The sequence below is a fragment of the Daldinia caldariorum genome (genome assembly GCF_022478825.1).
Source record: "Daldinia caldariorum strain CBS 122874 unplaced genomic scaffold F4812scaffold_7, whole genome shotgun sequence".
Classification (NCBI taxonomy): domain Eukaryota; kingdom Fungi; phylum Ascomycota; class Sordariomycetes; order Xylariales; family Hypoxylaceae; genus Daldinia; species Daldinia caldariorum.
Genome location: NW_025953043.1, coordinates 198,152 through 259,099, shown reverse-complemented (window position 1 = coordinate 259,099; position 60,948 = coordinate 198,152). Strand labels below are relative to the sequence as shown.

At 46.2% G+C, this 60,948-nt stretch overlaps 18 protein-coding genes across 18 annotated transcripts in view; 9 read left to right on the top strand and 9 right to left on the bottom strand.

Annotated features, from left to right (window-relative positions):
* Positions 1-264: 264 nt before the first annotated feature.
* F4812DRAFT_458651 (uncharacterized protein) lies at positions 265-933 on the top strand (the record flags this gene model as incomplete). Its single annotated transcript, XM_047937388.1, has 1 exon — positions 265-933. One exon carries the CDS (start codon positions 265-267, stop codon positions 931-933), a length of 669 nt encoding a protein of 222 aa, XP_047790534.1.
* Positions 934-7,475: 6,542 nt separating this feature from the next.
* F4812DRAFT_458650 (GTPase) lies at positions 7,476-10,043 on the top strand (the record flags this gene model as incomplete). Its single annotated transcript, XM_047937387.1, has 5 exons — positions 7,476-7,677; positions 7,741-7,874; positions 7,928-8,176; positions 8,234-9,827; positions 9,883-10,043. The coding sequence occupies 5 exons, from the start codon at positions 7,476-7,478 to the stop codon at positions 10,041-10,043; spliced, it is 2,340 nt and encodes a 779-aa protein (XP_047790533.1).
* Positions 10,044-10,922: 879 nt separating this feature from the next.
* On the bottom strand, positions 10,923-12,679 carry F4812DRAFT_358909 (carbohydrate-binding module family 35 protein). The gene is made up of 2 exons (XM_047931817.1): positions 12,494-12,679; positions 10,923-12,298 (listed from the first exon to the last, which is right to left on the bottom strand). Exons 1-2 carry the CDS (start codon positions 12,581-12,583, stop codon positions 11,036-11,038), a joined length of 1,353 nt encoding a protein of 450 aa, XP_047790532.1. The 5' UTR covers positions 12,584-12,679; the 3' UTR covers positions 10,923-11,035.
* A 2,008-nt stretch (positions 12,680-14,687) lies between these two features.
* F4812DRAFT_458648 (uncharacterized protein) lies at positions 14,688-15,935 on the top strand (the record flags this gene model as incomplete). The annotated part of the gene is made up of 4 exons (XM_047937386.1): positions 14,688-14,856; positions 14,904-14,962; positions 15,029-15,402; positions 15,467-15,935. The coding sequence occupies 4 exons, from the start codon at positions 14,688-14,690 to the stop codon at positions 15,933-15,935; spliced, it is 1,071 nt and encodes a 356-aa protein (XP_047790531.1).
* A 1,616-nt stretch (positions 15,936-17,551) lies between these two features.
* F4812DRAFT_425956 (alpha/beta-hydrolase) lies at positions 17,552-19,384 on the top strand. The gene has a single exon (XM_047933970.1). It carries the CDS (start codon positions 18,024-18,026, stop codon positions 19,017-19,019), a length of 996 nt encoding a protein of 331 aa, XP_047790530.1. The 5' UTR covers positions 17,552-18,023; the 3' UTR covers positions 19,020-19,384.
* Positions 19,385-21,133: 1,749 nt separating this feature from the next.
* F4812DRAFT_358774 (PTR2-domain-containing protein) lies at positions 21,134-23,935 on the bottom strand. Its single transcript, XM_047931815.1, has 3 exons — positions 23,051-23,935; positions 22,839-22,991; positions 21,134-22,778 (listed from the first exon to the last, which is right to left on the bottom strand). The coding sequence occupies exons 1-3, from the start codon at positions 23,328-23,330 to the stop codon at positions 21,271-21,273; spliced, it is 1,941 nt and encodes a 646-aa protein (XP_047790529.1). The 5' UTR covers positions 23,331-23,935; the 3' UTR covers positions 21,134-21,270.
* Positions 23,936-24,913: 978 nt separating this feature from the next.
* F4812DRAFT_358795 (uncharacterized protein) lies at positions 24,914-26,442 on the bottom strand. Its single transcript, XM_047931816.1, has one exon. It carries the CDS (start codon positions 26,121-26,123, stop codon positions 25,326-25,328), a length of 798 nt encoding a protein of 265 aa, XP_047790528.1. The 5' UTR covers positions 26,124-26,442; the 3' UTR covers positions 24,914-25,325.
* Positions 26,406-28,867, bottom strand: F4812DRAFT_358737 (FMN-dependent dehydrogenase-domain-containing protein). Its single transcript, XM_047931813.1, has 3 exons — positions 28,254-28,867; positions 26,895-28,164; positions 26,406-26,819 (listed from the first exon to the last, which is right to left on the bottom strand). The coding sequence occupies exons 1-3, from the start codon at positions 28,395-28,397 to the stop codon at positions 26,689-26,691; spliced, it is 1,545 nt and encodes a 514-aa protein (XP_047790527.1). The 5' UTR covers positions 28,398-28,867; the 3' UTR covers positions 26,406-26,688.
* F4812DRAFT_358742 (histone deposition protein Asf1) lies at positions 28,868-30,944 on the bottom strand. Its single transcript, XM_047931814.1, has 5 exons — positions 30,858-30,944; positions 30,269-30,400; positions 30,162-30,201; positions 29,800-30,108; positions 28,868-29,726 (listed from the first exon to the last, which is right to left on the bottom strand). The coding sequence occupies exons 2-5, from the start codon at positions 30,375-30,377 to the stop codon at positions 29,339-29,341; spliced, it is 846 nt and encodes a 281-aa protein (XP_047790526.1). The 5' UTR covers positions 30,378-30,400; positions 30,858-30,944; the 3' UTR covers positions 28,868-29,338.
* A 1,326-nt stretch (positions 30,945-32,270) lies between these two features.
* Positions 32,271-35,587, top strand: F4812DRAFT_450885 (uncharacterized protein; the record flags this gene model as incomplete). The annotated part of the gene is made up of 4 exons (XM_047936143.1): positions 32,271-32,900; positions 32,955-33,383; positions 33,433-34,471; positions 34,524-35,587. The coding sequence occupies 4 exons, from the start codon at positions 32,271-32,273 to the stop codon at positions 35,585-35,587; spliced, it is 3,162 nt and encodes a 1,053-aa protein (XP_047790525.1).
* Positions 35,588-40,261: 4,674 nt separating this feature from the next.
* F4812DRAFT_470833 (Piwi-domain-containing protein) lies at positions 40,262-43,960 on the top strand (the record flags this gene model as incomplete). The annotated part of the gene is made up of 8 exons (XM_047939026.1): positions 40,262-40,486; positions 40,560-40,685; positions 40,735-40,862; positions 40,916-41,130; positions 41,186-41,334; positions 41,393-41,522; positions 41,574-41,998; positions 42,063-43,960. The coding sequence occupies 8 exons, from the start codon at positions 40,262-40,264 to the stop codon at positions 43,647-43,649; spliced, it is 2,985 nt and encodes a 994-aa protein (XP_047790524.1). The 3' UTR covers positions 43,650-43,960.
* A 583-nt stretch (positions 43,961-44,543) lies between these two features.
* Positions 44,544-45,863, bottom strand: F4812DRAFT_425930 (uncharacterized protein). Its single transcript, XM_047933969.1, has 3 exons — positions 45,571-45,863; positions 44,823-45,383; positions 44,544-44,764 (listed from the first exon to the last, which is right to left on the bottom strand). Exons 1-3 carry the CDS (start codon positions 45,734-45,736, stop codon positions 44,634-44,636), a joined length of 858 nt encoding a protein of 285 aa, XP_047790523.1. The 5' UTR covers positions 45,737-45,863; the 3' UTR covers positions 44,544-44,633.
* Positions 45,864-45,912: 49 nt separating this feature from the next.
* On the bottom strand, positions 45,913-47,747 carry F4812DRAFT_425929 (FAD/NAD(P)-binding domain-containing protein). The gene is made up of 3 exons (XM_047933968.1): positions 47,579-47,747; positions 46,645-47,509; positions 45,913-46,568 (listed from the first exon to the last, which is right to left on the bottom strand). Exons 1-3 carry the CDS (start codon positions 47,607-47,609, stop codon positions 46,250-46,252), a joined length of 1,215 nt encoding a protein of 404 aa, XP_047790522.1. The 5' UTR covers positions 47,610-47,747; the 3' UTR covers positions 45,913-46,249.
* A 79-nt stretch (positions 47,748-47,826) lies between these two features.
* F4812DRAFT_358665 (acetyl-CoA synthetase-like protein) lies at positions 47,827-53,360 on the top strand. Its single transcript, XM_047931812.1, has 2 exons — positions 47,827-50,719; positions 50,769-53,360. The coding sequence occupies exons 1-2, from the start codon at positions 48,050-48,052 to the stop codon at positions 53,211-53,213; spliced, it is 5,115 nt and encodes a 1,704-aa protein (XP_047790521.1). The 5' UTR covers positions 47,827-48,049; the 3' UTR covers positions 53,214-53,360.
* A 67-nt stretch (positions 53,361-53,427) lies between these two features.
* On the bottom strand, positions 53,428-55,513 carry F4812DRAFT_425925 (cytochrome P450). The gene is made up of 4 exons (XM_047933967.1): positions 55,041-55,513; positions 54,757-54,973; positions 54,625-54,699; positions 53,428-54,549 (listed from the first exon to the last, which is right to left on the bottom strand). Exons 1-4 carry the CDS (start codon positions 55,242-55,244, stop codon positions 53,507-53,509), a joined length of 1,539 nt encoding a protein of 512 aa, XP_047790520.1. The 5' UTR covers positions 55,245-55,513; the 3' UTR covers positions 53,428-53,506.
* A 120-nt stretch (positions 55,514-55,633) lies between these two features.
* On the top strand, positions 55,634-56,451 carry F4812DRAFT_425924 (uncharacterized protein). The gene has a single exon (XM_047933966.1). The coding sequence runs from the start codon at positions 55,909-55,911 to the stop codon at positions 56,260-56,262; it is 354 nt and encodes a 117-aa protein (XP_047790519.1). The 5' UTR covers positions 55,634-55,908; the 3' UTR covers positions 56,263-56,451.
* Positions 56,452-56,526: 75 nt separating this feature from the next.
* On the bottom strand, positions 56,527-58,477 carry F4812DRAFT_425917 (uncharacterized protein). The gene is made up of 4 exons (XM_047933965.1): positions 57,883-58,477; positions 57,747-57,817; positions 57,299-57,678; positions 56,527-57,233 (listed from the first exon to the last, which is right to left on the bottom strand). Exons 1-4 carry the CDS (start codon positions 58,154-58,156, stop codon positions 56,744-56,746), a joined length of 1,215 nt encoding a protein of 404 aa, XP_047790518.1. The 5' UTR covers positions 58,157-58,477; the 3' UTR covers positions 56,527-56,743.
* A 1,657-nt stretch (positions 58,478-60,134) lies between these two features.
* F4812DRAFT_425913 (kynurenine 3-monooxygenase) overlaps positions 60,135-60,948 on the top strand; it is a 2,390-nt gene continuing 1,576 nt past the window's right edge. Inside the window, exon 1 of the mRNA XM_047933964.1 lies at positions 60,135-60,906. Within this exon, the coding sequence (XP_047790517.1) occupies positions 60,853-60,906 (54 nt within the window). The 5' untranslated portion in view covers positions 60,135-60,852. The remainder of the gene's footprint in view (positions 60,907-60,948) is intronic.

Here is a 60,948-nt window from a genome sequence, read left to right as displayed (position 1 = left end):
CATTCTTTCGGTGCGTGTAGCTGTTGTGGCAGGAATATATATACGGCTTCAGAAACCTCATCATTTGTCGAATTGTAAACCACTAAGTCAAACCAACCATATTTAAACATGCACAACAAGTTCTCGACAATATTCAATTCCGTAAAGTCCACAAATTCGAACCTGGTGTTCAGATTTTATAAAGACTACCTACCCCACATCAACCGACAGCAAGATCATATCCTTAGCAAATTATAGCACCGAACCTTAATATTATAAGTAACCATGTCCGACCAAGAAAGACCAGGATCTTCTAAGGAGCACACTGACCTTGGAAGCAATAGCAAGGGCTCTGAAGAGCGTGCTGAACAAGATGTAACTGCTGGAAGCCATGCAACCGTGCTTCCAGCGAGTTCGGATGATGCCTCCAGCGAATACACATCCGAATCGGGCTCCGATGATAACGCTGTATCATCGAATGCATCTTCATCGGAGCCGGTCGTACAAGGTGGTCGCCGCAAATTCTCGTTCGAAGTCGGCCCCGATGGCCTCTCCATGCCATCAAGCGCCGCTCCGCCGGTCTTGTCCAGGAACGACCCCTACGAAGGATTACCACGCCCTCCGTTTGGGTTTGCTGGACGAGACGCTCTGGCTAGCGACGGGTTAAGCATCCACTCGCTTGACATATCACGCCCGCAGACTCCTCTCCGCAGGAGGGGTGCTGTCCGCCGGACCAGGACCGCGTCGTCCCGTATGGGCGGGGCGACGGAACCCGATGATGACAGGGCTCCGAGGGAATATACTTCATTCCCTTTCCCGGAGCCGTTTCTGCCGGAGTCACCTGCCGTGGAGGAACTCCGTAGCGCGTGGCTAGGGTTACAAAACCGAGACAGGATGAACAGCTCACCTCTCTCTCGGCCGGGTACCTCCAATGATTCTATAAACTCAAAGTAGTACCTATTGAACTAGGATATAGAACCAGGAGATAATAGGGGAGAGAGGTGTTGAACATAAAGCCAAAACGAAAAAAGGGGAGAAAAAGAAAAAAGAAGGGAAAAAATTTGATACCAAGGCATCAAAGCATTATGGAACAGGCGAGTTTTACCCCTTCCATTGCTAGATATGTGACATGTGGAGTTGGGGGTTTGGAGTTTATGTTATAAGGTGAGTTTTAGGCCCCCTAGACGTATACCTATGTGGACCGCAAACGAAACCCCAAAAGTCACAACATGACGAAGCGAATGGTGGTCATGTTCCGGGTTTCGTTGGGTAGGCTTAATTGCAAACTTCATCGATACCTCAATCTGCAGCTGTGTGGCAGGAAATGATCAAGCTCAGCGGCGTTATTCTACGGGGATATCGATATCGTGGGATTTGGCGCCACGGGAAATTCTCTAGGAGAGGTTCTTGGTCCTTGGTAGGTGCGGGCAAGTTTATGTTTTATTTTGTTTAGGTACCTGTTTCTGTTTGGTAGACAGGCATCAGGTCTGTGCTCTCTTGAAGCGTCGGTAAATAAAGAATAGGATAATCAATAAATAGTACTGGGAGATTATCCTCGTATTTGGAAGAAAATAATCGCTTTCTGGTGAGCTATGTTGAAGTATATATAAAGTAATATTTATGGCATTGATTTTATCATTATAATTGCGACTTGGCGGCTGGAGAGTTCTTTGAATCTTGAGTGCATCTGAATGGCCGAGTAGTGTTGTGAATATCGTAATATCAGAATAGTCGACCAAGTTTATGACTCCTTGTGGATCCCTGGCAACGCCAAACCCTAGACCCACTTATATAGAATATTACTTGTACGATAGCTTTCGTAATTGTTCATAATCAATCAGACAATAACAACAACAGATTAGGAATTCTAGATATCAATTGACATTGATATCTGGCGCTCTAAATCACCGTTGTTATATTTGAGAAGTACATCCTCAGGCACCGCCAGCAATAGTTGCTTTAGTGATATGTACGTACTGTTAGCACTAGGTTAAGTAGCGGGACATATGTTTGCTTTCTCGTATAACATTAGTGCTTTTAGTTTGATCGGTGTAGTCAACGAATAGCATTAGGTTCGAAGTTCTGACTACCCCGTAGTCATTGTTGCTGATGACGCACGGCTTATGATATAGTTACGATAATGTAGGGACAACTTTTGGGTTTCGGTTCCGTTGGGCTGGGAATCTAACAATGAGTTAGAAAAATCGTCTATTATGGAAACTATTAAAGTACCTAAGGTATTTATGATCGCCGACTAATAACAACGACGACGCGGTTGGACCTATAGGGTTAGGATGCCGTGACAGATGGCAGCTGAGACTATATGATTACCGAAGAAATGGGTAGCTGATAGAGATCGACAAGGGTATCGGGTCGTAAAAGGTGAGAACTGAGAGATCAGACAAAGAAAGTCGTAGACATTGCCCCACACGACCATATGTGATGTACACGGGATACAAGATTATCGAGTGATAGCAGATGAAACCGATATCATATCAAGAGCTGCCTGTCCCCGGAATGGCGGTGCAGAGCGTGTATGCGCGATGAACGGGTGTCACTACGTCACAATTGTCAAACATCGATGTGTTATCAGATCTGGTTGGCAACAGACTTGTCATATGCAAGGCTAAGGTTCCTTTCTCGTGATACGAAGCACATGTACGCAGGTATGCGCTGCATTCATGCGAGGAAGCAGAAGAATCTTTGGATGATGTTTCGAGATTTCCCGCAGTCACCAAACTTCGAGCACGAGACTAGTAACGTTGAAAGGCTACAGCGTCGCCCCGACATGCCGGTATTGGGTAAGCATTCGAGAATTGATTCGCTACCCAACGGCGTTCCTGCATTGGCGGTTCGCATTGCAGCACTAAAGTTGCCTCAATGCATGCAGCCCTGTCTTCCGATCAGTGGATTAGGCTAGCTGACAACGGACGTAGTCACGATGATCAAGAGGACGGTTGCAATTCTAAAATATTCCGAAACCCCAGAGGCACCGGGAACTTGCGCGCTAAATAAGTGCGCTTTGGTCTATTCCCACGAATGAAATCTGCGTATGAATATCTGAGGTGGATCGTTGTGGGAGCTTTATGGTCCTTGGTATTTATCCAAGTTGTCTCTATTGTTAGTAATTCACCCCGAGTATCTGGAATCTCTATATGTTGAAATAACGACCTAGGAGGTATATATTCCATTCAGCATCAAATGCTTGAGAAGTGTCTGTATGTGAGAATATGTTGTACTGTTCTCCCTCTCCCCCCTGAAAACCAAATCGATAGTTAGGGACCTAATAAACATACGGTAGATGTGCTTATGATCAGTAGTAGCAGGATTTCAATCCTTGCTGCTGCTCATCTTGACTTGATCGCCTCTCTTGGCGGATCGTGCGTCCGTGGTAACCCAAGTGCAGTGTAGAACAGGGCGGACGAACGGACTAACGGGCATGTGGTAGACATTATATACCTGGTATGGTCGTAGGTTATCTCGGTCCCTACCCTACGTAATGCACTCACCGGGAACTCGTTGGTACATAGTAGATCGTAGAAGCAGATTTCCACGTGTCGAATCTGGCGGCACATACAGGGTTCGACAATTCGATACGATATGTCAATCTAACTGCTTCAACCTAACTTAATAAGTTGTAAGTACCTAACTCGCAGTAACTCTTAGAAACCCGCATCAGCAGCGTTGACGAAAAGCTCAACCCCGCAAAGTAGGTAGTCAGTCTATCTTGGCGCGAAACTGCTACTGTCTTGTCATTTCTATCCATATAATGAGTGAATGTACCTACTTGTACAACACACGGACCGTACTTTTGTAGGAAGCCATTTGCAACGAGGTGGAATCTTGGCTATGCTGACTGGGCGATGATGGATAATGGCTCGCACGGTGGCATCCGAACCAGAGTTTAGTCCCCTTCTTCCTACATACCTGGGTAGTACTTTGGGTTATGAGAAAATGGGGTGGCTGAAGCTGATGGGGGCAGCATGGTTCACTGTTGAGTCCACTCCCCTTTTCGTACCTAACCTAGTAATGGTAACGCCCAGATGCCTTGTGGGGAATGGGCTTGCATATGCGTTCCATGACGTCTATGCGTCGCTAAGCGCCCGTGTTAATAAATACGTACGTCTTGTACATAGTATTGCGTCGAAACAAAACAAGACAGCTGCAGGTTGCCTCGCTTTCGAGATATCAAATTAGTAAATGCGACACTGCCGCCCGCTTGAAAGGACGGAATTTCTCGAGGCCTCATGCACAACATAGGTAATCCACGGAGCAGGTAATTTCAGGTAAATGGGAGATGTCTAATCTGATTCGTACGAGACGGGAATTTTGTTTCGAGCAGAGACCGACGGTCATCCTTTTTTTTTTCTTTTTTTTTTTTCTTAGCATTTGAATTTTTGTTTAGGTACGGTGTATGCTACCGAGCGCTTTCTAAATTGCATTATCTCGATAGCTTGTGGTTCCCGAGTTACGTGAAGTAGTACCAATAACTAACGTGAAGTCGGAGAGTTTGTGTTGGCAACCTTCCACCTAATTAGTTCGGTGTGGAAGTTTGGTGGAACTTACCTGCTACCTCCCACGAACTCTCCAAGAGTCTAAGAGTCTAAGTCCTATTACCCCTGGCGAAACCCATGTCAGACAAAGCCTTTATTGGTTAGTGAATGGATAATGTTCCTGGATAAGTGGGGTTCCGTAGAAGAAACCCATTCAGTACCTAGTGCACTAGAGAGATAGCGTATTGAGTTCAAAGGGTACGATGAAACTGACCAGATGCTTATTAAAGTTTAGACGACTACTTCTAGGTACTAGATTAGGTACCTAGACAACACGCTAACACCAATAGGGCGCCTACATATGTTTCTAGGTGTAATGTATCGATACATGCATGCATCTAGGTACACGTAGATAGGAAAATATGTGTGGAGGTACCTGTAATTCCTAAGAAATGGAGCTTTTATAAACTTAACAATGGAACTCCGAACCCTAAGTGTCTTCAAGTTGGTTTTGAAAAAGCACTTACATATAATGATACGAGTTATAATTAATAAAAAACCTAGTTATGTCTTCCTACTTACATGTATACCAGGTATGTATGGAATGGCATTAAATAAGTAAGGAAGAATCGCCTTATTCTCAAATATGTCATGCCATAACAAAGTTCCCTCGGAGAGACCGACAGACACAGAATACGGCTTCTTTATTTACATAAACTTGGACCCTGCTTATGTTTCATATCAACTTTGTGCCGTAAAGCTTGTCGATCATCACGAGGCCATAGCTTCCTAACTAAACATCTACTATGTAAGGATCTAATCCATCTCCACTACGGTTTCTCACGCACTACATATAGAAGCATCCCAATCCTCTTTGTCAAATCCTACAAATTTACTAACCGCGAGGCACATTGGGGGTGGTGATTGCTTACTTGGTCTGGTCTGTTCTCTATGTTCGCGATTCGCGAGTTTGAGAAATGCCAGGGTGACGGTTTGACGGTTACCGTATGATTCTTCGGGGTCGTCGCCAAACATTAACCTCACATATTTAACATTAACCATTATCATATCAACTTATAAACAGGGTTAAAGGTGATATTAGGTGTTATGTTAGTGGCATCTACGCGGAGGATATACTTTATACAGTTTAAGTGACAGCCATAAAAAGGTACGCTAATGCGACCATTCCGAACGGAGTCGATCCCTCTCATCGCCTCCCCCACTATGTTATTATTTTCCGCTCAATGGATATTCGCATAAATCACTGCTTTATCGAAGAAGAGAAAAAAAGAAAAAAACAATACCTAAACTTATTACATAGTATAGTGTCTTGTGTAACCGTTAGACCGCTAGACAGGAAATAGCCTATCCCTGACAGCGACCGGCATAAAAATGCACAAATATGGTATAGTACACACTATCTCCAACGTTACCCAACTCTCTCATTCGTTTAAGAAGGGGAGGAAGAGGAGGAGGAAAAGAGACAGAAACCAAAGAAAAGGACAAGTTGAGGTTGCAATTATTTTAATGGTACCCTTTGACTAATACTTACATTTACTCCCTGCCTAGGTAGTAATATATTATGTAGTTGAATTCCCTAGGTGCGTGCCTCTACCTTCTTGTCCTTCTATGCAAGTCGCGAGTAGAATGGAAGAATTAGGTAGGTACCTAACCTAACCTAATAATAAGTTTGGTTACTTTTTTAGCGATGATTAGGCACTTAACCTACCTATGATATACTTGATATTCCTTCCCCCCTTTACAGCTATTATACCGTTAGTGGAACCCCAAATTCAAGTTGCTTCCGGATTAATCGATAGCGTCAAGCCTTTCCTTCTGTTTTTGTACATGTAGCCGACTATCTTAACCGAATTATTATTTTTATTCTATTTTATTGTACCTTTTGATACAGTACAGGAGTACCTTGCTAGTGTACATTTACATACAACTCTAAGAGTTTCCTTCTTCTCCCCCAAAGTCCCTAAGTTTCCCTACCCCCCTCCCCCCCCCCCAAAAAGGTGCCTTTCTACCCATCCACCATCCCGCAGTTATTCAAAGACAAGATTTCCACCCACCCCTTTTATTATTGTACACCACACAAACCCATACACCCCGACCATTTTGCGCCCTGTCGCAGCCCAGTCTTTTTTGAGCGCCGACCCCTCTCTCGCCTTCTTCGTCTTAGTCAATTTCCAACCAATTCCGTGCAACGTCTAGCACGACTTCTTGAGGACCCTATGTCTTGAGACTTATCCGCGTGTACAACTTGATTCTCTCAATTCTGCGGCTAGTTTTGTCGTTTTGTCGCAGCGCAATCCAGCGCAGCCCTCTCTCATCAATCACCCTGTCTGAACTGGCCTTACGTTGTCAGACATTTTTTTGCCAGGCCGACCGAAGATTGACGATATAATTCGAGATTAGAACCTCATCACGACACACACTCTCCGCAATTGGCCATAGATAGCGAGGCTTTCCCCTTATCTTTATTTAGTCGCGGTTGACTCTTGATAGCATTCGTTGACCTTGTTGGCCGATCAAAAAAAAGGGCCTTTCTCCCTTACGGGAATCCGAGTCAACTACCTGAACATTTGACGGATCGAACTCCATCCGGTTTAACCACGTTGAATCTGGCCGTCGCTGGTCCGTTGTGCCGCCCTCGATTCCGATCCCATCCTACAACTGTTGCAGAATAATTCACGTCCAAGATTATCGATTGTAAATCTAGCAATTCAACATACAGCCCTCATTGCGCGATCGATGACACGATTCCTCGATTGTTTCTACTACCGCCTCTTGTAGAGTATATTTATCGAAGTCCGATAGATTGTAGATATATAGCGGTACCGGTTTGATACGGATCCGTCCCAGTGCGCAATTGGTATTTTTGGTACTTGGGAATGATCGCATCTCGCCGTTGTGCTTAGCTTGCTGTCGTAGTGCTGTTCGCAAGCGGCATTAAGGCCATCGAACAATCGAAACTACCCAAGATTATTACTCTCGAATATGTCAGTCATGTTACAAACACCTTCTAGGGCATCGACGGCCTCGTCATCCTCTTTCCAACCGATTTCGCGTCAGAATACCATGTCTTCCTACGAGGGCTCGCGCTCGGCGCGACAGTCTAAGCGAATGTCTATGTCAGCCCTGTACCTATCGATGTCAGCAAACGAATCCGATCTGGAAATCGAAGATGACCTCGCCAAAGGTAAGAGGTTCACAAGCGTTGATTCTGGTGAAATGGAACAATGCTAATGCTACTGGACTACAGCTCAGAAAATACTGCGGGAGCTGAAATCCAAAATTTCTTCACAATCAAAAAAGAATTTTGTTCTTGAGAAAGACGTTCGATATCTCGATTCTCGAATTGCTTTGCTCATCCAAAACCGAATGGCGCTGGAAGAGGTTTGTCAAATTTCTCATCCTATAATAATAGTCACGACTAAACGAGTATCTAGCAAAATGAAGTAGCCAGCCATCTTGAAGACGCTACCGATTTACAAGAGGGCGCATTTCCTAACGACGACAAAACGCAAAAGTACGGTAATCTTATGTTCTTGCTACAGTCTGAACCTAGGCATATCGCGCATCTCTGCCGATTGGTGTCTATGTCGGAGATCGACTCGCTCCTGCAGACAGTCATGTTTACTATATATGGAAACCAATATGAGAGCCGAGAAGAACATCTCTTATTGACCATGTTCCAAGTAAGTCGCTTGAAATTTTAACCTAGCAGTGTGGTTTCGATTATTAACTATCATCAGTCTGTCTTAACCTATCAATTCGATACGACCCCTGAATATTCATCACTCCTCCGAGCGAACACTCCGGTTTCTCGTATGATGACTACCTACACTAGGCGTGGGCCAGGGCAGAGTTTCTTGCGATCCGTATTGGCGGACAGAATCAACAGCCTAATCGAGTTAACAGATTTAGATTTGGAAATCAACCCGCTAAAAGTCTATGAACGCATGTGCCAGCAGATCGAAGAGGATACCGGCAGCCTCCCACCATCACTTCCTAGGGGTATCACTGGCGAACAAGCGGCCGAAAATCCTCAAGTGCAGAAAATCATCGAACCACGTTTGACGATGCTGACTGAAATTGCCAACGGTTTCCTACAGACAATCATCGACGGGCTCGAGGAGGCTCCGTATGGAATTCGATGGATATGTAAACAGATTCGGAGTCTCACCAAACGAAAATATCCCGACGCGAACGATCAGGTCATCTGCACCTTGATCGGTGGTTTTTTCTTCTTGCGTTTCATCAATCCTGCGATTGTTACGCCAAAATCGTACATGCTCATCGACGGGGTGCCATCTGATCGACCACGGCGAACTCTGACATTGGTCGCTAAGATGCTACAGAACCTGGCTAATAAGCCATCGTATGCAAAGGAACCGTACATGGCGAAATTGCAGCCATTCATCCAACAGAACAAGGATCGCGTCAACAAGTTCATGTTGGATCTCTGTGAAGTCCAAGATTTTTATGAGAGTCTAGAGATGGATAACTATGTGGCACTGTCGAAGAAGGACCTAGAGCTTTCTATCACACTGAACGAAATTTACGCCATGCACTCCTTGATCGAGAAGCATAGTGGGGAACTCTGTAAGGACGAAAACTCACACTTATCTCAAATCATATCGGAATTAGGCCACGCGCCCGCACAGGTACCTCGGAAGGAGAATAGGGCCATAAACCTTCCTCTGTTCAGCCGATGGGAGACGGCCATTGACGATCTGACAGCCGCTCTGGATATTACTCAGGAGGAAGTCTACTTCATGGAAGCCAAGTCCATCTTCGTACAAGTTATGCGTTCTATTCCCGCAACCAGTTCGGTTGCTCGACGGCCCTTGCGTCTGGAGAGGATTGCGGATGCGGCAGCTACGTCAAGAAATGACGCAGTGATGGTCCGGAAAGGTATCCGTGCCATGGAACTACTTAGCCAACTCCAGGAGATGAAGGTGATCGATAAATCCGACCAGTTTAGCTTATTGAGAGACGAGGTCGAGCAGGAGTTACAGCACCTAGGCTCCTTGAAAGACGGTGTTATTGCCGAAACAGCTAAGCTCGAAGAAGTATACAAGACCATTAGAGATCACAACTCGTACCTTGTGGGCCAACTCGAGACATATAAGAGTTACCTTCATAATGTACGAAGTCAATCCGAAGGCACGAGACGAAAGCAGCAAAAGCAACAAGTTCTTGGCCCGTACAAATTTACCCACCAGCAACTAGAAAAAGAAGGTGTCATACAGAAGAGCAATGTCCCCGACAATAGGAGAGCTAACATCTATTTCAATTTCACGAGTCCTTTACCGGGAACTTTTGTCATTTCCCTGCATTACAAAGGTTGGTTCTCATCGACGTGGCTCCCCATTGTATTCGTTAGCTAATTAGCATACAGGGCGCAACCGTGGTCTGTTAGAACTCGACTTGAAGCTCGACGACCTTCTGGAAATGCAGAAGGATAATCAAGACGACTTGGATCTGGAATACGTGCAGTTCAACGTCACAAAGGTACTGGCCTTGCTAAACAAGCGCTTTGCCAGGAAGAAAGGCTGGTGATCATCCGACACCATGCTTCAGTGAATTTCCCTAGAGCCTTCTGGTTTATTCACGTTATCAACTTGCAGCACGTTTGTTTCTGGACCTGGCGCGGCGTTCATGGCTCATTACGACTTGATACCATTTTCTTTGCTATATCATAGTGTTGCACCCCATCCCAGAAGAGATCTGCGGCTTACTATTGTAATCATGGCCCTGTCGAGCGCCAGTTGCGAAAACTTAATACACGTCAGCCATTCCAAATGTCTGAGAAAGGTCTAGCTAAACAAAATCAGCTACTCCACGCTACTACATGCGACAACTTGGGCCGCAACCTCCACTACAAGGCCACACGCCGTATATGTCAACACTGTTTGAGTCACGTCGTTTCTAGCATTTCCATTATATGTCACCGTTTGAGAACGGTCTATCCAACGCGAAATGGTTTCCTAACTGATGGAATTCCCAGAATAATAATTGTCGGCCTCCCCCTTGGGAGTTGGAGAGGACAGGCACAAAGGGCCTAGTGGTTCTAATGTTGCCATACCGTTGGAGTCAAGTTGGGGGAGATGCGGTAGGTGTTGTTACGCAAGGTTGTAGGGTGTTGTCGAGCAGGGGGTGTGAAACGGACGAGGAATTATCCTTGAAGTCAGTTGCTTGGCGGTTATTACTTCGGCTGGTCCGGCGGTTATTGCTAATGCTATTTCTAAAGCGTCTTTTCCTCGAGCTTTCCAGCATGGATTGTAGATCAATGTAGCATTCAGTTTTTGGGGGCGTGATATACACATATACGAACGGAAGAGCCTGGAAGGCCAAATTTGACTGGTACGAAAGATGCACGTGGAAATCCAACTTGGGGGTAACACTTTGGGCTTTATGATAAGCGACTCACGGAGTGTTAAGAAGGCCTACATTGTTGGGAGTCAAAATACCTTAGGTACTATATATTGTATTGTATGAATATCATTCATTCCCCCTATACCGCTTATCTGATGCATATCACCACCCTGGACTCATTGCACGGGAACTATCAACCTATCAATATCAGGTCCCCATCCATCATTAATGCCTTCAATGATTATTTCATTTGTATTGCCAGACTTCAGGTCGACATTTAGGGTGCTACTAGACACGCTGCTGCCTGTCGGCAAAAACGCTATCTTCTGCGCAGCGGCGCCATTCACTCGCACGTTTGCGTAGCGCGCCGAACTATCCCCGTTCACGTAGCGTATGCGCACAGTTGTGCGCGCATCGGCGTCACTGCGTATTCCCCGGAACGTCACGGTTCCCTTATCTGGGCCGCCCACGTAGCCTGCTGCCGTCTTTCCAGAGCAGCTATTACAGCTCACGTCGCGCGCCTTACCCCCGTACACAGCGGCTTCGCCTTCGTACGCGGTTTCCGAGGGCTTAGCTTTCGACGCCGAGGACGAGGTCGAGGAAAGGTCGGGCACCCAGGACTCGGCGTTGGCCATGGTTACGGTGGCGCCGTTGATGCTTAGCGGCAGCCACACGTACGTCGACGCCATGAGGTTCTGGCTCACCCACCTGTCGCCGAGGTATATCGCGGCGTTGCTGCCGACCGGCAACACGTAGTTGGTCTGCGAGGTGTACGTCTTGCTGCCGGAGTCGGCGAACGTCTTCCACGCGCTCCAGCCCGAGGTCAGCGACGTCGACGTGCTGTAGACGTTGTCGTTGGGGTCCCACCCCGTCAGCTTCGACCCGAACATGTAGTACCGCCCGTTCAGCTTGAGCAGGGCCGGCGCCTCGATGCTGTCCGCCCACAGATACGTGCTGCCGGCGACGCTGAGGTAGTCGTCGGCCAGCTTCATGATGCGCAGGCCGTTCTGGCGGTCCTCGGACAGCAGATAGCCCGTCCCGTCGTCGTCCACGAATAGCCCCATGTCCCGGCTCTGGTGGTTCAGCGGCTGGTACGATCCCACGTACGTGTACTTGCCGCACACGGAGTCGCCGGTGGCCACGCCGACCTTGGCCTCGCCGTAGTTGGACGAGTCGATGTGCATGTACAGCACGTACTTGCCCGTCTTGGCGTTGCGCACCACCTTGGGCCTTTCCACGACCCGGTTCGGGCCTAGGTCGCCGCTCGCGGTGCGCGATAGCAGCGCGCCGACGTAGGTCCATTGCACCAGGTCGGGGGACGAGTAGCAGTTGACGTTCTGGAAGGCGCTCCCGCCCGTCTTGTCCTCGCCGATTAGGTAGTATGTGTTGTCGACCTTGATGACGCCGGCACCATGGGCTTGCAGGTGCTCGCCGTTAGACTGTACACCAAGGTGTGTTAGCGGCTAAGCGTGCCTATAGTACATTACGTACAACAGGTTGTGTTCTAGGTGGAGTTTCTGTGGAATTGAGGGCATGTAAATTTGGAAAGGGGCTGACAAGGGGAAGATAAGGCGGGGAGAATAGGGGTTATGCTAGGTACTATGATTGATATTATAGGATCGAAAGCGCCGTACCGTAGTCCAAGTAGCGCCGGGTACTACTTGCAAGCTCGCCTCGGCGAGCGACGACACAGTCGCAAGGAGTAAAGCTCGGAGGTAATGCATCTTATGGCGAGATATGGCGAGATAGACGGCTAGGTTCAGGTTACCTTAGTTTAGGTGCAACTAGCCGAAGTGCGCATGCGGGATCGACATGCAAATTTTCGAACAAACGTGCGACACATCTCCATCTGTCTACACACCGGCGAGCCGTCCTATTCATATACTGCGCCAGGACCAGGAGTTTGTAAAGAGCCCTTACACGCTGTGGGGAAGCAATATGGATATCCGGATTTCTGGGGTAAGATCTCCCGCTGGCGTAGATTGAAATACGAGTCGAGGCCCGGCGAGGGGGAGAAGAAAGAAGCGCGCCAAAGACATTTTGCGGTCGCCACCCACACGCATGTTTTTATTTTCTGGGGTTCGCATCTAAGGTTAAAAAAAAAAAAGTCTTTTCCTCGTTCAGGAACAAGGCCGATATTACGTTAAGGACAGTTATCTCGTCATTGGCGTTACAGGTACCTACCTAGGTAGGAGGTAGGTACTCCTTATGTTCATTGACGCGTAAACATTTTTACGCTAGCAACCCAGTTTTGACGCTTTTCCCCTATACGCTTTGCTGCTCGTGTCGGCTATAGGAGCGGTTAAAATTAGTTTCGGCCATGCAGGTTTTCTGCAGTCCGGCCGAGTCCCCGTCGACCTTCTGTAGCATCGGATGAGACCCTATGTGTTAATTGAAATGTAGACGAACCCACTGCCAAGACGTGACAACTACATGAGAAGTTACATTCCCCATGCAAGCAGGTCGTATTGCGTCTGAAATTTTGAAAAGTGTCGGTATTATTCCAATTGACCACGTCAAGTCTGTTTTTAGTGAAAGTTCAACAGTTGTATACTTGTACTTCCCCCTAATTCCTGTATGGTATAATCTCTTTACATAAAACATTGAGAAGCTTATAAGACATATAGGTGCCTAGACTTTAGAAGTGTACAGTAAACAGCGCAAAGCTTGAATGAACGTATAACAAGCATAAATACGATGAGGAATCAAATTCCACCATTGAGAATAGCTTTGAGAATTAAGTGATAAGACCAAATAAACTCCTAAACTTTCATCGGCAATTAGTTACTATTAACGGGAGCTTTGGATATAGAATTATTTGTCTTTAAGAAAAGCAGTGCTGCAGAAATTTCGCGTGTTTTACCTTTAACTAAAGATATGGGTGTAAGGCTTAAACTTATGAAGCTTATTTTCTATATATCGCTATTGAACCTATGACTTCCCGATGCTAAAATTGGAAAAAAAAAAAAGAAAAAAAAGAAAAAAAGTTGCAAGTTAATTAAACTGATGAGAGAACGCTGTGCATTCACATTACCCTATCACACACTGAGATTTTATATTGAACATAATCGCAATGTGTCCGTCCACTCTTTTGAGTAGGAGTCAAAGTTGAGGTAAACAATCCATCCCTTTAACATCTTAGATCACCATAGCCCAATCATAGATACCTCGTAACCTACTATCGAATTAAGAAGGGTTGAATTCAGTCGGTTTCAATAAACCTTTTCTAGTGGTGCTCCAAATATCACGTTGATTTACTATTGGTTCAAGTCCAGTTTGTTGTCTGTCAATGTGGCTGACTACCAGACCTAATTTATAGCATTCTTATACTTTTAACGAGCAGAGAAAAAGTTCTATCCACTTGAACTAGAATCAACAAGAATAAATAAGTATAGCTAGTGATTAGCAACTTTAGAACACGGTTCTAGGTGCTGTCTAGGTATTAAATCGACCTAATTCGTAAGGAAATTTACTACGTATTTACAGGTTGGGATGAGTTAACTCGTAGACAGTTACGAGTCTATAAAATAGTAAAGGAACTTGAATAATCATTGTTGGATATGGGGTAAAGAAACAATTGGTATGATCTGAGTTGATCGTGTGCACCGTATGATGTAAGGCGATGACTCGGCTTTAGCCTTCCACTCGCGCGCACAATTGTGGTCGAATTCAACGACTGTGACTAGTGTACTTCATAACAAAACACCAATGTAAGTGAATCACTATGGGAATTCTAGAGTCGTATTTAATTATTTTTGTTTCAATGCGGGCTGGCCCAAAATGCAAGAAAAAAGAAACATAGACTGCTCAATTTCAGTTCGCAGGATCATGGAAACGCCTGTCTTCGCCATTTCATGTGTTATATTTGCTGCCAGCCTGGTTGCGGTTGGGCTACGACTCTATTCTAGATGGTTAACGGTCGGCTTCGGGTGGGATGATGGGTTTATCCTCACCGCGGTCGCTCTAGAAATTGCATTGTTTACAGTTTCTATCTATCGTACGTCGGCCCCTTTTTTTGGTGGCGGGTTCGCTAACTTCTATAAGTTTGGAATGGAGGACACTGCCGCATTTCGCTAAGCCATGTTAACAATAGCATGCTCTCGGTGAGTACTCCTCTAGAGCTAGGTGTCTTAAAGTTATCGCTCAGAATACTAATATCCTTATACTAGATGCTCCTTGTTTTCGAAACCTTGTATTTGTTCTCTATGTGCTTCACAAAACTCAGCGCTATCAGCTTGTACATGAAGATATTTGTGCACAAGTGGTTCCGAACAACTTGCCGGATCACCGGCTTCTTCATAGCACTGCTATACATAGCGGTGCTTGTGGAGACATTTACCCTTTCGGAACTTGCAGCACAAATCTGGGGAAAAGAACCATTCGGTATCGTGGTCAATAGCAGGAAGGTCGACATTGGAACCGCAGTCTTCAATGTACTTTCGAATGTCATCGTTCTTCTTCTACCCATAAAACCTATCTGGGGATTGCAGATGAGGACTAGGGTTAAGATAAATCTAACTATACTTTTCAGTCTGGGAATCTGGTAAGTACCTACCTAGGTAACGTTATCATGCACCAAATATTATGGATATTAACGTTACTTATAGCGTCACCGTGGTCTCCTGCGTCCGCATAAGTGCTCTAGTGCGGGCTGACTATATGAAAGCTATGACCAACGTTCGTGATATGCATCTCCGTGTTCTCGAGCCTGAGTTGGCCATCTTCTCTCTCTGCCTTCCCCTACTGCGGCCATACTGGGACAAGATACGAGAAAGCTACGGTTATGTTACGCATCAGTTACGCAGCGGTTATCAATTTAGTAGAGTAACCCCTAGTAAGCTGGAGTCGCATGACGGCGAATCTTCACGGCCCTGGAGAGAACCAACCGCCAACGTTACGACCATCAAAGCAAACACTTCAATATCGCCGGCAGATAGATTAGGTTTCTATAACGCGCTTAAGCAGAAGTCCAAGTCAGTATTCGTCGGAAATCCAACGCAGAAACCGGAACCCGTGGCCATAAAAGTGGAAAGAAGCTGGTATATTTCCTACGAGGCAGCTCTGGGCTCTCGTTGATACCTACGATCAGTAAGGTTACTTATGATGTTTTATGAATTATTAATATGAATAATCATTCAATCTGCCTTAACTGCATGATTTTACTAAGTAAGTCTACCGATATAAAACTTCCATGGACCACATTGTTACATAGTAATTATACCTCGATATCTTAAGACATAAAGAGAAACAAACCGTAGATGCTGGGAGTAGATTCATCTAATGGGTATTGCTTAACCCATCGCAAAGATGATAAGCGTTCAAGAATTGACGTAATCAGCTATCAAGGATCGCTGTAACTTAAGGCATATGATAGTTATTTCCTGTTGTAGGTAAGGTCTGGTGGAAATGTATTATAATATGATGCTGATGTCCACATTAAATTTACTATTGCTGTTAGCTTCCTTACATCCAGCTCCTAGCGTAAATCTTACCGCTAATTCATTACCTAGATGACAGAGACCCAGAGCACGGTAAGAGCATGATGGCAACGTGGTCAACTGTTCAGGTAGTGACTTAAGCTGGGGGTTAAACCTAGGGGTGTGGCGGGAACGCTGAGGTCGGTTGATTCTACGTTAACTGCTCAACATACTAAAGATGACGTTTCATGCCGTAAGTATGCAAATCAACCAAGGTGTAGTTTTGAGTACCTAGGTACCTAAGAGGTACCTAAGGTAATAACCTAGGTAGGTATTCACTGTGATAGGTAAATGTGAATTCCCATCTGGTCTCTACCAAAGATAACAACACAGGTACCTAGTCTAGGTACTAGCAGTTAGGAAGTTAGACAAAAGCCCACTCTACAAAGATTTCCTAATTTCATGCTTGTTAGAAAATCATGCTACGTTCCATAACCCAAGTCCCTGGGTCATCCCCTGGCCCGAGGGTTTGGGATCATCTCTTGATATTTTAACTATTATGCGGTGCTTGGCCCACTTGTCCGGGCACGCCGCAGCATATGCATGCAATGCATGTGCTTTTGGGGCCGCTGATGTCGAGCTGAAGCGAAGCTTAGTGCTGTCTTCATGGTCGGGATATTTCGAAATCTAAGTGGGTTATAGATAAACTCCACGATCCACACCCATGATATGCTGCCGAGGATATTCGATACGGCACAATAACTGTGTCATTCGAATGTCAAATAGCGTGGACCTGGTGGATTCTACACCAACTCCTAATTCAGGTAGTCCCACAACCTTACCGCATCAAGAGTACTCCCTAGTATATCTTGATTAGTGATATGTCACTGTCGATCGATCCATGCCGTATGGGTACGATACGGGGTCTCGACGTGACAGGAAAGGCAGGCTGAAATTTATAATGGAGTTGTGTTTGAAGATACAATTATCGCTGTCGTAAACCCTATCTTATAGCTTAACAATCTTGCTAATGGGGAGCCTCAACCCTTGTCTTATAAGATTTGAACCTCACGTGGGAGCCTAATGCGTGCCTAAAGCAAGGTTTGTCCCCATATGGTCTCACCTAAGAGCACGCTACTACGGACATAGCATGGAATGAAACCTGATTCCGTTTGAAGGCCGTGCGCTACTAGTTAGCGATTGTATCTGTAAGAGTATCGTCATCTTAGGTCGCTAATCTAGGAACGGACAATCTCCTTATTCATCAAAGAAACTGACCAATGGCAATGACGACGTCGGCACATTTGTTACGCTAAGCTCTTGTTCTCCTTAGTTGTGCTGGACCTTGAGCAAGCTAAAGCGCTTCGATGGATCCTGTCGTTCCACATCCACTACGCATGTTAGGCAAGAAATCTGGAGAATCTCGACATGCAACGGTTTCGGTGTTGAGGGTGTTGAGGCAGCTTTGGCGGAGTAGCTGAACGTAATGAATTAGGTGATGACGCCGATTCCTGATTCCCGAATCCTGATAAACATCTGGCTGGGCAGTTCAATGGGACTGTTCCTGTTCTCTCACCACGCCGCAAGTCTCACATCGCTTCTCTTTTGATTGCGGCACGGTTGTAACAAGGGCATTTGGTTGTGTTAATATTATACCTACCTGACCTTAACACTGAATTCCGCTATTGTCGTGCGGTTCATCCTATGGGTGTGGTTATAATACGATCAGAATCGCACGCTAGCTGCCATGCGCAGGGTCACATCTTCGGCAACTACCAGCAGTGGTTGGCAAAGTACAGATAATACATTGCCAATATGTGACAGGTCGATTTCTATCAGTAGTTGGCCTACAGCAAGCGTAGCAGAAGTCGGCAGCAATGAGGGCCTGTTCTTTGCGTCGCTCAATGATCTTGCGCCCGTCACGGTCGTAATGCTACACTACTTGTTGAGCTCTCACCTCGAGTGGCAACATTGCTGGCCTAAACTGTCCGAGTATCATCTTCTCATACCCGATCTACCTCAGCACTCGCGCTCCCGTCGAATTGGACCCTTTTCCTTCACCTTAGCCGCTGATCTCGTGGCCCAAATAATACGGGAACGCGCCCATGACGGACGGGCACACCTTGTCGGACTATCGACGGGTGGATTTATAGCAATGGAAATAATAAAACGACACCCGGATATTGTTTTGAGCGCCTTCATATCTGGTGTAGCGCCACTAAACGATATGTGGAAGAGCCTAAACTCCCAACCGAAGCTTGCTCATATAGGTCTGTCGGTTCTACTACATAGCCCAAAGAGTTTGCTGTTTAAAGCGACAGGGTGGTCACCGGAATTTCAGGACGAGAACCTGATAAAAGAAATTAAACGAAACAACACGTCACAACTATACGAGGCAGGAGCTCGTGACACAGTTAACTGGAGTAAAGATGATATGGTAGAAGTTGGAAAAAGGGATAAAAGAATCGCTCTGGTCGCCGGAGGCAAGCAAGACAACGTCGAAGGTGTGCGAGAAACGGTGAAGTTATTTGAATCACTAGGTACAGGCGATGGTAGAGGATCGCGCGCATTTGTAGTAAGACATGCCATCCATGCGTGGAATCTACAGGATCCTCAACTATTCGCTAAGGGGGTGCGAGCATGGATTGAAAAAACTCCAATGCCGGAAGGATTTGAGCCGCTCGAAGCAGCAGATATTATCACGGAATCAGTAGGAACGAGGGCTTACAAAACGCGAGGATGAGTCTCATACCCTTGAGAATATGGAACTTGGCTGAGTCTTGAAGCCAACTCCCATTTGTCGACTTGGCTATAGTTTTTTTTTTTAACTACCTCCAGTGATCACTAGGCCAAGCTTTTATACTTATAACAAGTCGCGATTCGACTTGACGCTCTGAAAGGAGCAAGAAACCTCACAACACATCAAGGTGTCATGGCGGAGGACCGTTGCCTCGGGGTAGTTAACGGTCATCTGACGCTTACCTACTTGAATACCGCCATAGTCCAGTCAGTTTCGGGTTATAAAACTTGACCAGAGACTTCATAGCAACTTTTATACCATAGATACCCTCTTTATATTGGTTCAACATGTCATCAGAGCGAAACTAGCAAATGAAATAATAGTACTGCATAGTAGCGCTTCGTTAATGCACGTAACTTGCCCGTAATGTGTTGCTTAAACATTGTTCGTAAACGAGATGCAATGCAAGTCTGAGGCTCCCCCGTACAGCGGCCCCTCTACCTCATCGGCGCACAGACGTATCTCTCCACAGTATCACGATATGCATCGTCAAACCCGTGTCGGACTCTTAAGACGTACTCCGTGTCTCTCAGTATTGATGCGCATATATTCATTTCGGTAATATTGACGTTAACTCTATTTCCTGGCACTGGTCATTCTGTCTCCTGATTATTCCCACAGTTTGTGTCCAGAGTGCTTAATTACAATCATTCAATACCTATAGATCGTCAAAAATAATATGATACCGTCTTCCTAGTAGTCAGCGACTGAACAAAGGACTAATGTACGGCTTAGGTCATCCATCATACAAAGTTGGGGACAAAGTCGCATCATTAACTCAGCCATCCACTCATCTATCTATTAGGTCTATATGGAAGGTCGTAGTCATATCATATAGATATACGTAACTCGATATAGTGGTTCAAATCAACCATACTATGGAAGCAAATGCTACCGGACTCTCCTCAGCTCTAAATGTTCTCTCTACAAAACCGAAAACTGAATGCCACGAAGAATACTCATTTATGAACACGGTGTCGCCGTCGCAAGGAGAAAATGCCGGTTGGACTAGTACGGCTGGAAGAACCACAGAGACTCAACAAGGGCAGGGAACTGACGCTGGAAGCTTCGGTCAAAGTAACAAGAAGCCAGATAACTTATACGAGATGGTATGTAATACTATTTGACTCATCTATAGGTAACTCAAAGCTTCAAATCTGACGTCCTTTCGCTTGCAGCTTCCAGGCACCCGTTGCCCAAAATGCCGAGAGGAGGGCATAGTAATCTGGGTTATTTCTGGGCGTGATTGCAGACGCTGTTATACTTACATGCCATAACTGACGTACTACGGAGAATAGGTGGCTTCCTGTCTGCGGCTTATGTGCTGCAGGACAGTAGGGGGCTCCTTGAGGTGGCATCTACGCACCTCAAGACTTCACGATAGCTTTGATTTCTGAATATTGTTGATGTTAGTACTTATCTACCTAAGTAGAGACTTATTATTACTCAAGTCGCTATCTATATCATCCAATTTTCCAACCAGAAATACGGATACGACCTTCGAAAAACGTCTACGGATTCACCACCGTGACACATTGGTTCCCGTTACGACACAAGGATATGATGTACATATAGTTCAGATTTCAGATGCATCTTAAAAACTGTAAGTATACATGTTTGACTTCAGGAACGTCGGATGATGTTCCTGAATGAGTTTCATAAAGGGAGGCATTCATCCCAGCCTGGTTATTGGCGTACGCCCTGTGAACCAACTTCAGCATGTGGTCTACAAAGATGCACCATGCGCTGGGCTAGGACATACGCTTTGGATGGTACATTGGCCGCGTCGCTACATGCTCATCGCTGTAGATCCTCTATTCCATAGCCGTTACGGAAGGCTTTGTATGCCTTGCTGTACTCAATATAACCTTTTTTTGGGTACACAGAACAGAAATATTGAAGTGTTTACTTACTTGAATAGAAGAGAAGACATACGATATAGGTAGATGAGATGTTTCCTGAGAAGCTTGTATGTTCTATATCCTGTAAATTGGGAAAGATGTTGTGGGTAGCCAGCTGACTTGGCACCTTTCCCCCTCGATATTTATTTATTTTTTTCACCGGATGATAAGAGGTATGTAGGTAACTATCAACTACCCTCCTCCTTCATATCATACAAATCGCAAGTCTCCACTGCTACTAATTTGGTATCATCAAGATATACAACGAAACGTACAAAAGCAATCCCTTTCGACTACGGTGCTTTATCTAGTCCCTGGGCGTGTCGAATCTTCTCTTGCTCTACCTGCGCCGCCTCGATAGTAGCGAAGTCCGCATCCTGGTTTTGACTTCCCTGGAATAAACTGTCCGGGAGCGCATTCAAAGCTTCTTCTTCGCGATCCAAGTCCGAAAAGCTGTACCAGAATCCAACACCACCGAGAGCTGAGATGATAGCAATTGTCATATATAGCCATACGAGGTAAGGATCAGTAGCAAGGGGAACAAAGGCCTGGCCTATCGCAGATGAGAACGCTTGAGAAAACCAGAAAACACCGGTAATAAAGCCTCGCATATTCTTCGGCGCCTTCGTGAAAGCATACTCGAGACCGGTAATCGACGAGCAAATTTCAGCCAGTGCCAAAATAACATATGCAGGTGTCTGAATCCAGACAGATAGTGGTGGTTTAAATTCAGATTCCGGAGCATCCGCCGGACGTCCAAGACGCGTCCTGCAGTCGGCAACGTACCCATACCCGTCTACACTCCTGCACGGGGATTGCATGTAAATGTAATGTTGAATAATAGCGGCGACGACCATCGCTATAGTTCCTAGGGCAAAGCCAGTCGTAATCTTCTTGATAGGTGTGAACTGGATACCAGCGCGTCTTATGATAGGGTAAATAAATTTATCGCAGATGGGGATGAAGATCAGCAGCGCGAAAGGGTCGAGGTTGGAAACCACATCATTCGGAACGCCGCCTAACTGCAATGTTGCGGCTTGCGAAATGAGGTTGTTGTTCAGTTGGTTATAAGAAAGCCAATATATTGGATACCAAACGAAAACGCTGCAGGCTTTGAAACCACGGCGTACCTCATCGACCCAGTGGTCATCGAATGTCATCCAAGCTGGGCGTTCGGACTCGGGTATATTGCTCGGCTTGACCCTCTCGAAGAAACCCGGCGCGCGGAAGTTCTTGATAGTAGTAATAGGATTCAACGACCAACGCCCCTTCATCGATAGGCCAACTAACGCCAGCGCCTTACTAAGGACCGAGCCGGTGGGTGGATGACGGACGTATTTAGCCTTGAAAGCAACCATGACGATAGGGCAGAGAAGGAAGAGGCCCGTGGGTAAAACGAAGGAAAGCCAGAAACCGACGTACTTTTCAGCGTACACCATCGAAATAGAGCCGACTAAAGATCCGACATTGATGAAGAAATAGTAGCGCATATAAATGATGGAAATTGTTAAGACAGGGTCCACCACAACACGTTCGCCGCTCTTCAGAGTCTTGATGATGGCCCTTGGTTGCGTATTTTCGTATTGCTCGGCGATCATAGGGGAAATGTTGGCCTTGAAAAGACCAACGCCAATGCCGAAGAAGATCAAGCCGACCGAGAAACAACCAAGAGCGCCTGTTGGGTTGGCGATGACCGGCGGTAGAGCCGATATTATGAGGATGATGTGGCCGAACAAAGCTACTATAACAGCAACGTTGATAGTCTTATATTTGCCCCAGTACGTGTCGGCTAACCAACCACCTATAACAGTAAGGTTTAATTTCTGTCATATCAGTAATTTAATACCAAAATATCACTTACCAAGCAAAGGCATGAGGTAAGACCAGAAAGAGTTGAACAGCACCAAACCAGTCGAAGCTCGTTGGCCTTGATCGAGAGCTCCGGCTTGTAGGTCCGTGCCACCGGCTCCGGTCGTAGATCCAGGGGGAAGAGGTTGCGAAATGAAGTTGACGACTATGCAACAAATAATTAGATCCGGCAACGTGGGGATAAGTCAATTATCTCAAACTTACAAACAGCAGTAGTTCCATAGTAGGCAAATCGTTCACAGAGTTCGACAAAGGCGATAGTGTAAATAATCAAGTTAATAGGTCCCTTAACGCGTCGTAAAGTATCGAGTTCTTCCTTTGTAGGATATTCTTCGCCATTTGGTCCCCGGAGAGGTGCTTCTATATCTAAGCTCGGGCCTGAACCAGTGGTTTTTAGATCCGGCGCATGTGGAGTTTTCTCCCCTATAATAGGAGGGCTATCGTGGGCGGCGTCGACGCTTTCGCTAGTCCCGTCGTTCGTCATGACGAGAATACTGCGTAATATTTTCTACTCGGCGACTTTCTCAAAAAAAAACCAAAACCAAGCTAGGAAAGGGTTTGTAATAATATTGCCGGAACGAATTGAAAGAATTTTGTTCGAAACGGCGTCCGCAACAAGCCAATCTCCAAAAAGAAATATAACTTTGCAAAGGGTGCCTTGGGGGGGGCTATGAAATATATGTACTGCAAGATAGCGGGAAAAGTAAGCAGAAGAGCTCAACTCCAATACATGAATCCTGACATCCTTTGTCGTTTTTGCCCCTCAGCTTGTCACAACGTTACCTACCCAGATCGGACCGTTCAACTGTCAGTAGTCTAGTCGAATAGGATAACCGCAATTACCACATCAGATCCTTACCCAGGTTATTGTATGATGATCTTGCCCAGATCGGTGACTTGCTCTTCGGGACAATAAGCCGCCAAGCATGAGTAACACAGTCACATCACTATGTTGCTTTGCGCCAGAGTAATTATCATTGGCCTGCTCAATATTCATAATCAATTCCCCAAGCGAGTCCTAGAATTGACATCTTGGCAGCTTTTAAAATGCTATTAACCAGCCTTTTCCAAATAGAAATAGCTACGGTATCAGTCAACGAGAGCAGGTTCGACGGTCGTACATATATAAAATTCGTTTGAAATACTTAGGTTCCTGTCATTTGCGATCTCATCCGGTCTTTCCATACCACGCCACAGAGTCCGTATCATACGAGACATCAGCGTCGGAAAAGGCTAGTGCTCAATCACATCACAGGCTCCATTCTTGATACAATGCGGATTACGGCAGTACGTTAAGCGTACCTCGTAATAGGCATCCGTGTTTATTCATGTCACCTAGCTTCTGGAAACTTTTCAAGCGCCAGTCTTACTACGGCTGTGCCTACCTAATGGCTCAGCTCACGAGACCATCTTGCGGCCCGCTGTAGGATACATGTTAGCTACCAGCATCTCAGTTCGGAGTTCAACAATAGTGTGCTACCAAGAAATCTGCATCGACTTAAGTCTTGTAAAGTAACGATGCGGGGCATAAACCAGGATATACAATTCCATATTCCGCGTCGCAGTTCCGGCTCATTCCAAATACAGCCCTGTCATATTTCTCTCGGTAAAGAAATTTGGAAATTCGCTCTCCATAAAAAGTGCGAGTGGGAAGTTGGCTCGTAGCTACGGAGTATTACCTATTTTGGCTATCATCAAGAGTGAAGGCTCGTGTTCTTAGGCCGTTAGATGATATCCTTGTTACTTGGCGTAGTTTTCAACCTCAGATTTGCAACTCACATGGCGGTCTAGGTCCTTCGAAGAATCCGAGGCATCGGGAACACCCCAAAAATTTGACCAGATGAACGAAGCAATAAAAATAATATCTCTTAACTTCTCATTCACCATTTCTACAAGACGTGTCGAACCCGAAGATAAGCGTCTTCTCAATGGATGGATATGCGTCATCAACACTGTAAACGCATCAGAATTGACGTAAATCCAAATCATCACGTTGAATACTATGGAGGAATAAGGTGATGGAAGAGTGAAAATTTGAGGGCTACCTCCAAAACTCTCTGTGCTTCTTCTTAGGTTTTCCAGGTTGTACAATGTAGAATATGTCAACCCAGCGAGGCATACTATAACCCTTACGTAGAAGACTTGGAGTTAGCAGGTACCTAAGAATAGTATAGTAGACTAACGGGTGCTTTTTAGACCAGATGAGACCCGCTATTAAGCGTAACGCGGGGAAGATCCAAGCTATCGCCCTGCCGCCTTTTTACTTGCCTCCCCGTCACGCTGCTTAGCGTCCGTTTGCGCTAAGAATCAACTAATGACACTATTCGTAGCTCAAGCCGCAAAACTAAGACACTGCTACGTTTACATTAAAAATATAAATTACTTACGATGCGATATATAGACTAAGCATGTTCTTTGTCCTCACTAACTCATCTATTATCCTTCCAGAGCCCTCAAATACGACCTGTATTTTACGTACCTAACCTAATGTGTATTGTTTGTTATAGCAGGTAGGTAGAATATCATCCCTGTTGATAGCAAGTCGCCCCCTGTAATTACGATTATCGATAGACATTAAGTAGCCATTTAATGTCCATGGAACAGATTCATACAACCTATCAAAATCGAACCGTTCAAGATCGGGCCCAAGAAGTAGCTGCCATGAAGTAAGAACTGTAGTGGTAGGGGCGATTCGTAACTCCGCTTTTATATCAGAGCGCAAACGAGAGTGAACAGGTTCAACAAACAGGAGGAGTGTTACATAAAGTTGATGACAAAAGCGAAACACCCTCTGGCAGTTTGTTTCATCTTTTATAACAAGAATATCTCTATGTCCAGAGTTCGATGTAGGGGAATACGCAGCAGATGGAGTAGGAAAGAAGTCGGCAAGGTAATAGCCGAAATCGATGTAGGGCTTCAGTGTTATCGTTGCGTTAAAAGCATGCTCGCGTAATGGTCGGCACCTCTTCAAAGGGAGATAAGCGGGTATTCTCGAACAGTTCGGTTTAGGGCATGCGAGGAATGGCGAATTGCTGTATGCCCTCGTAGCGAGACTTATACCAGTGGATAGCTCTTGGAACTCTAATGGAAGAGCAACAACCCGGGCAGGATCTTTTTCGGTACGAACGCAATCTAAAAAGGCAAGGGCCACGTTTTTATGGGCTTCAAACTTGATGATCAATAGATCTATATATATTCCCAGATTTGTTTGGGAATAGTGTTTACCCCCGAAGATGCTGGTTATCTGATGATCCCATCCACGGAATGCAGCATGCATCTATCCATACCCAGTCGATTGAGGGAAACCAATCCTGTTTCACTTTGGCACAAAAACCTTTGATCTTTTTGAACCCTGGAGCACCTCTTCGATAAGATCCGCTCTGGAAGTCTTGATATGAAACTTCACTATCACCCCAGGTATGAGAGAGGATTGCATATTGAGGAATATCACTATCAAAAAACTCCTTCATTTGCATCGTACTGCAATTTAGAAGCCTCATTTTGATTTTTTATTAACGATGGGAGTAGACATTGGATAGATTTGGGATGACCTAGAGGTGATGGGCTTCCGTGGCAGCTGGCAGGACTTTTCAAAAGATTGCTATGCCTAGGTAGCAATGAAAGGGTGAATTAGAGGCATACTTATTTTTGCTTCAATAGAGAGACTTTTGTGGTATATGTCAACGCTCTAACCCCGCTTACGCCACGCATACAAGCAAATGTCTGGTAAGTAAGATGTTCAGGTACATCAGGTACTTAGATTGTCGATATATCAATATCAGGTACTTATGGTGTCGTAACCAATCAAATTGGTAGATATGAATATACAGGTACATAGGCTTTTATAGACGACTCTTCTCGGGATGCCACATCTCGTTAAGTAGACGACTAGCATTGACCCTATCAGGCTGCGCCTCATCTAGAGATGCAATTCCAGTAAGCCTCATACCTGTAGCCAACTCTTCGGAGAGAACTGTATAGAAGTCACACCATATTAGTAAATAATATCCTCGTGTCCAGAAAGGGGCTATGATAAGGAGAAACATACTGTCGATACATCTTTCTACCCCTTTCGAACCATACGCCGCTAGCGCGTAGAAAAAGGGACGGCCTACACCTACGGCCGTAGCGCCTAGACATATGGCCTTGAGCACATCAGCGCCATCGCGCAACCCGCCATCAACAAAGATGTCAAGTTTCCCCAAAACCTCCGGGCAATACGTCCGGATTTCGAGGAGCGTGGTCAATGCGTCAGGCGCCGTATGTGCCTGCCTGCCGCCGTGATTGCTTAACAGGATACCCTCGCACCCGTGCTCCAGCGCCAACTTCGCGTCTTCGGCGCACTGTACGCCTTTAAGCACGAGCGGCCCACCCCACTCCTTCTTGATCCATACGAGGTCTTCCCACGACAGCGACGGCTTGAAATGGGCCCTTGACGGATAGAACCCGGTGTTCCTCCCAACTCCAGCTTGCTCCGCCGCGTCTCCAAGCCCCACCTCAAGTGCCTCTGCTGCTTTCACCCGCCGGTCCGCCGTGCGTTTCCCTAAGCATGCCGTGTCAACCGTGACCCAGATGCTCCTGAAGCCGGCGGCCTTGGCTCGCCTGATGCGGGATAACGTGACGGAATGGTCCGCGTGCACGTAAAGCTGGAAGTGGAGCTGCGAGGGGGGAAACTCGTCCACCTGCTTTTCCCCCGCGCCCTGGCCTGAAGCGAGTTTCCGCTGCTCGTCGCTCAGCGCCGCGGCGATGTCCTCCATGGGCAAGGAAGACTCGCTGCTGATCATGGCGTGGGCGCCGCGACGCGCCAGGCCGCGCACGAGCTCGGCCTCGGCATTCGGGTGGCCGCGACCGAGCATGCCCATGGCGGACACGTAAAAGGGGAAAGGCGTCGCGTGGCCGAAGATGGCCGACTTCGCAGACACGCGCTCAACGTCGCGGAGGATTCGGGGGCGGAACTTGATGCTCGACCAAGACGACAAGTTGCCTTGCAGCGAGAGGCCGGAGTTGGCGGAGCTCGATATATACGAAAACACGTTTCGTGGGACTACGGCCTTGGCTACTGGCTCGAAGTCCGACACCGCCACGCAGTGCGCGATGTGTGGAGGTCCGTTAGCGTCGGGTGATGATAACGTTGAAATTGGTGGCGGAGAAGGGGACGGAGATGGTGGCAAGACTGAATTCGTCGCTGGCGTGCTCGATGACAGTCTTGCTGTTAGGGACTTCAGAGCCTCGGGGGTTACCTCCCCAAGATAGCTCCCCTTAGGTAGATATTCTAACACATCCGGAGAATGGATTGTTCGGAATTCGGCCGTGGCATCCTATTCATTCTGTTATTCCTCTTGAACCCGACAGTATACGATTTCTCGGGAACTCAACGTAGCGAGCTTAGCTGGAGAATTATGCATACCGTCCCTCCTTGCTTTACTAAGATAGCTGCTCCCCCTGGGTGGTGTTCTAAGTACGGCGTTACATCGTAGACCTTGCCGTCGACCACGATCCAGCACGAAGATGCTGTATTATGTTTTGCTAACTCGGCAGCGTCTAATAACATTGTTCCCGCAGAATTCGGCTTAAATACGTCCTCAGGAAAGCCAGGGACTTGTCTGTTAACTAGGTACCTAACCTTACTGAACTCTCATATGTTTCTTCGGGTTTGTCCAAGGCCGAGGCAATGGTATTTACACAGCAGATAACCCCCTCTTCTCCGCTCCGTTCGGATTGCGATCCTCCTCAACCTACCATGACAAAACGTCCATGCTGTCAATCCCGATATATTTCCTACCCCACAGCACAACCCCTCTCACCACTTACCATTCAAGCCAAACTGGCCTATCCACTCTTACGGCGCGGATTTAGGTGAAGTTTGATTGGTTTATTTACAGTATGGATATGTACCTGGTATTCTACATGCACTTAACACTTGAAATTATCACGTGGAACATCAGCTAAGGGCCTAATGTATGCTACGGTTAGGAGTCACATAGTTGTCCAGATGTTCCAGAGAATTGCATGATTCAGTGCAAGAGTTGCTGGATTCCTCAAAGCATCATCTTCATTAAGTAGCACATTGGCGATTTGGTCAAAGTGCTTTCACATATGCTAATAAGCGAGAACTACTAACAATTAGCCCCCATCAATATTAAATAGAGAGTGCGAATGGAACAGGAAGTCTCATCAGGGCCACAGATAAAAACAAACAAGATAAACTTGATTTCTTTTCTGTTCATGTCACCCTTTATGTTACCAAAGAGGCCATGAATTTGGGGGCATAAACCATATGCATCCGTGTTATGGAACAGGAAGTGAAGTGTTTATAAGCCATGTGTGTGGCCTTTCATTACCAAATGACTCATACTCCTACCATAAGCCAATTAACACTCATATCAAGGCTTTTTTTCATAACTTCGTACGGAACATCAACCACAACTGCATGCAGAAAAAGCCTGATGATAGGCTATTGAAATCAACCTCCAACCGAAGACCAAACGATGGTTAATGAGCCATGACCTCGTGAGGCTTGGATGAGTCACCAACTGGCTTCTCGTCAACCTCCATGGCATCGTCACCGCCTTCGACAACTTCACCCTCAACTTCTTCCTCAAGGTCGTCCTCGCTTTCATTCTCGAGATCGACGCTGCCCTCTTCGGACATCTCATCCTCTTCAGCCTGCTCTCCGTTCTCCTCAACGCCTTCCATTTCAGCGTCTCCATCGGCGGCTACGGCGGCAGCATTGGCTCCACCAGCAGCCTCAGCAGCCTCGACGCCCTCTTCCTCAGCTTCTTCTTCGAGTTCTTCAGCTCCATACTCTTCGTCATCGGGTTGGAGATCGGCTTCGGGTTGCTCAGGGGGGAATTCAGGGGGAGCAGATGCTTCGGAATCCCTATCATGCGAATGAGTATAAACAGTAAAATTCCAGTGGCCACGAATGATAAGGATAGGAAGTATTAACATACCACTTGATGGCAAATCGCGTGACCCTCGGCTTATCGGCTAACACATTGCGACGAATCTTCTCGACAATGGGTTTGGCAGGGGGGTCAGCGTTCAACTCGTCAGTCTCGTACTCATTGTTGACGTAGTATCCAACGCGAACGAACTCGCGGCCGTCGTAGGAGCAAGTTAGGAGGACCACAGTCACTCCCAAAATGTCGGCATCAGGAATACGGTTAGTCTTGGGGGCATCGGCCTCGAAGATGAACTTGTTGACACCGACGGGGATGGGTCCGACAAGGAGAGAGTCGAGCTCTTGATCGTACTGATCACTGTTGATCGGAATTAGCGCGTAACTATCGAAGAGGACGAAATGGTAATTTACGAGGTTGCAGAGCCGACGTAGGTCAACTTCCACTCCAAATCTAGGATACAGTCAGTTAAAACCAATATTCCAAAAATGTATCGGATTCCCATAAAGGAGATGTGTACCCTTCTCAAGTTGCTCGAGACATTCAAAGGTAATCTCGAAGACATAGTTGTCGGTGAATTTGGCGGGGTTGTTCAAAATATTGACGCCAAGTAAAGATACGACAGACATCTTGGACGATTGTGGTGTAGAACCTTGCAAAGTGCTTAAGTAGACTAAAGGAAAAAAAAGAGATGAATGATTAAAAACAGAGAGAAGAGGTGGATTGTCAAAGAAAAGCAGTTAAGAGAGAAGGAAAGAAGTTGTGGTCTCTAGATGGGAGGTTGGCGGTGGGCGATTCCCTAGTGTTTATTTTGCGACCTGAAAACTAGGTACGTTAACCTCTAGGTAAGGTACCTCAGTTGCCAGCTAAACTAAGGGTCAAGCAGGGGTCCCTTTTTTTTCTCTCAAATAAAAAAAAGGGCAACGCGCTTTTTTTTGAAGAAAGCGCGTTCAGTGCTTGCATCAGGTAGCAATAGGTACATGGCCTAAGTATACGTAAGTGGGCAAATTAGACAGCGATAGTGCTCACACAATACATGCACACGATTAGCCCGGTATCTGAAGGAAAACGAGATTGCTATAGGTACAATATATAAAACAGGTACATACCTGTTAGTAACAGTTGACTGATATAAGTTTTTAATGTACCTAGGTACCTAAGGTACTAGGTAACGCATTATCAGAAAAAAATATATCAATGGAAGAAATATACTAATGTCAATGAAAAAGGTACCTACCTGTAGTGCTAGGTAATAAGAGGTACCCACACATTGTACACGTAGGTAGGGGAGGAAAGTTTTAGGTACTTCTTAGTAAGGATGGGCATAATGCGCATAATAGAATTATTATGCGGCAATATATACATTATACACATAATATAATAGAATATTAACGTAATTATATTAATAACGTTAAATGCAGTCGTTTAAATTAAGAAAAAATTAATAAGTTATTTTTTATTTACGTAAATTTAAATATATTAATTAAAATACGAAGTTAATTACTTTTATAATTATTAAAAAATTAAAATAAATTAAAATAAAAATAAATTAAATGAAATTTAAAGTAAAGCTTGTAATAAAAGTTTAAAAATAAAGCTTAAATGTAATTTCGTTATAATAATGTGCCGGATAATTAAGGGTCCGTATTCCGTCATATGCATAATACTTCTATTATGCGTCATAATGTTACATTATATGACATTATACGCTAAGCGTATAATGTCAATCCCATCCCTACTTCTTAGGGTACCTTGGATGATAAAGAGGTACGTACTTGGCGCTGTACCGATTTGAGCCGCGCTAGCCCACTTTCGGTAAGATTAGGATAAGGATAAGAGAATGATCTTTGCTCACCTCGATAGCGCCATTGTTTTGTCAAGGTGCAAGTTCGAATTCGTTGATACCTACAACTTTTTTTTTTTCCCAATTGCCAGCCATCTTTCGCATTCGCGCATTATACCTGCCGCTCTTTACCAATGCAGGTTGACAATATATGTAGTTGAGGACTGATCCAGGCTGAAAAGTCGTATCAAATACGGCTTCCTACAATTGCCTTCGAATTAATATTTGATATATCTATTTGATATATCCCACCTCCAAGCACGCCTTGCCATTTGACTTCTAGACAGCTCGAGGATATAATCAGGTGTTTCTTCCAACGGTACTAACGGCGCTGCAGCTACTTGTAACAACCTCAAGAATTATCAGGAGCCGTCGGAATTTGCGCTGCGAGCAAGTCTGAGAAGAAACTCGATAATATTCTATCGCGCGGGTCGTACCGGATTGTGGCATAGAATCGCAAAGTTACGGTCATCCTACGCCCACGGCGCGACCGAATTTCCACACACGAAACTTTGTCCCCTCTTCCCTACTTTATCAGCCGCCCAAACGTCGGTTTAGAACCCGGCTAATTTCGCGCTTCTTGTGCATAATGGCTTCGGAAGATTCTGGAGACGCGTCCGTTCAACAGGGCGGCACACCTGCATGGGACGCGGAAGGTTGGAGTGGTGAGACGGGGAATATGAACTCATATACCGAGAATAGCAATCAACATGCGAATGTTAATATTGATCCTGCTCCATCTGCTGATACATCTGATGACGAGGATGGTGGAGAATATGATCCAGAATCTGTTACCGTCACTACAGCACCCGATCCTATTGTGGAACGCCCTGCTTCCGATTCCCCTCGTCCATCCAAAAAGCCCAAGACAGCGGGCGGCTTTGTTGTCGATGACTCTTCTGATGAAGAGGATGATGCCCCTATCCCAGACCAAGGCCCAGACCCTACCCCAGCTCCGTCACATTCACCAAGTATTCTAAAGCCCCTTCCCACAGAAGCCGAGGCGCAACCTAACAATCATCCCTCCCTTCAACAGATCACTACACCTCAGGATATGGCTACTAATGTCCTTGCTCAAGCGAGCGATGATTCTGTTCCTACAGCGGCTCCTGCCAATGTAGCAACTACTAATGCAGCGCGCCTGAGACTTCCTACTGATGTTGTTGGCATACTTGAGGACCGTATTAAGGAAGACCCTCGCGGCGATCTCGAGGCTTGGCTAGCTCTGATCGATGAGCAAAAGCGACGTCATAAGATTGAAGACACGCGGGCCGTTTACGAGCGCTTTCTGAAGGTGTTCCCCCACGCTGTAAGTCTCCAATTAAACATATCTCGTTGCTTCTGTTACTAATTTATCGCAAAGGCCGAGATATGGGTTCAATATGTTGACATGGAGCTAAGCCTTGATAACTCCAAGGCAGCTGAGTCGATATTCCTTCGTACACTAGAGAAGATACCCAATATTCAGTTATGGACCGCTTATCTCAACTATATACGCCGCAAAAATGACTTGAATGACCCTACCGGTCAGGCCCGTCAAACCATAAACCAGTCTTACGAATTCGTTCTAGGCGCTATTGGGCAGGACCGAGATGCTGGAGGTATATGGCAGGATTATATACAATTCCTCAAGAGTGGGCCTGGTCAGGTCGGCGGTACCGGCTGGCAAGACCAGCAGAAGATGGACGTTCTTCGTAAAGCTTACCAACGAGCCGTCGCCATTCCCATGGCCAATGTGAACTCACTGTGGAAAGAATATGATCATTTCGAAATGGGATTAAATAAGATGACAGTAAGTACCAGGTTCATTTATTTCAGAGAAGCCGCTAATATCATTGTAGGGACGGAAGTTCATTCAAGAACGATCACCTTCGTATATGAGCGCGAGAAGTGCCAATACGCATTTAGAAAATATTACTCGAGGGCTTCAAAGAACAACTCTACCGCGCCTCCCCCCGGCACCCGGTTTTGAAGGCGATCAGGAATATCTTGAACAAGTTCGACTTTGGAAGACGTGGATCGCCTGGGAGAAGGATGATCCGCTTTCTTTGAGTTCTGACGAACCGAATGTCTATCGACAACGTGTTCTTAGTGTCTACAAACAAGCACTAATGGCTCTGCGCTTCTGGCCGGAATTATGGGTTGACGCTGCTGACTGGTGTTTCGAGAATAACATTTTCGACAGGACCGAGCAAGATACAGGACTCCAATTCCTTGTTGACGGTCTTAATGCAAACCCTGAGAGCTCTTTAATAGCCCTTAAGCATGCCGACCGTATCGAATCTACTCAACCCACACCCGAGGACGATGCGGGCAAAGCTGCTCTTGTACTGGCCGTTAGACGACCTTGTGATCGAGTCCTTGAGACACTTTACGAGATGATTAAGAACTTGAAGGATCAAGAAGCGGCGGCCGTGGCAAAAATTGAGGAAGACACATCTCTTAATGCTACTAACTCGGGAGGTGCCGACGTCGAGGACGAGGAAGATGAGGGAGAGATTACGGAGAAGCCATCCTCGGAAGCGATGAGAGATGCCAAGATCAAAGCAGTGAATGACGGGTTTGCCGCCCAAATTCAGATCCTGTCCCAACATATATCATACCTCTGGATTGCCCTTTTACGTATTCACAGAAGAATACAGGGCCAAGGCTATATAAAGAGCAGTCCTGCTGTGGGTATGCGTGGTCTGTTCATAGAAGCCCGACAAAGAGGCCGCCTAACATATGACGTTTACGTTGAAATGTCGAATCTAGAGTGGGACGTTTATCAAGACGACGTGGCTACTAAAATCTATGAGCGTGGTACAAAACTCTTTCCGGAGCAAGAGGGTTACTTCGTTGAATATCTGAAGCACCTTCATAAGAAGCGTGATTTTACCAGTAGGTCTAACCAGCTCTGTTTGTATATTCGAGTCTAACTAATTCGATGTAGATGCCCGAGTTGTCTTTTCCCAAACTGTCAAACGGTTTAAGGCAAAACCCGAGCTGATTCCAAAACTAAAGCCTATTTTCACTTACTTTCATCACTATACATCTCAGTTCGGCGAGCTAACGCAGATCAAGGACCTTGAGAAGCAGATGGCAGAGCTCTTCCCAGAAGATCCTAGCCTGACGTACTTTGCAGCGAGATTTGACACTGGCAAATTTAACCCCATCACTGCTCGAGTCATCATTTCGCCAGCCAAACAAATGCGTCTCAAGACAATCATGCAGTCTGTGGAAGTCCCACCTACCTCTAATCGCAGCACCCCTCGCCCTACACTCCAGCCCGAGCGTAGCCCACAGCCGCAGTTTTTGCCTGCTGTTAATTCACCCAAACGTCCATTTCAAGCTGATGACCAGGACGAATACCCTCCCAGGAAGTTAGCCCGCGGGGCCTCCCCTCTCAAAGGCGCAGCCGGTCGACGACTCGATCAGCAACGACGGGCTCAACAGGGCCAAGGTGTCTCCTCACATACCAGCGGACCGACTCCTATTCCTCGTGATATCGCTTTTCTTCTCACCGTAATCCCCCCTGCTGATGCGTTTCGCAGCCATCACTTTAGTGCAGAAGGCCTAGTGCGCTTGATTCAGAATACTTCTGTGCCAAGCTATGTTGAATGGAAAGCCCGAGAAGGCGGCTCGCGTAATATATTGGCAACATCACACGCACATACTCGTCAAGCCTCTTCGGAATATCAGAATTACCCATATACTGCACGCGATTCGCCAGGAACATCCAACCGCCCAGCTAGCCCTTATAGCGGAATGAGCCGTGGGGTAACTCAAGCATCAGCACCTTACCGCAATTCTCCTCTACGGCCTGGTTCGAGTGGATCATACGAACCACCTCCAGCTGTCTACCAAACAGGTGTAAGCCAATTTAACCCATTGGCGCAGAATATTAGTGCTGGCAATTCTGCGTTTACCGCTTGGCAAGGCAACTACGCTCCTCCCGGGCAATATAACGCTAATCCATCCCAACAACATACACAGCAGTATGGCGGATACTATTAATTCCAAGTCCATACGACTGCTGCTCAAATGGACTTGCTCATTGACGTAAAGGGAAGGGGTATCACTCATGGCGTCTTTTTCAAGGAAATTTCCTCAGTGTTTGGTGATTAACTGCATTTTCTGGAGTTTTTCTTGGTCGGGGCTAGGTTAACACCCGAAGGTCGGACTGTTAAACGAAACCATACTCTCAAGCCAACCATTTGTTGCGTCTTGAGTTTTAGTTCATAAGATTATAGCATCTTAAAATAGGATTGATGGCAAAGCAATGATCCAATAAATTTAGTCGTGGAACTATGTTCTGATGTTTCGTCCGCTTAGTTTGATGTACAGTCAGGGTCCAAAAATATCCCGCCCACCTTGAAATTCGCACCAGAAACGGCCATTTTGCTACTTTGTCACTCTGCGATAACTTTACCAATAAAAATAGTAAAATTAAGATCTTGATTTTGTCTTGTAGAGATTTGAGTTAAATATATTTTTTGTATACAAGAGTTTTCGATGTATCTAGAATTCGTAAAATTACCGTGGTTAAATTTTGGAGAGTTCCACATGCAAATCCCGGTTTTTTATACCTATAGGAAAATTAAAAACATCAACTTAAGTCAGCTTTCAACCACAGTAGTTTTGTCAACTTTAAATATATACAGAAACTTTATATATAAAAGCTTTAGCTTATTTGAATTTATATAAGAAATAGTTGAAAGAGTATTTTTATTATTTCTATTGGTAATGTTATCGCAGAGTGACAAAGCTGAGTTTTGGCGTAAAATAGGAGGTAGGCCAGATATTTTTGGACCATTACTGTATGTACCAAGCTATAACATGAAATAGTGCCAGATTGTGAACTCATGAAATTCAGACCGGCTGTACTAAACCCTACTCCGTTCTCCGGGGAAATCATAAAAATCACTATCTAGTATAACTAATATCTCAAATGCTATGATTAGTTTCATGATCCTGAGGAATAGAAACTTACGGCTTCGCAATAGCGAAGGCGAAGGGATATGGAGAGTAGACTAGGTACCTAGGCAGGGTAGGTATTCATGTAGGTAGGTATTCAAATATAATAGATCATTGAGGTAAGTCACAACTATTCAAAGTGTGATAGTCATATTTTTCATTTTGCGAAAAAAGAAAAAGAAAATAGATAAATATGAACAGTAATTAAATAGCGGTCTTTTGTTTACTTATTATTCGTCTATTCTTATTCAAGCGGCCTACTTATGAAGTGAATATAAGGTACTGTCGTCTGGAAGTTCCTCGTGTAGAGTCACAGCATTACTACATATTACCTCTTGTTTATGTGTATTTCGAAATACGTTGTTTATCTTTGAATAATTCATATCATAAAGCTCTATCAATTAGCCATCTTCAGTTGGGAAGGTACCGGGATCATAACGAACTATTAGTATCCCGCCTCCGCCAATGTCCATACGTCTGGTTCTGGGTACAGGTTGATATTACCACCATTGACTTCGGTGATCCATGTAAGTATTTCTAATGCCAAACACAGAGGTGCAGAATCTAAACACAGGTAGGTACCAGGTAAGTATGGGTTCGTAAATCACTCCTGTTTTACTTGCTGTGAAATATTCAACCATTCTGTCCCATCTTCTCCGAGACCAGTGACTACTATTGCATGCACCTACCCACGACATTTCTTTATCCACAAGTTGCGGTCTATTCTATATAATATGGCGGATTCTTAATGAACATTTGAGTATTTCAAGTTAGGCCCATTGCACGGACATGTCAACAATTGATACCATGGGAGATATTTGGTTCTGATAGGTACATTGTCTTCTATATGACCAAGGAATAGACATAACAGGTACGGTATCCTACATGCTGCTCCTTTTTGAATTTGATATTACACTTGAAATATTATAAGCCTCTTAGTTCTGATATGCTTTAGTCGTCAAGTAAAATCACGGTTTGAAAGTTATGCTTATTCACTGCTAGGTGACCTTGAAGCAGCCTCGGTCCTGACTTACATGTGGGCACATAAAATAACAAGACCTCACAGTTGCACAATACTTTCCTCACATCAATGCTTGATTTCATAATTTAACCGCGACCTGGTAGGCAGGCGTTTACCTGGCAGTCTACAGATAAGAGTTGATTCTAGTTCCCATCCACTAGGTACCTAGTACCCAGGTAAAGATGTGCCTAGGTAGGTACCTAGGTAGCTAACATGCTAAAAATTACGTAGGAAGGTAGCTGCGTCCACTTTGTTGGCGACTTACATACATGTAGGTAGCAGTTTCCTCGCAATTGCTGTGTACGTACATGAACGTACCTACATGTAGATATGGAAGGCACACGTTCTGGATAGCCAATGCATGTACATATAAGTACCATTAGAAGCCCAAAGCACCAATATCTTGCCTACATATACACGTAACTACGTAACTATGTAACTACGTACCATGTAGATACTATATAAGGCAACGCCGGCCAAGTTTAAGATACCTAGGTAACTACTGCCTTCCCCCTACGTAACTTCCAACGTACCTGCCAACGCACCTTCCAAGTTTCTCTTATCCATTTGAAAACTTCCCATTCTTTTTCAAATTCTTAAACTTATAAATTCCCGTCCACCTCCCTCGTAATCTTTCCCACATCACTCTTGTCCACTTTCAAAATATCCTGCAAACCAATCCTCCTTACTACTATCACCATACACTGACGTATCAAAGCCTATCTAACAGGCACTTAAGGTATGTTAATATTTTCTTCTGTACTTTTCCAATGATAAACATCAAGCAGTATTACATTATTCCCTTTCACACATACATACCTAACCTATGGTAACCCATAACATTTCCCCCATCCTTTCGTTTCTTTCCCTTGCCTACCTACCTAACATCATATCAACTTTCCCCCATCACTTCTATCTTCAATCCACCACTTCTAGTCTACCAAGTTACTCGGTATGTATATCCATTATCAGGTTGTCTTCCTTGTTTTTATCACTTGGTCCTTTCTTGGGACGTATTTCTTTGCTCAAAGACTTCCTCTTCAATACATATCCACAGAGAGCCTATGGCCTCTCGGTCGCATCTTGTTCAAGTACTATCAAGCTAACCAGTACACTCCAGAGAGGGTCTCCTTTCCCACAACTAACAGTTATTTCCTCTACCTGCTTTAGTACTTAACATAACAACCTCTCAAGCTGCACAATAGGTAAGCCTTCCTCTTTATTATCTGATTTCCTTTTCTCATACCAATCCATCTTTTCCTTCCCTTTCCAAACCCAAACACCCCATATCATATGCTTCAGGTAAGCTGCACTCTTCTGCGGGCTGTGATCTTCCCCAGCAACCGATTATCCCTCAGTGCAAACAACCAACCAAACATCCTTGTGAGTTCCTTCATCTCAAACATACCATCTCGCAATCCCAAGAATTCTCTTTACACAAAACACCATTTCTTCTTTCGCCTTCCTACTCATTCATCCATTCAACTGTTCACCAAGGCTTTTGGTCCTCAAGTTCACCAGTCATCACTTGACTAGAGTCAATAGATTATTGGAAGGATTAAAACTAACAAGCTTTTGAATTATAGGTACAACTCAGAACCTCTTTTCTTTTCTCCTTACAGAGCTCCTTCTAACATTAGCCATACTTTCCTCCCTTGCCCACTGTTATCCCTATGCAATCACTAATGCGAAATAGTCTAGCAAAGTGAGAATTTGCCCTAGTAGACGAGGTAAGTGCATTTCATCCAACCCTATCTGACACACCCTACACCCTCCTTCGCTACACACTGAACTTCATTGCATATCTGTGCCTATTTCACTTCCACTCTTCTCCACACCCTCAAGCTGCATATCATTCTCATGCAGGCACTACTTTAAGCCTCATAGTCCATGTCATCTTCATGATATTCTCCGATTTAACCTTAAATTGGGGAATCAATCTCATCCTATCACATTCCACCTTTCCTACAACTTCTGTTTTTCACCTCTAGAGATCTACGAGGTATCGCATGACTGACAGCTCTAATCTCTTAGCAAGACTCAGCAACGAGGAAAACTTTGTTCCCTTCAACCCTAGTAAGTTTCTTTTCTTAGCTCATGAAGACTCCTCTCAAAATAGCAATGATTTTGACCTTTGTCGATCTGGACCTCTTTTCACGTTATTAAACGTCTGCCAATTGACCCCTATCACGTCTTTACATAACACGAACATCTACAAGGCTTTAGGTATCACTGTGGCCAATCAGCTCCCGCGTTTCCCTTCTGCATATACCTTTTCAACCCTTCCCCAAGAAATTCTCTATCAATATTTATGACGTCAAACTTTCAAAAGCCAATAACCCCGTACCATACCTAAGCATTTAAGCGGCATGGGCCTATTGACACTAACAAATGATTTATAGGGTTACTTACGATATCCTTTTGATTTCTAAGATCCTTGGTATGTATTTTCATTTCACTGTTATTTCCTATACACCGCCTTCTCCCAAATTATCTTCTCAGTCGCTTTTGGCACAACACCGTTGAACATATTGAAACCTATATTTCCCTTGCCCTACCACCTATTCTATCTCCTAGAAGTTAGCAATAGGTTGGATGCTCTTGCTTTGAAGTCGATACAGTTTGAAAATTGATACACCTTTCAGCTCCGATATCAATTACTAACTAGATTCTCAGTCATTTGAACAGCCGATATGTCTGGCCGCCCTTCAGGATCTGGTCGAAGCTCGGCCACCCCGGCGGGCTCTCGACCTGGATCTCGTGCCGACTCCCAGGTTGGATCACCTGCACGAATTCCCAGCAAGCAAACTGGATTTGCCAAGGGCACAGGAGTCGACCCTGCCCGCGATAGACCGCAGTTGACACCCGCTCAGCTTCTTGGCAGGCGAGTTGACTTGCCAGCTGATGCATACAAGGTGGTAAGTCTCTTTTACTGTTTTAGGTTTTCTGTACCCCACTAGATCGTCTGTATTTGTACTTACAACTCTCTAGGATGGCACCAAGGCAACTCGATTTGCAGCTCGTCCCGGTTTCAATACCGACGGAAAAGGTATCAAGGTTCAACTGAACCTGTTCCCCGTCACAAGCTGGAAAGATAAGGAGATCTACCAGTATGACGTAAGTATATTGCTCTCTACTCCTTGTTTAGTACTCCTAACTTTAATAGATCATCGTGTCCCCAAACCCAAGGGACTCCAATGCTTTAGTCAAGAAGGTCTGGAACACGAAGACTGTGACAGAGGAATTGGCAAAGAAGGGCGGAATGTGGCTTTATGATGGCTCCAAGCTCGCCTGGTAAGTACCATAACTATTTTACCACCGAGACATCTTGACTTACACATATATAGGTCTTCTGAGAAAATTGACCGCAATGAAGCACGCTTCACTGTTGATCTTGACTCTCTAAAAGAGAAGGCCGAGCACGAGGACATCGCCAAGAAGGTTGGTAAAACGAGTGTTTATAGCTTGACAATTAGGCAAACAACAACCATCCACCTATCGTATCTAAGGACGTATCTCGAGGGAAAGATTTCCTGGGATACACATGTTCTAGAATGCATGAGTATGTGCTTTCTACCAGTCGACATATCTAGTGATTTACGCTAATACATTTATAGACTTTTTCGACCACTGTCTCCGCCAGTTTCCTTCGGAACAGTGGGTCACTATTAAGCGAAACTTCTACGACCCTATGTTTCCAGTTGGGGGTCTTTCAGGCGACCTGGTGGTAAACCAGGGCATCTACTGTGCACCTCGCCTCAGCGAGGTAAGGATTGCCCATTTTATACCCTCCTTCTGTATATGCTAATGGAGTTGTGATTTAGTCGATCAACAGGGGTGGAACTGGACTTGCTATCAACGTTGACAGATGCCAGACGGCTTTCTGGCCCGTTGACAGTATCGACCAGTTGGCTATTCGCCTACTGAATGGACACAAGGATGATTGGTCAACCTGTAAGTTCTATGGCTCATATATGCAACACTATATTAACAGGTTTACTCTAGGGGATGAACACAAGATGGCGTACAATTTAAGACCCAAGGAGGAGGTTGACAAGAAGACCGGTTTGGTCAAAATTGTCCCTTCTGAGGCATTTTCTTTCCTCCGACGACTTGCAAAACTCAAGTTTACTGTGAATCACCGAGGAAAGATTGGAAGGCCCAAGATCTACACAATCAAGAATATTACGTTCGATCCAAAATTTGGCACCGATGGTGCCAATTCCCATAGGATGACCTTCACGAAGGTGGGAGAGAATGGAGAGACGAAGACAGTAACTGTCTATGATCACTATATGGATCGCTGGGGTATCCGACTCCGATGGTCGAAGCTTCCTCTCATCGAGTCTACGAATGGCAACTTATTCCCATGGGAATTGTGCAATTCCGTTAAAGATCAGCGCTACACGTTCAAGCTGAATCCACAGCAGGTTTGTTTCCTAGAATAATCTCCTAGCACGCTATCCATTGCTCACCAACTAACTAATGTGATAGACGAGTGACATGATCAAGGCAGCCGCCACCCGCCCAACAAAGCGCCGCGAGGACATATTCGAGGGAATCACGCACTTGAAGTGGTCTGAAGATCCTTATTTGAAGGCCTTTGGGATTCAAATAAGCCCCGCAATGGCCGTCACAGATGCTCGGCTCCTTCCAAATCCCGAGGTTGCTTTTGCCAACCAAAAAATCAACCCGGGTGTAAGTGGTCGGTGGGATCTGCGTGGGAAAAAGTTCCTCGAGCCGAATCGTGTGCACCTCCAGTCCTGGGCTGTAGTGTGCTGCGGGGAGAAGACAATCAGGCCAGAGGAAGTGGAGAATTTCGCCAGGCTATTCTCCCAGACGTACCGAGGCCACGGGGGCATTATCGTAAGGCCTGCAAAATGCATGACCATCGGGTTTGGAGATGGAGATTACTCCAAGATCTGTGAGCAGGCGTACAATGACCTGCAGAGAGCCAACCCAGGTGTTGAGCCTCAAATGATATTCTTCATCCTCCCGACCAAGAACCAGCTCGTTTACGAGCGTGTGAAGAAGAATATGGATTGTCGATACAATCTCGTCTCTCAGTGCGTTCAAGCCGGACATGCAAGGAAAGCTCAAGGACAGTACTTGAGCAACGTTGCGATGAAAGTAAACAGCAAACTTGGCGGAGTCACATGCAAAGTTCCGAACGTATCCAAGCCCGCTAATCCACCTTTTTGGACCAAGCCTACGATGATGATTGGTGTTGATGTCTCACACGCTGCGCCGGGCAGCAGTCAACCATCTATGGCGGCATTGACCATGTCGATGGACAAGCATGCTACGAGATTCGCTGCAGCTTGCCAGACAAACGGTTGGCGGACTGAAACCATTGTCCCAGAGGTAATGGAAGAGATGATCATTAAGCTTGCAAAGAACTGGGTTCGAATGAATAATACCTCACCTCAACACATTTACTATCTCCGAGATGGTGTGTCTGAAGGTCAATTCCAAGATATACTCACGAAAGAGGTGGATGTCATGCGACGAGTATTCCAGAATCTAAACTACGGAACACCTCGATTCACCGTCATTATCGCTACAAAGCGCCATCATGTTCGCTTTTTCCCAAAGCCTAACGATAAAATAACTGGTGATCGTAATGGCAATCCACTTCCGGGTACGTTGGTGGAGAAAGATGTAACGCATCCGCAACATTTCGACTTCTACCTTTGTTCGCATGTAGCCATCCAAGGAACTGCGCGCCCTGTTCACTATCAGGTCATTCTCGACGAGGCCGGCGTCAAACCAAACGAGCTCATGAGAATGATATACCAGCAGTGCTACCAGTACTGCCGCTCAACCACGCCGGTATCGCTGCATCCTGCAGTTTACTATGCGCATCTAGCGTCCAACCGTGCTAGATCTCACGAAGCCGTACCAGCGGACAAGATGGTTATGGCTTATGGAAAGTCGGGCTTCCCATATGCCAAGAGCGACGCAGAAATCTACGACGACCAGAAAGCCGAGGTCGCACCGCCTAAGTTGTTGACGATGGCTAATACTCGATGGAAAATCGATAGAATTACTTTCATGAATACCACAATGTGGTATGTCTGAGGTTCATCAAGAAGCCTAGCCGCTTAGGATGAGAGCTCCAAGGTTTCTTTCCAGGAGACGTTGTTCATTGGTGCGTAGGCATACCTTTCAGTACAGACGCGAATTTCTCCCCTGTACTTTTCTTTACTTGCGTTGCCTTTACGTCTTCCAGTGCGATGGATTATTTGCTCGGCAAGTCAGACGAGGGCACCGTTTCTTCAACCCTCGAGACTACGCAGTACAGTTTTCTGAGGAGGAATAATAGGTCTCGGATTATGGTTGAGACTGAATGGAATCGTAGCTAGATAATTCTTCTTAAATTTTACTAGGACTAATGCGATTCTTTCTCCCTTTTAACAGGCGAATTCTTAATAATTACCTCTTAACCTAACGTAGCTTATATTGACCTTGTTTTTATATATTCATATTGCTCGGTCGCGGAAGCATATAAGCTTTACCTTAGGCATTCAAATCAAATCCCAAAAATAAGCACACCTATGACGAACTAACAAATGGGAAATTGCAAAGCAATTGATAGCGTAAGATCTAAGCTGATTGGAAGACTCGTTACCTATCAGTCTTCCTCATACACCAAAATCATAAGCACCTAAAACCTTCCAGTGGAATATTCATTAGGCCTTGGAGGCCGCAACTGTTAGTTATCGTAGAATTCTACTAGGTATTTTAATTATTATAATTTCCAGTTCCACTGTTTCCGCTAAAGGACTCGAAAACAAATTGACCAATCATAGCCGACTCTATTTCCCTAATTGGCATTGCTGTCGGTGGTCTGAGCCAATCAAAGTTAATGATCTTTAGGCTGGTGTATTACAAGCTCATTGATTGGATTGGACCACGGGTAGACTGAGCTGATCCGTTTGAAAGCTCTGAAGCTTCGACTGTGGAAATTAACAGACATCTAAGTTAAAGGGGTCGAACATCCATAATGTACTTAATAAGTGCCTTGATACATTATTGCTAGCGACTGCTAATTATGCGTAGTGTCTACTCTGGCTTTCGCCCCCAAACTACCTTGAGGGGAAAGACTGCCCCCTTTTCATTAAGTTCCTTCTCCAAATCCGCCCTCAAGGTCTCATACCTCTCGGCTGGTAGAGGTTGCTTCTCTGGTGGGAACGCTGCGATAAGATATTAGTAAAAAATACGCCTTACGCCGAAATTCGGACGTTTACTTACTCTTTGCAAACTTCGACAATCCTTCGACAGCAATCCCGCAGCCCCGAACACCGTCTTCGCACAAGCTGTCGTCTTTATTCGTCCGGCCCATATTCAGCACTACGTCCTCCTCGCCGATATCCGTGCATCCCACACCCTCCAACAAACCTCTCAAAGTCCCGCCGAGCTCCCACTCGGCGCCTACGTGCTCCGCGACGCTTTTCATTAGCCGGAGCAGATCGGAGTACGCGGGCGTGCGCTCGTCGTTGACGATCTCGGGCGGAAAGACCATGGTCGCCTCGCAGAGCTGGATCCAGCCGCCGGGCTTAAGGAGGGAGTAGAGGTGGGAGACGGAGGCGGCGCCGGCCCCGCCGGCGCCGAGGAGGGTCAGGCGCTGGTGAACGAGCGAGTATTGGCCGCGCTCGGATTCGGGCCACGGCTGCTTGATGTCGTGGACCGCGAAGGACACATTTGGCGGAGGTGAGGGGGGAAAGGGGGCGGGGTTGAGGTCCGTGCCGACGAACTCGTGCGCACCGACGGGTAGAGAAGGAAGAGAAAATGCTAAGTCGAGGAGCCACGTTCCTAATTGAAGAGAAAATGGTGGGTTAGAAAGTCTTTCTCTTCTCTTTTTTCATTCATTCTTTCTTTTTTTCATTCTTTTTTTTTTCATTTAAAAAAGCTAAATAGGAGTAGAACACAATTACGATGTCTAATATTAGGTACACATATTAGGTGCACAATAACTGCTGTAATAATAGGTAGGACTTACCGTCTGCAGTGCCACTATCAAGGACTTTGACTGGCTTGGTGAAATCGACGGGCGCGCGAACGAGTTTACCACCCATGGCATCTTTCGCTATGAAATGGTTACCAGCCAAACGCCTGCGCTCCCCCTGACTTTCCATCCAATATTCGCTCTTTTGCTTGTCGGCCATTTTGCAAGGGTGACAAAATGATGTTATGTGAAATGGGGCAAATCTGGTGATATGATTACCATGAATATCAGGGACTTAAAATTCGGAAAAATAAGCTGTAAAAGAATTCTCACTGTCATAGTTATGGTAAGAAGCTACCTGGTATGCTAGGTACGAACGTAAAAAGTAATAGTATTGTTATGTCCGCTATCCCGGTTGATCGGAGTTACCGATCGGTAGCTTTCAAAGTCTCGGCTCGGCCTCATCCATCGGCCAGTTACTTTAGTTAAGGGATCCCCACCATAACTAATCAGCTGAGCCATATATAAAACGATCTCCTGTATACTACCAGCCTAGATCTTACTTCTTCCTAATCAACCGTTATATTACGTCTAAGATCCCCTCTCACTTTACGTGACAGGTTCACAATGGAGAAAAAGAGGAAAATACATCGATCCTTAAAAACACGTGGGAATATTTGTTTCATTTAAGCTCCAAATATTGTGGTAAGTACAAGGCAAATTGCTATATAAATCAATTAGATTTTATTTCGTTTGATTTGGACTTTTGCTCTTCTTCTCGTCTCTTCGCAAAGTGCTCCACCATAGCAACGCCGCCGCGTTCGTGGAAGAATAAATTTTGATACATCACCGTAGCTTCTGCGTTCTTCTTTGCTCGCGCCCACATGTCCACCTCGAACTTGGCCAGGCGCTCGGTTAATGTTGGCGAATCCTGCCCGGAGTCCTCGCCAATTATGGCATGTGCAAGTTCTAACGAGTCCTTCATGGCTACGTTGACGCCGACTCCGGCGAAAGGGTTCATTAGATGCGCCGCATCCCCAATAAGTGTGATGCTAGAGAAAAATAGGTTAGTTGATGCTAAGTTACCTTCTAGATATGTAATAGGGGACGGAGAAATAGCCTTCCTACCGTGGGTTATGTGGCCACTGAAAACCGACAGGAAGCATGTAGAGCAACCGTCCCACCGTGTCCGGATCGCTGTCTAATACTAGCGACTTCTGCAGGTTAGAATATTCTGGGAAAAGCGTGTCTACAACTTGTCTCCGCGCATCTGGATGGACGGGGTCGATCCCAGATGCCGAGAACCAGTCTACTGGCACACGGGCGAAGGCGTAAAGCTGAATGGTGCCGTCACCGTTTCGTTGGCACATGAGCCCCTTGTTCGACCCCAAATTAAGGCACATTCCTTGTCCCACGTGCGTAGATAACTCGGGGTGCTTGGCGTCTACGTCTAAGATGCGACAGTCTAGACCTGCGATGCCAGAGTAGAAAGGCTCCGTATCGCTGATGCTTGGTCGGACTTTGGACCAGGCGCCGTCAGCACCAACGACCAAGTCAAAGTCAGCCACCTCGCGGCCATCGGCGAAGACCAAGGTCAGCTTAGAGTCTTCTTGGGTGTTTATCTTGAGAAGCTTGGAGTTGAAATACACAGTCCCAGGCTCAAGCGAGTCCAGGATCAGGTCTCGTAGCTGCGCGCGATCGATCTCTGGACGATCGGCGAACTCTCCGGGACGACCGGGTTCGCCTCTGCTCTCGTCCATGAGAACCGTACCATCAGGTGAAAATATTCGCAAAGTCTCACCCTCCGGCCTTGCCAATTTTTTGAACTCTTCAAGCAGGCCGGCCTCTTTCAAGGCGAGCTGCCCGGAGTCCGCGTGGAGGTCTAAGCAGCCCCCGCGGTGCTTCACGTGCCGGTCAACATCTTTTTCGAAGACGCTGCACCTTATAGATGCACGCTGAAGTAGCTTTGCCAACGTGAGGCCGGCCGGGCCGCCTGTTTCCTTGCGTTAGAAATGCGGTTGCTGAATATGAGTGCTGAATGCGACAATTCCAAACCACCTACCTCCGATAATTGCAACATTCGGGGTTGCCATTACGTTGTCTAAGTTGGACAAGCTATACTCTGAGTCTGGTTCGAGACTTACACTCGTGTCAGCGAAGTAGGTCTATCCAAAAAGGTAGCATCGTTTAATAAACTGCTGAGCCTCTTAACCTGTCCAGGTAAATAACTACCTAGGTACCTCCTAATAAATCGATCGGTCGCCGATGTCCTAGCCAAGTCGGCGGGATTTAGCAAGACCCATAGCCCCCCCGACCTTCTATAAATGGAAAATCGCTAACATACCTAGCTAGTTCATGTGCATGGGTAATATACTATCTAAAGAAGTACTATGTACTATACTATGTAATGTACCATTAATAGAGCATCTGGTCGTGATACTCTCATCGAAATAGGTATACTTAGTAGCTATTCAGCTCATCAAAGGTTTCTTACCTACGAATATGTATGTAAGATTGTAAGATAAGGGACGTAATGGAAAGTATGGCGAGAGAAATGTTACCGCCGAGTGGCCTGGAAGTCCGGAAGGCAGAGATATTGGATATAAGCGACAGCGAGCTTAATGCCGATAAACTTAACGACCGAAACGAATTGACCTTGATCATCGTCCGTGCGATCTCAACCGTGCTCGGCGTGAGTGTGGATGAGATCCACTCCACCGCAGATACCACAACATTTATTAAACTTGGAGGTAACTCGCTATCCGCCATTCTCATCTGTGCAGAATGCCAAAGAAAAGGAATTTTAATACCAGCTGGTGTGTTCTTGCGGATATCAACCGTGAATGAGGTCATAACGACAGCTGCAGGCTTGGCTGAGCGTATACCAACGCCTATTCCGACTATCATAGTAACGGAAGATACCAGCGACAATACCGAAGGTGATATCAGCAGCGATGACGCTTCATCTATACATACCACGATCACGACACCGGACCCAGAAACTGAAGACTCATCCCAGCTAAGACATGGAAAGAATATCGTCACGGTGGAAAGTCTCCTAAGCAAAATTGACCCGGACGAATGGACGGAGCCGCAGTTACTCCTACTTCGCGAAACCTCCCAGAATCAGAAGTTGAACATATTGACCATACACGAATCTTACGCGGGTGACTGGGATGCCCAAGTCCTTTGGGACGCGTGGGCGAGTACGATTCTAGCGGAGCCGATATTTAAGGACCTTCTTCGTGACTTAGACGTCTTACCACAGCAATTTTTGCTCAGGAAGATCGTCCAAGTTGAGAGCGAAGATGGTTTTCGGAGAGAAATTCGGAGTGCGGTTAACGCAGTAGGTCCCATAACTAAACTTACAGTCGTACAATTCTCTACATCATCGGAATCAAACAGTACATCGAAAACTACTACCGTTATCTGGCGTGTACACCATGCGTTTATGGACGGGTATTCTGCTCGTATCCTGCGCGATAAAATCGCACGTACCTTGCGAGGAGGGGAATTCGGCATCACTGCGGGCCCGTCATTTAAGGAGACGGTACGATCGCTGCAAGCCTTGCGAGAAGAAAAAAGCGAGTCTACGAGACGCTTCTGGGATGGCAAACGGGAGAAATTCCCTGCTGCAATTGGAGAGCTGCGCCTAAGTCCTCAGAGAGTGGTGAAGGCTGCGGAAGTATCTCCACAGAAGTCTCTCACGATCGAATTCCCCAGCGAGCAATTAGCAGCGGCCGTAGCGCGGACGGGATATACCGCCACGGTATTCTTGGCTGCAGCATGGGCCCTGACTCTTGGAAAGCTCATGGATGCTGATCAGGTCTGCTTTGGAATGGTATTTTCGGGGCGCGACTTACCGATTCCTGGGGCATTCGACGTCGTCGGGCCCCTGATTAACATTTTGCCGCTGTTCCTACATGTGCCAGAGGAAGACGACGAGATTTCCGTAGAAGGATTCCTACGACGTATTCACGCCGATATTCTCGACCTTAACAATGTTCAGCATTCGGACAGTACGGAGGGATTTGATAGGAAGTTCCATTCCATCATGGCCACGCAATTCGAATGCGATGAGGAGAAATCACCAAGCCCAATACCGGTCGATCGAAAACGTCCTGACATGCGATCGGGAATTCCTCTCAACATCATTATCGAGGATGAATGCCGCTTACAGATGTTTTATTCGACCGCGCATTTCGCGGATGAAGACATGAATAATCTGCGGTCCGTATTCCAAAACAGTATGAACTGTCTTCTACAAAATGAAAATGAGAAACAATTAGTGTGGCGCATGAACGATGCGCTACTTCCGTATGAGATGGAGCAGACAATCAGAGCATGGAGTAATTGCGCCTCTCCCGAGACCTTGGACGAGTCTAAGGGGGACGACCTAGTGACGCTCTTCGAAAACGTCGTAGCGAGACAGCCTAACGAATTCGCAGTTATCCACGGGGAAGTCAAAGTGTCCTACGGCAAGCTAGATCAGGCGTCAGGTGTAATTGCGCGTAAATTAAGCTGGATTGAACCTAACGAAGCCGTCTGCGTGTATGCCGACCGATCGGTAAACTGGCTCGTCGCCATCTTTGGCGTGCTGAAGGCGGGCGGCGTGTACGCTCCCCTAGACCCCTCGGCACCAGTGTCCGTGCGGCGTGCGAATTTCATTCGGAGCGGGGCGCGCGCTGTGCTTGTTCCCTCGCGTGCTTCTTCTCAGCAGGTTGTTTCATCGCGGCAGGAAGAGGAAGAGGAGGATGCGACCCCCTTTCAATCTTTGGTATTGGCTGTTGATGAACTACTCGCGACAAATGACACCCAGGCACGCGATAGCTTCTCGGCATATTATCCAAGGAGGCGCATTGCCCGCCCGGACGATCTCGCCTACATCTGCTTCACTTCAGGCTCGACGGGGCAGCCTAAGGCCGTACAATGTACTCACAAAGGTCTGGTGGCCTTTCAGAAGGACCGAGCAGTTCGTCTAGGTGCTTCGAAAGGCGTCGTTATCGCGCAGATAATGTCCCCCGTCTTCGACGGTAGCATACACGAAATCTTCTCCGCATTGACCCACGGCGCCACGTTGCGGTTAGCGTCGCCCAACCATCAGGGAGACCCCTTTTCGCATTTGCGGGATAGCGATGCGGCCATTCTAACTCCCTCCATCGCCAAGGCACTTGATCCAAACCAGTATCCTCGGCTTAAGCATGTACGTAGATATTCCGTCGCTTAAAAAGTGAGAAACTGACGTTTTTCAGGTCTACCTTGTTGGCGAAGCTGTTCCTCAGTCCCTTTGCGAGTCTTGGGCTCGGGACCGCTCGTTGTATAATATGTACGGGCCAACAGAGGCAACTTGCGGCGCGACAATCAAGCAGCTGTTTCCGAATCAAGCTGTGTCTCTTGGTCGGCCGAACCCCTCGAGCAGGGTGTACATCCTTGATCATAATCTTCGCCTCCTTCCGCCCGGCGCGGTAGGCGAGTTGTACATCGCGGGTATACAAGTATCGCGTGGGTATATCAAGCTGCCAGAGCAGAACGCAAGTCGCTTCCTGGAAGACTCGGTAATGCCTGAGACGGGTCAGAAGATGTACAGAACTGGCGATTACGCTTATTGGAACAGCACGACTGGGGAGATCTGCATCCTTGGGCGCAAGGATAGGCAGATTAAACTAAACGGCTTCAGACTCGACCTTGACGACTTGGAAGCGCGAGTTGTAAAGGCCATTCCTGGATGCAGAGGTGCTGCTATCTTTCGACGCGACGACCACTTAGTAGCGGCATACCAAACTACATCGCGTGATGCAGTCAACGCAATAGACGTGAAGGCATACATCAGCAACGCTTTGCCACCATATGCTATGCCACGGAGGATCGTCGCATTTGACGAGTTCCCGCTTACCGCGGCGGGCAAGCTTGATTATAAGGCGATCGAAAAGTTTATCAACGCAAGTATTGCAGATACGAAGATAGTGCCCCAGCATCAAAAGAGGGCTATGAGCGCAACTGAGAAGAAGGTCGCGGATGTCGTTCGCGACTTGATGAGGCTTGATCCGAGCGTTTCTGTCGACCAGGACTCCAATCTCACGGAACTTGGCTGCCATTCCATCTTGCAGCTCCAATTGGCCAGTCGAATATCCTCACTGATTCAGCGACAATTTCCTGTACGAAAAGTCATTGAAAACCTTGTGGTATCACGTCTGGCATCTGCCATTGATGATTCGAGCGGAGAAGAGACTCAACTCGATGCAAATATATCAAGACAGCCGTTGAATCTTGTTTACGATAGTATGAAGACTCTCGGAGACCACGGGGTATCGCCCATCGAGCGTGACTGGTTTTTGAAGTATCAAAAAAACCTCGGGACATCGTCGTTCAACGTCTCCCATGTCTCCGAGTTTGATGCGTTCTTTGACCAGCACCAAGCCTTAGTGTCAGCTTGGAATACGGTCCTTGCAAGACATGAGATCTTGCGCTGCAGGTTTCGATTATCTGAAAATGGGAGTGTGGAGAGGTCCTATGCAGTTGAGCCTCCTAAAGTTCTATACACGGAGGATTTCGACGTCCGCGCCGAGATCAACAAGGAGTTCTCGCTCGAGACAGAAAACCCAATCCGAGTATTAGTGTCGAAAGACCGTATGTTGGTTTGTGTGAGCCATATTATATGCGACTATACCACTTTGGACTGCCTTTTCGAGGAGCTTACTTCCATGTATCTTAATATTGATAAAGAAGAATCGCCGTTAGTCACTCAGAAACGTTATCAGGAAACGACATGTTGGAATCTCGAAGTCGATCAAGCTACCGTAGATTTCTGGAAGTCCTACCTGTCCGGCGTCGACTTTACAGGAATATCTCCTTACATGAGAGCGTCTCGGACCTCATACTACGGCGAATCGTTCTTATTTCGACTCTCGAAGAACGCGATGCCAAGCCTTCAGACCGTCTCGCGATCAATGCGCCTAACTCTACACCAGATCGCACTTGCGGTCGTGTCATTGGTGCTTCAGATCGATAGCCCTACAAAGCAAGACTTGGTACTCGGCAGTCCTTACCTTGGGAGACAAGAAGATGACATGCGCACTGTCGGATTATTCTTACAACCTATTCCGATTCGTATTCGGAGACAATCGGACCAACATGATGACGACGACTTTAAAGAAGCTCCTTTAACGACTTTCCTCCAGGCTGTGCAACAATCCTCGCGGTCCGCTCTCGGCCACGCCGTCGAGTGGAGCTCTCTAATGAAGATCCTTTCGTCCTCGGACGACGAAAACTTGCGTGCAGCCGCGGCCACCGCGATTCCTAATAACCCGCTCTTCGACGCCATGGTCACGTTCCACGAGCCTAGCACCACCGGGAAGTCTTCGTCGTCTGCTATTCCGGGGATCCAACCGCTTGTCAATTGGGCAAACGGCGCCAAGTTCGGTATCATGTTCGAGTTTTCGGCTATCAGCTCGTCGACAGTGACACTGCGCGTGGAGTACGACACGGCGAATTTCTCGTCGGATGAGGTGCGGCTTTTTGTTGCGCGAATCGATGCTGGGTTCAGGTATTTATGTGAGAATCCGACATCTGGTACTCTTGGGGAGTTGGAAGGGAAACTTTCGGGTGTTGGATTTGAGGGGTTTTCGGACGGAGATGGAAGCACCTCTACCGGTATCGAAGTGGTGGAATTCGGTACCCCTATCGCGGCTTTGGCATGAGGAACAGTCGGTGGGTGCTTAGTTGACGAAAATCTGATCGCCATGGCGTTTGGAGTTAAGGCTGTGCTCGCTTTATGGTAGGGATGCGATACCATTTTCGTAGTTTCCTATCACAAGTCTTTTTTTTGTCATGTTAATCTTTATCTCGAATAAGGTATTCTTACAGCATATTATTTGCTCGTAGTGGCATAACAGATTAAATGCAAAACTTTTAAGGTTTGTATAAATCTAACAACTTTATATTTTCAAACAGTTGGTATCTCGCCTACCTACCCATACCTAGAGGTGCTATCTCAAGCAGCCGTCCTCTGTCTTACCCAGATCATCTGCTCCATATCCGGACCCGTCTTCTCGTCCTTGACCCAATTCTTCGGCCTCTCTTTTTGTCCTTCTGGAAACTTGAACTCATAGTTGATTAGCAGCAAACATAATACGAGCTTGATCTGCGCGCTCGCATACCACCGTCCCGGACAAGCTTGTCGCCCCGCTCCGAACCAGGAGTCTCCCGCCGCCACGGAGCTGAACAGATTTGCAGTGTCAATCTCCGCGTTGGCCTTACCGGGTGGTGCATAGAACCGCAGCGGCCTGAATTCAAGAGGCGCCTCGTAGAGTGCGGGATCGCGCGACCGCGCATCAGATGCGGCGCAAATATGCGTGCCCGCCGGGATGGTAAACCCGTTGGACAGACGGATGGGGTTTAGAACAAGGCGTTGGAAAGAGACCACACCAGCAGAGTTGGTCCGACCGCTCTCCTTGAGGAAGCTCTCCATCTTGCGCAGCCTGAGCAGCGAAGTCTCCGTCCAGCCGTTGGCACCGATCTCCTCGATCGCTTCGGCACGCAGCTCCTCCATGAACTCCGGGTGAGCGCAGATATCGTAGAGGATGTGGATTGCGGTGATGGCGCTCGTGTGCATGGACGAAACGATAAGAAACAGAATCTTCAGGGCGATGGCGTCGGGTCGGGCGTCTTGACCCTCAGCGGCCTCGGAGAGCCAACGGACGAAATCTTTTGGTTGATCATCGAGTTTGTCACCCTTCTCCCCCCCACTACTTTGTTGCTGTCGAGCCTGAATCACGGGAGTCAGGAACTTCGTCACTTGAGCAATATCGGCGCGAAGCTTCCGACCACATTGCAGGGTGTACTGTGCTATGGGACGGAGCGTAGGCGAGATGCGTCTCATTGTCATGGAGAAGATGGCCACGGACGCGGTGAAGCCCATGATTGTCTCGAGCCATACCGGGTCTCGCGATATGGCGGGGTCATCAGTAACCCTGCGGGAAGTCATTTGGCCGATTGCGGCGAAGATGAGAGACGATGCTTTTATAGGAGTAAAATCTGGAGATAGGTTAATAATGTTAACTGCGGTAATGCTTTCACTGAGCACTGTTGAGGAGAATTAGTGAGATTTACCTTTTGAATTGCATTGGCTAAGAACATTTTTGAGAGCTAGCTCTGCCTCTTCTTTCATCTGCGGTAGCAAATGTCCTGTAGAGTTATTAGTATATCTCCTTTCTTCCTAATTGTGAAGTAGTAATGTAATACCTATGTTTTTGGTCAATTGATGCCTGACAATGTCCCGATGAATAGTTGTTCCTCGAACTGCATCGAGCTTGGTGTATTTCCCCATAAATCTATCCAGGAGTTCTTCTTTGAAACTAATCCGGTTGTCCGGAAGGTTCTTTAGCTCCTCGATAAACTTGTCTGGGACTACGAGGCGCTCGTTGTCGCATGTTTGGATGGTATATGGAGTGTCCTTGTACTGTAGCGATCGTCTAGTTAGCAAGGAATACTTGATAGTTGAACTTCGACAAGCGTCTGTAGCATACCTGTTCATAACCTTGCTCTAGTAACTGTTGTCCGCGCTTATAAAACTCGTCCTTAGCAGCCTGGAGCCGCAGACCAAATAGGCCCGGATCAATTCCAATGCGCGGTAACCCCTTAAACCGTCTTCTCGATGATATCCTCTCCTTCAACCATGCCGCCAACAAAGCACTCGCCAAGGCAACGACCACTAATGTAGCCGATAGCATGCTGGCGTCGTCTTAGGTATCTTATGTATTGTAATGCTATCGTAGAGAGTTGATAAATTTAATATTCAAGTATTACCTATTTGCCCCTCCAATATCATATTGCCTCAAGAAACAAACATCAAACATTATCACACTTGATCATCTCCATTGCTGTAAAATTTTACCAGTGAAAGGACTGGTTTGGTAATCAATTACATCCCTACATTCATAGGACGATTCACGCCTCATGCGAGTCGCTCACCACCCGCGCCGACATCCCGAGCAATCCTTCGTCTCATTCGGCGCTGTCGGCATCACCGCGATTTTTTAGCAATTAGCTAAGCTTTTAAGACATATTAATTAGATCTATAACCGGTAATCGGTGACCGAGGGGCATCGGCTAGCGCAATGAAGGAACAGGCACGTTAACGGCGATTAGGATCGATACCCCTACTAGTATCACAGGGTATACTCCTTCATACTTGCCCTCTTATTTGCGTCTCAATGATGCATTAATTAGCGCTTAGTATAGTTACAATATTATTCCGACCAATATCCTTTATAGCAACCCTCGCTACTCATAGACAATCCTTCCCTCTCGAGGATACCCAAATCACCTTATTCCATCATCCACTCAAAACAATACCAACCTAAAAAAGAAAAAGTTCCATCCATTACTACCACAATGGTCTTCCGCGTATACATGCTTGCCGTCAAGGCGCCCGGCATCACCCTCGAAGAATTCAAAGACCACTGGGACAATAAGCACCTCAACTTACTCAAGGAGGTTGCCGGCGACGCCTACCCGGACGTCCACATCCACCACTACCCTGAAAAAGTACAGGGCCCCGCAGAAATCAGCTACGACGGCATCGGATATCTTGAATTCAAGAACAGGGAGGGGTTCTTGAGGTTGAAGGAGATCGCGGAGAAGCCGGAGAACCAGGCTAGGTTGGATGCGGACGAGAGGACATTTTTGGACAAGACGAAGATTCACATGTATGTGGTGGATGACGAGGAAGGGAAACCTACTGTATAATGTCTTAGGAGTATGGTGAATATCAGAGAGCGAATACCAAGAAAATGAAGCGATCACTCTTTTTTTGTTCGTGAGCAGCGTAATAGTTTAGATATTCACATTCTGTCAGGAGTCTCACTTGAGACTCCTTGGAACAAAGGAGTTATGCTGTATATAATGTTGGCTTCAAAGCAACTGTAGTTAGAGTTCCTTGCGGAACAACGAAGTTGTTTTACCTACTGCATGCTCTGCGACGTGACACATTCCATGTAACACTCTGGGGACTTTTAAGTGGAAATAAAGTAGAATTTCGTAAAATGCAGTTACCGACGTAAAACATGACTGTGACAACTATTGCGTAGCTCTCTGACGTATATGTACAGGATATATGGTAGGTATTGTACAATAAAATGAAATCCCCGCTCCAAACCAGTTCGCCACTCCCAATTACCTAAACCTCCCAGTTTCCCCTTTATCAGTTTGCATCTAATCATCGTTGATGCTAATGATATTGATCCTGAAGACCCTGAGGCTGTCCACTAGGCTGGAACTGATTTGTGGCAGTGTATTGATGATGCATCGGCCACTGATTCTCAGCCAGTTTTGCCGTGGAGCCCATATTCTCCATAGGAATGTTACCCATAGGGTGTGCTGACTCGATGTCGACCGAGTACTCGACCTTGCGGGAGATGCTTCCGCTCTTCTCGCCCTTGTTTCCGCTGAGGCGCATCCAGGTCGGCCTCATACCCGAGACATCGGAGCCGCTGGCGGGTCGCCACGTTGAGAAGGAGATGAGCCTAAGAAAAGGAATCTTGAAGATTCGCTGCAAGGCCGCGGGCATAACGGGGAGACACGCGTTGATGATGCCCAGGTTGATCTCGAGGCCGGACCATAACGCGTCTTCGACGACTGTCATGGTGAAGTTCAGCTTGGCTTCCGGTGTGGAAAAGTGAACCACGTTGTATGTGCGCCACGCGGTAGCGAAGCAAACACTAATAGAAATCGTTAGTTTCATAGGTCATTAGATGCGAGTAGATAAGGTGGCCCTGTAACTTACAATATACCGAGTCCGAAGACTACAGTCAAAGCAATCTTCTTGCGCGAGTTCAACTGCAGCGTCCATAGCATAGGCATTGGGAGGACCAAGATGCACACGTCAAGGATGAGGTTGAAGATGGAACTGAGAAGGAACTTTAAGCTCAGGTTGCCGCAGTGCTGCAAGGCCGCAGGGCCGATCTCCCAGTTGTACTTTATGGGCCTGCAGATCGCGAAGAAGGTGATTGTGCAGCCGACCAGGTACGCGATCGCGCATCCCTCGAAGAAATAGACTACCATGCGAAACTTCTTCACGGAAAAGACCTGCGCGATGAAGTCGAGAATGGACAGTCGCACAAAGGTATTGGCCCATGCTTGCAGGAGCCAAGCTACGACAAAGGACTGGAAATAGAGTTAGTAGACGTTAAATGACGAAACATAGGTACATAGTGGTAGACAAAGAATTTTACCTTTTGTGTAAGTGTCCGCTGCGGGGGAGCTACTCGTACAAGCGGGAAACCAACACCGCCTTGTTCAACAACTATTGTCACCAGTTAGTCCATCGATCTCGAACAATAGGAAAGCAAAAGCGGATCTAATTCTTACCTAGCCAGCAGATAGCGAGATACCCAACAGAAAAGACGGCAGCAACGAGGACAGCGTAGTCCGTCAACCGGAACGGTATCTTCTTTATACGCTTCGCCCAAAGTCGAAGCCCGATACATAGCATCGCCAAAATAAAAAATATCGTGACGGGTGTTACCAGCAGTACGGCTCTAGGGGGCAAAGACTCTTTCGCCGGGTCGATGAATGGCCCCGTCGGAACTGATGGGACGGCCGGCGACGCACCGCCTGAGGCTGCACCTGCTGGGCTGCTCATCGTGTAGTTGAGCAATGGGGACAGATATGCGAGGGGGCGAACGGACCACCGACCAAACGAACGACTCTGATAGATTGGATATTTGGATGGGGAAGTATATCACAGTAATTGGACTAGAGGGGTTGGGAGTACTTGGATAGATATCCTCTGGTCCCCTCAGCTACTGTTAGCTGAAGCTTGCGCAGGCGTCAGCTTAGCCCGTAATCCTATCATGGCGTTAATGGAGAGTCTATCTACGGCTCGCTCTGCAATAATTGACGCCTATATCTTAGGTACCTGTCTAACCTAAAGCAACTATACATGGTACTAATCTGTTCACACATTCCTACGGACCTGGGGATGAAAGGTCTTTGTTACGGTACTTTGTAACCCTGCTTATACGTAACTAGTATATAGTTTCCTCGTGGCGCTTGTACTAACTAGGCCCTATTAATAGGATTTCCCGATTTAAAGTTGGTCTTGGTCTAGGTAATCGGTTTCGTCGGCGAGGCGAGGCTATACCTTTACCTACCTACCTACCTAATCCAGGTAGTATTATAGTATTGAGATATCGTGGCCTCGTAATATTGACCATTAGCGCAAGGGGTTTAAGTAGCATTTTTGCTTCCGTATTTCGCACACAACGTAGCATTACCAAAGCAAAATCCGATTGACGGAGGGATTGGGAGCAATTGATCCTTCGCCACGTTTTTATTTTATTTTCAACAACTTCCTATAGGGGTGCGATGAGGACATATGAATGTCCCGAATGATACACTTGCATTCTTAACGATTTCTGGGGTTTGTGGCACAATCAGATGTGTGTTACATTATGACGGACTGCTGTGTTTACGGCAAGGTACTTATGAGGTGGTAATACCACTCATGGTCAGATAGACTGTAATAGCACTTGTGCTATTAAGAAATACACTTTTGGCTCAGCGGTGTGTCTGTCAGTACTTTTGGAGGTGCTTCTTGTTTGAATGTGGTCCATGCATTGTATAATCGTCTCTCTCTCTTTCTCTTTTTTTTTTCTTTTACCTTTTTTATTATTTTATTATTGTGCTCGTCTTATTTATATTGCAGTTTACCTTATGCAATTACACAATCAACCTGAAGATCTTTTTGTAGAAAAACTATTTTATAGGTACCTGTTAATCGGTATCTTCGGACCTAGGATTCGGCTCTCAAAGTTCCTGCAATGTTCTTGTTTGCCGTTGTATTCTTATTAGTAACGTGGTATGGGCATGCTTGATCTTTAGTTCCTCCTTTTCGATCCTTATCGGACCACGTTCTGCACTAGGAAAAGATTGAAGCATTTGTATATCTTGTCGGAGTCTTAGTTAGGTAGGTGGAGCGGAAAGGGACCAGGGGAACAGACGAATTCCGGTTATAAAATGTCACCACGTGGTTTTCTACAAATGTTGTGAAATCAGACCCTAAGCAAAACAGATCTAGGTACGGATCCGTACGAGGCCCTATGTGCAGTAACGCTCAGACTGTGGAGCACTAATGTTGATTGATGGTAGGATGGTTAGTATTATGATACCCATGCCATATAACAGGAAGAATGGAAGAATGGGTTAGAAGAAGGTGACGGATTATTTTAATTGGTCGCCTCGTAACAGCTGAATTTATTGGAGTCACTTATAAGATACCTTTACTTGTCTTAACGGTTGTTTACTCAATGATTATGGTGTTTATCCGAAGGTATACCTCCTGAATTACCTAAATTGTCACTTTTGTCAAATTGTCACATCGCTACGATTGAAGGACATATACTAATTCCTGCGGATTTGCTTCACATGTTAGGGTACAAAGAGGTATTATGCAGAACCGTGGCGAAGCAATTTAGACGCCACTTTTGGCTCCTAGTGTATAACATTGAAGGAGTGCAGGGCATCCAGCTCCAATCGGTCCTTTCGTTCAGCCTCATAAAAGCGGACCTACAACACTCTCCATCCGGTATCAATTTTAGTTTGTCACAACTCACGAGTACCGTTACATCAAGTACATAATGTACAAATACTAAATCATGCCTTTTGCGACTATGAATATCATTTTCCCTTATTTCCTTTAACTTTACCGGTTATTATTCGTAGCATAGACTTATTCTGTGATGAGTTTATAGATATGGTATGCAAAAGCCTATGCTAATGCTCGTCTTATATACATTCTGAGGTACCTTACCTTAGGTAGGTACTCGCCCCGCCCCCAAACGCCGGTAGCCCTAGCCGTGGTACACCGCGCTAGTGATAAGTTCTCGGAGCCAATGGCAAAGCGTCTAAGCCAGCTTCCTATGCGGTTAGCTGTTAACAGGATGTACCTATGTACGTATTAATCAAGGAACTCCTGTAATTTTCCCGTAAGGCTTCCTTTATATAAAGAACGATACCAACCTAACAATACCTAGGTACCTTAGGTAGGTAACTAGTCCTCCCCATTGCTTCCCCTCTTTGTTCACCCCCCCGCTTCTGCCTGTAGGCAATCAAATTCGGCGAGGTTAGCGAATAGAAGGGCTCGGCGAGGTTGTAAGACAAAATTCGGCGGGTTTGTTGGTGTCTTAAGGCGGCGTCGTAGCGAGGTTAATAACAATATATCTTGCTCACACTTCTTTTTTTCATCTGTTTCTGATTGACCCATCGTGGCATTTCACATTTCGTCATCTCTGTTAGGATTTATCTCTTTTACTCTTATACCCACGTCGTCCTCTCATCATGGTTCTCACCGCCCCTCCTGCCGAAGTGGCCATTATTGGCGGAGGTCTTGCCGTAAGTAGCTTGGTGTCTGCCCCTGGGCCTTTCATGTCGATT

Excerpts from the sequence above, each read along its gene's own strand:
- F4812DRAFT_425925 (XM_047933967.1), bottom strand. The coding sequence starts at position 55,244 with ATGCTATCGGCTACATTAGTGGTCGTTGCCTTGGCGAGTGCTTTGTTG. Across the intron at positions 54,974-55,040 it reads TAGAGCAAGGTTATGAACAG|TACAAGGACACTCCATATAC; the intron begins GTATGCTACAGA and ends CGATCGCTACAG. Across the intron at positions 54,700-54,756 it reads TCAATTGACCAAAAACATAG|GACATTTGCTACCGCAGATG; the intron begins GTATTACATTAC and ends ATAACTCTACAG.
- F4812DRAFT_358737 (XM_047931813.1), bottom strand. The coding sequence starts at position 28,397 with ATGTTATTAGACGCTGCCGAGTTAGCAAAACATAATACAGCATCTTCG. Across the intron at positions 28,165-28,253 it reads TAGTAAAGCAAGGAGGGACG|GATGCCACGGCCGAATTCCG; the intron begins GTATGCATAATT and ends CAGAATGAATAG. Across the intron at positions 26,820-26,894 it reads GGTAGAAAGATGTATCGACA|TTCTCTCCGAAGAGTTGGCT; the intron begins GTATGTTTCTCC and ends ACTTCTATACAG.
- F4812DRAFT_358909 (XM_047931817.1), bottom strand. The coding sequence starts at position 12,583 with ATGCATTACCTCCGAGCTTTACTCCTTGCGACTGTGTCGTCGCTCGCC. Across the intron at positions 12,299-12,493 it reads CCGGCGCTACTTGGACTACG|TCTAACGGCGAGCACCTGCA; the intron begins GTACGGCGCTTT and ends CTTGGTGTACAG.
- F4812DRAFT_358742 (XM_047931814.1), bottom strand. The coding sequence starts at position 30,377 with ATGTCTGTCGTATCTTTACTTGGCGTCAATATTTTGAACAACCCCGCC. Across the intron at positions 30,202-30,268 it reads TCTCGAGCAACTTGAGAAGG|ATTTGGAGTGGAAGTTGACC; the intron begins GTACACATCTCC and ends ACTGTATCCTAG. Across the intron at positions 30,109-30,161 it reads TACGTCGGCTCTGCAACCTC|TGATCAGTACGATCAAGAGC; the intron begins GTAAATTACCAT and ends TCCGATCAACAG.
- F4812DRAFT_358795 (XM_047931816.1), bottom strand. The coding sequence starts at position 26,123 with ATGCATGCTGCATTCCGTGGATGGGATCATCAGATAACCAGCATCTTC.
- F4812DRAFT_358774 (XM_047931815.1), bottom strand. The coding sequence starts at position 23,330 with ATGACGAACGACGGGACTAGCGAAAGCGTCGACGCCGCCCACGATAGC. Across the intron at positions 22,992-23,050 it reads CTATGGAACTACTGCTGTTT|TCGTCAACTTCATTTCGCAA; the intron begins GTAAGTTTGAGA and ends TTTGTTGCATAG. Across the intron at positions 22,779-22,838 it reads TTACCTCATGCCTTTGCTTG|GTGGTTGGTTAGCCGACACG; the intron begins GTAAGTGATATT and ends TTACTGTTATAG.
- F4812DRAFT_425924 (XM_047933966.1), top strand. The coding sequence starts at position 55,909 with ATGGTCTTCCGCGTATACATGCTTGCCGTCAAGGCGCCCGGCATCACC.
- F4812DRAFT_358665 (XM_047931812.1), top strand. The coding sequence starts at position 48,050 with ATGGAAAGTATGGCGAGAGAAATGTTACCGCCGAGTGGCCTGGAAGTC. Across the intron at positions 50,720-50,768 it reads AGTATCCTCGGCTTAAGCAT|GTCTACCTTGTTGGCGAAGC; the intron begins GTACGTAGATAT and ends GACGTTTTTCAG.
- F4812DRAFT_425929 (XM_047933968.1), bottom strand. The coding sequence starts at position 47,609 with ATGGCAACCCCGAATGTTGCAATTATCGGAG. Across the intron at positions 47,510-47,578 it reads GAATGTTGCAATTATCGGAG|GCGGCCCGGCCGGCCTCACG; the intron begins GTAGGTGGTTTG and ends GCAAGGAAACAG. Across the intron at positions 46,569-46,644 it reads CAGTGGCCACATAACCCACG|CATCACACTTATTGGGGATG; the intron begins GTAGGAAGGCTA and ends ATTTTTCTCTAG.
- F4812DRAFT_425956 (XM_047933970.1), top strand. The coding sequence starts at position 18,024 with ATGCGCAGGGTCACATCTTCGGCAACTACCAGCAGTGGTTGGCAAAGT.
- F4812DRAFT_425930 (XM_047933969.1), bottom strand. The coding sequence starts at position 45,736 with ATGGCCGACAAGCAAAAGAGCGAATATTGGATGGAAAGTCAGGGGGAG. Across the intron at positions 45,384-45,570 it reads TGATAGTGGCACTGCAGACG|GAACGTGGCTCCTCGACTTA; the intron begins GTAAGTCCTACC and ends CTCTTCAATTAG. Across the intron at positions 44,765-44,822 it reads ATTGTCGAAGTTTGCAAAGA|CGTTCCCACCAGAGAAGCAA; the intron begins GTAAGTAAACGT and ends ATCTTATCGCAG.
- F4812DRAFT_425917 (XM_047933965.1), bottom strand. The coding sequence starts at position 58,156 with ATGAGCAGCCCAGCAGGTGCAGCCTCAGGCGGTGCGTCGCCGGCCGTC. Across the intron at positions 57,818-57,882 it reads TCTCGCTATCTGCTGGCTAG|TTGTTGAACAAGGCGGTGTT; the intron begins GTAAGAATTAGA and ends TGGTGACAATAG. Across the intron at positions 57,234-57,298 it reads GTCTTCGGACTCGGTATATT|TGTTTGCTTCGCTACCGCGT; the intron begins GTAAGTTACAGG and ends GATTTCTATTAG.